The 71875-nt window shown below is 42.3% G+C and overlaps 6 protein-coding genes and 1 long non-coding RNA gene across 7 annotated transcripts in view; 3 read left to right on the top strand and 4 right to left on the bottom strand.

The window, feature by feature from the left end:
• Positions 1-1241, bottom strand: part of LOC124138423 — a 1920-nt gene extending 679 nt beyond the window's left edge. Inside the window, exons 1-2 of the long non-coding RNA XR_006861627.2 lie at positions 1051-1241; positions 33-700 (exon numbers count right to left, since the gene is read on the bottom strand). This is a non-coding gene — a long non-coding RNA (uncharacterized LOC124138423). The remainder of the gene's footprint in view (positions 1-32; positions 701-1050) is intronic.
• A 67-nt stretch (positions 1242-1308) lies between these two features.
• On the top strand, positions 1309-11300 carry LOC124138388 (alpha-L-fucosidase-like). Its single transcript, XM_046505005.2, has 8 exons — positions 1309-1763; positions 2762-2868; positions 4102-4232; positions 4960-5093; positions 6289-6386; positions 6835-6967; positions 8236-8406; positions 9365-11300. The coding sequence occupies exons 1-8, from the start codon at positions 1414-1416 to the stop codon at positions 9621-9623; spliced, it is 1383 nt and encodes a 460-aa protein (XP_046360961.1). The 5' UTR covers positions 1309-1413; the 3' UTR covers positions 9624-11300.
• A 4164-nt stretch (positions 11301-15464) lies between these two features.
• Positions 15465-35568, top strand: LOC124138404 (alpha-L-fucosidase-like). Its single transcript, XM_046505042.2, has 9 exons — positions 15465-15835; positions 16764-16870; positions 17408-17538; positions 18021-18154; positions 19049-19146; positions 19609-19741; positions 21533-21703; positions 22386-22638; positions 35507-35568. Exons 1-9 carry the CDS (start codon positions 15501-15503, stop codon positions 35510-35512), a joined length of 1368 nt encoding a protein of 455 aa, XP_046360998.2. The 5' UTR covers positions 15465-15500; the 3' UTR covers positions 35513-35568.
• Positions 24764-35719, top strand: LOC124138396 (alpha-L-fucosidase-like). Its single transcript, XM_048382711.1, has 8 exons — positions 24764-25139; positions 27566-27672; positions 27896-28026; positions 28651-28784; positions 32039-32136; positions 32261-32393; positions 33662-33832; positions 35254-35719. Exons 1-8 carry the CDS (start codon positions 24805-24807, stop codon positions 35510-35512), a joined length of 1368 nt encoding a protein of 455 aa, XP_048238668.1. The 5' UTR covers positions 24764-24804; the 3' UTR covers positions 35513-35719.
• A 5708-nt stretch (positions 35720-41427) lies between these two features.
• LOC124138430 (IQ motif and ankyrin repeat domain-containing protein 1-like) lies at positions 41428-46511 on the bottom strand. Its single transcript, XM_046505070.2, has 5 exons — positions 46354-46511; positions 45589-45691; positions 44618-44752; positions 42848-42970; positions 41428-42036 (listed from the first exon to the last, which is right to left on the bottom strand). Exons 1-5 carry the CDS (start codon positions 46454-46456, stop codon positions 41886-41888), a joined length of 615 nt encoding a protein of 204 aa, XP_046361026.2. The 5' UTR covers positions 46457-46511; the 3' UTR covers positions 41428-41885.
• A 7045-nt stretch (positions 46512-53556) lies between these two features.
• LOC124138412 (IQ motif and ankyrin repeat domain-containing protein 1-like) lies at positions 53557-58834 on the bottom strand. The gene is made up of 5 exons (XM_046505054.2): positions 58696-58834; positions 57931-58033; positions 56755-56889; positions 54975-55097; positions 53557-54163 (listed from the first exon to the last, which is right to left on the bottom strand). The coding sequence occupies exons 1-5, from the start codon at positions 58796-58798 to the stop codon at positions 54013-54015; spliced, it is 615 nt and encodes a 204-aa protein (XP_046361010.2). The 5' UTR covers positions 58799-58834; the 3' UTR covers positions 53557-54012.
• Positions 58835-63676: 4842 nt separating this feature from the next.
• The window catches only part of LOC124138440 (alpha-L-fucosidase-like), a 13402-nt gene continuing 5203 nt past the window's right edge, over positions 63677-71875 (bottom strand). Inside the window, exons 4-8 of the mRNA XM_046505080.2 lie at positions 70378-70511; positions 69954-70051; positions 66055-66187; positions 65383-65553; positions 63677-64408 (exon numbers count right to left, since the gene is read on the bottom strand). Of these exons, the coding sequence (XP_046361036.2) occupies positions 64150-64408; positions 65383-65553; positions 66055-66187; positions 69954-70051; positions 70378-70511 (795 nt within the window). The 3' untranslated portion in view covers positions 63677-64149. The remainder of the gene's footprint in view (positions 64409-65382; positions 65554-66054; positions 66188-69953; positions 70052-70377; positions 70512-71875) is intronic.

Consider the following 71875-nt stretch of genomic DNA (forward strand, 5'->3'; position numbering starts at 1 on the left):
GTTATGTCTTGCTAGAGAAGAAACTATTTTACCTGGGTTTTTTTAATTTCATGTTGTTCATACTTTTCGACAGATCTTCCATCTTGAGTAACATTAAACTGCATAAGCTCATGTCTAATTAGATCCAATTAGATGCTCAGCTTGTATTATCTGGAATAATGGAAAATATCATCACTGATCATGTATTTTATCTTATTTTATTATTTGCCAAATGGTAATTCATAGATGTATATTGAATTTGAAAAATAAATTCCGAACAGATTTTTATACAAATAGGGCATCATATCATATACATGTATTGTTTGGAGATAAAAGTTGTGTCACTTTAATACATGGAATTGTATTTCATACTTTTTACTTTATTTTCGTTATATATTGAGGACCACAGTTAAGCAGTACAGAATGGATGAAAGTGTCTCAGAATCTGGTCATATGGTTATTTTTATCCAGAAAGAAGATTGCACATTCCTGAACCTCTGTCTCTCAGATACATTAGAATAAATGGAGAAAGGGAGCCAACTCAAGTCTAGAATGATTTGGCAAGTCCTATATATAGCTAATTGCCTGAGCCATGGGTCTGATTAATAAACATTGTTCTAGGGACCATTTGGATTTTATTTTATATATTTATATCACAAGCATGATAACTCTTCTTCTGGGACACCATGTGAATCTACTCCCTGGAATCTTTTCAGGGTTTCTGAAATAAAAAAAATATAGTTGCATCTTGTAGTTGACCAACTTTTGCCACACGCAGAGATTGCTTTGCTCTTGCATATAACAAGTAGAGAAAGGTGTATTGTATAATTATGGAGCATGATGACAAGAGGTTTTTAATGTGTTGGGTATGCAAGTAATAGCAAAGACATGTCAATGTTTCGATCAGGGCTAATGTACACCACCGAATGTTTCGGAGAGAGGCGAGTTGTATTTGCGAGCCTCGACTTCGGACAGATCGAAAGTTACGTAACTTTCGATCTGTCCAAAGTCGAGGCTCGCAAATACAGTCCAGCACAATATTCAAAGACACATAAACTACATGTTATATACCTGATGTGCAGATTGTGAGGGAAACATCGTATCGCGCAATAACAGCCGAGACAGCGATGCGTTCGTTACACATCAACAGCTTTGAGGAAGATAGTGTCACGTGCATACACAAGCCACGCCCACTAATGAATATTGTAGACTTAGACAGGTTTAAGGGCACAACACACGTTCTCTAAATCTCACCAAGCTGGGTCCCTTCTCTTCATATCACATGATGACTATACTACGCGCATAGAGAGCCGGGAACCAGCTTAGTTTCACATAGGGCTCATTCTGAAACGACACCGCACACGTGACTTTATATATAGCTTCAAGTCATGTGATTCATACATACAATAGGTGACGCTACAACATCAATAGATCATGAGATCGTACAACATGGCTGGACTGTTGTTGTGCACGCTGTTGACTGTGACACTAGCGGCAGGTGCCCGCTACGACCCCACATGGGAGTCACTGGACCAGAGGCCCCTCCCGGCCTGGTACGACGAGGCCAAGTTTGGCATCTTTCTTCACTGGGGGGTGTTCTCTGTTCCAAGCTTCGCGGGTGCTTGGTTTCAGGAGTATTGGCGACAAAACAGAACGGACGTTGTGGAGTTTATGAGGCAAAACTACAGACCGGGTTTTACCTATGCTGACTTTGCCGCACAATTCACAGCTGAGTTCTACAACCCCGACGAATGGGCGGAGATATTCAACGCTTCGGGGGCAAGGTGAGTTCACTTGCACTAGAAGTAAAGTCAACCTACCAACCAGCCAACCATACAAAACTGCAGGGTCCAATATTAGTATCAGTGTTATTTCCTCCTGCAGGCCTTTGTCATGTTTGTGTATTGACTCTCCACGACACTGTGACTATGTTGACCATGTACGAATTCGGATAACCAGGACCAGCCTGAAACGGCCTATGTCAAAACAATGGGCGTCAAAACGGCCTATTTGCGAAAAATAAACCAAATTATCAGGTTTTTTTTGTACATGTTATTTAAATCATTGAAACTATTACAATGTGTGATATGCTAATGGAAGTCTTTCACCTCAGCACGGTACTAATGTGATCTACATCTCGGAAACGTGTCCAATTCAAAGGATTGTAGCTTTGCTCCAAGTCTGTACTGAATAAGTTCATGTATAGTAATTCTGTCCTTATAATAGGGAAGTCTAGATAAGCCGGTCAGGTTTTAATATTATGTAACGTTTTTACAACATATCACAACTGGCAGTTATATTGAAATCTGATGTTAAATTTACTGTTACCCCAACCACAGCACCCCCACCGAACCCCAACCCCACCCCACCCGTGAAATTAACATGTTTGAGAAATGTAGACATGTAGACAATAAGGTGGTGTTATGCCCACCATGAGTATGTTTCAAAAATAGGTTTGTTGTCGTTGTTCATGAAACATTATCGTCATCGCATGAACACAACTATATTACCATCAACAGCACGTGAGCACTTCATGTAGGAAATATTTTCACATGATGGCTTGTCCACACGTTCAAGTGAAGTATCCATCGAACAAGACGTTTCTAAACAATAAAAAATGATGGGCTTGTTTTGACTACTATAGACCGCAATAGCCTACTATTGACCTTGTGTATGACATAAAATTATGGAGCTTGTGAGTTGACATATTTGCTGACAACAGGACTTCACCGAATGTCACTAGTATCTTCATATATAAGCCTGTTTTGTTTCATATTTTTAGATATGTTGTGCTTACATCAAAGCACCATGAAGGATTCTGCAACTGGAATACCAAACACTCCTTCAACTGGAATTCTATGGATGTTGGCCCTCGCAGGGACTTAGTGGGTATGTGCAGTATTGCATCCCTTGGTTATACAAGGATCCACTGATCTTTGGTTGGAATTTGAGATTCGTAGCGACTATGATTCTTGGTTTGACAGTACCATGCCCCTGCTCATGTATTTCACTCAAGTGACAAACATCTACGACCTGCTTGACATTTGGTTTCACCAGCAGGATGTCACTGAAACATGATTTATACGGCCTTCAACCCATCTCTCTCACCTTACATAAGTGTTTGTCAAGTTGTTGTCTAAACAATCTTTCACTACCCAAACACACCAAAACCAGAGCTGTGTTTGAATGCGTGTTAGTTGACTGTAATTACATACATATGTCCCAGGTGATGTGTTAGTTGACTGCAATGAAACAGGTGTTCTAGGTGTCTTGTTAGTTGACTGCAATGAAACAGGTGTTCCAGGTGACTTGTTAGTTGACTGCAATGAAACAGGTGTTCCAGGTGACTTGTTAGTTGACTGCAATGAAACAGGTGTTCCAGGTGTCCTGTTAGTTGACTGCAATGAAACAGGTGTTCCAGGTGACTTGTTAGTTGACTGCACTAAAAAAAACAGGTGTTCCAGGTGTCTTGTTAGTTGACTGCAATGAAACAGGTGTTCCAGGTGACTTGTTAGTTGACTGCAATGAAACAGGTGTTCCAGGTGATGTGTTTGTTGACTGCAATGAAACAGGTGTTCCAGGTGATTTGTTAGTTGACTGCAATGAAACAGGTGTTCCAGGTGTCTTGTTAGTTGACTGCAATGAAACAGGTGTTCCAGGTGATGTGTTTGTTGACCGCAATGAAACAGGTGTTCTAGGTGTCTTGTTAGTTGACTGCAATAAAACAGGTGTTCCAGGTGACTTGTTAGTTGACTGCAATGAAACAGGTGTTCCTGGTGATGTGTTAGTTGACTGCAATAAAACAGGTATTTTAGGTGATGTGTTTGTTGACTGCAATAAAACAGGTGTTCCAGGTGATGTGTTAGTTGACTGCAATAAAACAGGTGTTCCAGGTGATTTGTTAGTTGACTGCAATAAAACAGGTGTTCCAGGTGACTTGTTAGTTGACTGCAATGAAACCGGTGTTCCAGGTGACTTTTTAGTTGACTGCAATAAAACAGGTGTTCCAGGTGATTTGTTTGTTGACTGCAATAAAACAGGTGTTCCAGGTCATGTGTTAGTTGACTGCAATAAAACAGATGTTCCAGGTGTATTGATAGGTGCAATAAACACTTGTTTCAGGTGACCTGGCCAACTCTATACGGAAGAAGTCAATCCTCAAGTTTGGTATTTACCACTCACTGTTCGAGTTTGTCAACCCGTACTGGCTCCAGGATCAGAAGAACAAATTCAGGACCCAAGACTTTGTTAAGGTGGGCTTTGATAACATTGTTAGCAACCATCTTTGTTACTTTTCGATGGTCACATTTGTAAGATATTCTGCTTGTCCATTGCAAAGGATGTCGTAGCTAATCACTGAAGTGTGAAATAATGAACGAATGCTCCACACTACATGCAGCAATAGTTCTTTAAAGGGAAATCCTACATTACAATCTGTGTGCATTTTACAGACATTTTCAAACTGTCTAGATGAGTGGAGGGATAGTCAGTTTAGCCATTATTGGTGAAATATAGCTTGTTATTGATGTAATTTCCAAAGTATGTCTATAACGAGTGATGTCTGTTAGAAGCAAAGTATTCAGTCACATTTTATCTCTGAAAGCGGTCGAGTGGTAGAGCGTCGGAAAACACTAGGTTGCCGTTTCGATCCTCTGCCCCGTCATACCGAAAGATGTTAAAAGATGGTACTTGTTGTTACCCTGCCTGGCGCTTGGCATTAAGGGGCTAAAACAAGAGAGAGAGAGTGAGAGAGAGAGGGGTCAACAATCTTGAACGCCACATTAAACCCCTTTTCACTTAACTTCTTTCACTGAAATGAGCAGTCGTACAATTTTCTTCTTTCACAACTCATTTTCCAGGACACCCGGCATGTCCAGCTAATACTTTTTGAGTGAAAGCCGAGGCAAAAGGAAAAATTATTTAAATAAAGAATGCACTCTCCTGTATGTTTGATTCGACACAGTTGCTGTCTAATTTCAGTTCAAGACCATGCCTGAGTTGTATGAGTTAGTGAATCAGTACAAGCCAGATCTCATATGGTCTGACGGGTCCTGGCTGGCCCCATCGTCCTACTGGAACTCCACACACTTCCTGGCCTGGCTGTATAACGACAGGTACTGTCTGCTTGTTGAATGTCATTAAGGAGGTGTTCATTATTTACTCTTTACGCGTCATTGCACCTATCAGACTAGGACCGAGGATCGGATGGTCACAATGTGTGATAGCTTGCAATCGTGCCCCACAGCGTGTCTGACCAAGGCTTGATTACTTCCAGGCAGTGTTATAGCTGGAATATTGCTTACTGTTGCGTAAAACACTCACTCATTCACGGAATGAATGAATGTGAAAGTGAGCGAACTTTGTTTTACGACGCAGTCGGGATTAGTCGGGGTCCATCCGATCCCCATTTCGGCCGATTATAACAAATATGAAATACTCAAGTACTCCTTTCCTTGAGTACAGTCCCCATTGTCAATAATCAACATGCCAGCGTTTGTCTTGTGATTTTACATACACGTGACACAGATATGCATGCTGTTGCAAAATCATTGTAAATGTATACTTCAGTGAGTAAACTGATGTTCCGGCAGCCTCGTGGTATTAGTTGACAGTGATGCCAGACCATGACCTATCGATCACACACACCACCTGCAGTTGAGCGATGCAAACAAAATTTATGCTGTGTATAGTATAGTATCATAAATATTGATTGCCTAAATTTTGAATATTATTTAAACATACTGCTGGAAAACGTTTGGTGAGTCTTACTTAAAGAACTTGTAACCATAACCTACCTATTGAAACTTGGAGATGGAGAAAAATACCTTTGATTGAAAGGAAATGCCCACTTTGTAAATTATCCGACCATAGGTGATGAATTTCATTATTTGTTTGTTTGTCTATCTTTAGAAAACGAAAGAAAACATTTTTTTACACGGATTCTACTACATCAAACCAAATATGCATAAAACGAATTTACTTTTCAATAATTCACGATTGGGAACATTGAGAAAACTGTCCAAATTCTGTAAAATGATCATGTCATTGTTTAAGCCTATCAAGTTACTCTCCCTCTTTTTGAATTGCACATATAGTGCTACCCTAGTAAATCTGTATAAATATGCAAGCATGATCAGCAAAGATGTTTTTGTATATATATTCTATATTTATATGTATATGTTTAGCATTATGTTGTTGAAATAATTTTGTACCTTTGATACAGCTGATAGCGGCCTGAGTGTAAATAAAAGTTCAGTTGAGACAAAGTTGCATATTGCATACCTGAGTAACTCCCTCCTTCTCCCCCAGCCCCATCAAGGACACTGTGGTGACCAACGATCGCTGGGGAGATGAATGCATGTGTAAACACGGAGGATACTACACCTGCCATGACAAGTACAATCCAGGTAGGTTTCGGGGGGATTTAAAAATAGTAATATTGTTATTATCTGTATTGTTCGAAATAAGCGGGGCAGAGTTGTGCAGAGTTGTGTCCCTTATGTGAACCAGAAACCTATGATCGTGGTTTCGATACCCAGTTGCCTTTGATTATGTTCCTAGGTTTGTCATCTCCATACCTGTGCTTGTGGGTTTCACCAATTGTTCTTACTTGTTATGTACATGAATACATGACACTTTTTTTATGAATAGCAACTTATTATATTCTTAAAGTTTGTACAACGTTTCAGAGCTACTTCTTGCTCCTTCAGGTGAATGGAAAGTGGATCTGAAACGTCGTACAAAGAATAAAAGAACTTGCCATCCATCAAAAAGTGTCATGTATTCATGTTCTCCTAACTTCTAAATGCCTATCAAAGACTATGCACATGGTTAATGTAAATATGGAATCTTCAGGTGTGGTACAGAAGCACAAATTCGAGGATGCAACAACGATTGACAAGTACGCATGGGCTTTCCGGCGCGACGCCAAGATTGGTGACTTCAACACAGTGCATGCACTTATTACTCAGCTTGTCCAAGTTGTCAGGTAGGTCACTAATATCAACAGTGAGTGAGTGAGTGAGTATAGTTTTATGCCGCTTTTAGCAATGTTTCAGCAATATCACGGCAGGGGACACCAGAAATGGGCTTCACATATCTAATATCAACAGAAAACATACTAGTACTCTTGCAGGTATCCATTCAGGACATCAATGCCATAGGGTCATTCATAGTTGCACCTCTGTGGAATAAGTTTGAAAAGAATTAAGCAAAACATTTGTATTTCATCCTCGATGATCAAGTCTGCTTTATCTCCATTCTAATATGATATGTATAACCTTGACCCATTTTACCATGGTAGCTTTGTTCTGAAGTGGGGACTTTTGGGTAGCCTACTGGTTAAAGCGTCCGCTTGTCACGCCAAGGCCCAGGTTCAATTCCCCACATGGGTACAATGTGTGAAGCCCATTTCTGGTGTCCCCCGCCATGATATTGCTGGAATATTGCTAAAAGTGACGTAAAAACATACTCACTCGTTTCAGAAGTGATTTTACCATCTCCGTCTCGCTTTTCACTTACTGGGCAGAGACTTGTGTATTATCTTTACACCAACAACCAATTAAGTGCTGCCTCTTAAAGTGAATTCGGCGTAGAACTACATTCAAAATGGCAGCCTCACCTGAAGGATCTCTTCTTGCATGTTATCGAAACTTAAAATCCTGTTCTATATGAACTTTAGCTCTGTAAAGCTGTTTTCTTGGGCCCTGGGGTGCCCTGAGAAAGAAGATGTGAAAGATCTTTTGCTACGACACTTTCCAGTTGAATCTGAAACCACACGAATCCGTCAAGATGAGTTCTGGTGATACTGCCACTTGTTTGAACCAAAAGCAGTGTAATTTGACTGGACGCTTATTTTTAGCATGGTGTCATTCAAACCGAACCGAAGAAAAGTATAATGGCGAATGGGGGCAGGGTGTTGTCATACCTGAATGGAGCTAATATACCGAGATCATCACTGACTTCGTTGATGGATGTCATCGTATCCCAATTGCGCATATTGGTGCTCATGATGTCAAACACTGGATTGTCTGGTCCAGACTCAATGATTTACAAACCGTTGTCTTATAGCTGGAATATTGCTGAATGCTGTGTTAAACAACAAACAAAACAAAACCACTTCCTGGGGATTCTAATTCCTGTTCAATTTAACCGAATTCGTATTCATCATGCTCAGACAAGATAATATTAGCAGTATGCGGTACAACCATATTGAAATCCCAGTATTTTAGTTGTTCACTACTGTGTTAAATACAGCTGCGGTGGCAACTTCCTGCTGAATGCTGGCCCCACCTCTAGCGGAATGATCAACCCAATATTTGCTGAGAGGCTGCTTCAGATGGGACAATGGCTGAAGGTTAATGGCGACGCCATCTATGAGACACGACCCTGGACCACTCAGAATGACACAGCGGCACCTGATGTCTGGTAGGTACATTACAGACAGGGGACGTGACATCAGAATGTAACTAGATCCTGAAAAACATGATGTGACGAAAAGCAGTAAAAAATTGCAGCCTGAAAGTATCAGGTGAGGTGAAATGGGGTTTAACGTTGCGTTCAAGATTATCGCATCTATATAGCAATGTGTATGTGCCTGTGTGATGGCTGCTTGTACGTGTCTGGACTTATGGCGATTTTATAGTGCTTGCCCACAGAGATGACATGCCACAGTTCATGTATACCCCCCTCAGACCCAGTATACTGACTCCGAGCCAACCAGTTCTTGTTGGTCCCTTAATGCCAAGCGCCAGTCAGGGGAACAACAAGTACCATCTATCAATGTCTTTTGGTATGACACGGCCAGGGATCGAACGGCGTAAAAAGAAGTTAAAAGATGGTTCTTGTTATGATACTGTCTTTGAGTGGGGTATCCATGTTAAACTGCTGCATGGTATCTCAGATAAATCTTTAACCGACGTTAAGCTCCACTTCACGTCACCTCGCCAACATCCAAAAACATTGGTACAGTTCTCTTTACAATAGTTGACAGTTGACTTGAAACCTGGAGATTCACACAGCCACATCATTTTCTACCTTTGGTTTAATGTGACTATGCTTGTAGTAAGAGGCGACAAACAGGATCGGCTGATCAGACTCTCTTGGTTGATGCATGTCATTGTATCCCATTTGCGTGGATCGATGCTTATGATGTCAATTACTGGATTGTCTGGCCCAGACTCGACTATTTACACACCGCCGTCAAAAAGCTGGAATATTGCTGAGTGCGGTGTTAAACAACAAACAAACAAACACAGCACTCTCATAACTATTTGTCTCACACCAGAATGGATATTTGTAATAAGCTAAGAATCTGAGGTGTAGTTCATCTCCCAGGATGTATTCCCTGGTCCGCCATCACTCATGCCCCTTTATTCTCACATAGGTACACGTCCAAGAAGTCTTCAACTGGTATTTCCGTGTACGCCATCACTCTCAGCTGGCCTCGGGGAGATATGCTGGAGCTAGCTGCCCCACAGCCAGGTCCCGCCACCACAGTGACGTTGCTCGGATACCCAGGATACTTTGATTTCAAATCTGGCGCCACATCAGGAATGACAGTCATGATTCCAGCAATTCCATTTAATCGTATGCCTTGCCAGTGGGCCTGGGTTTTCAGACTTGATAATCTCAAAAACCAATAGAATACATTATATATGCATAATATGTTTTATTTGGTGGGTTCTCGTCGTGATATTGTAGTTAGATATATGTTTTTAACATGTTTTGTATCCCTTCTGTATCTTTTTTGGGGGCCAGATGGTCTCTTTGGGGGTATTTTCTATATTTGTACATACGTTATTGAATAATCCACAATGACTGCTTTTGCATTGAAATAATTTTTAAAATATTTGTCCACCATGTTTTTATGGGATCCATATCGTTTGTTGAGCAAAGAGTCTCAAACTGGAACAAAGTTATCAAAATCTGAGCTAAGGCTTGGCCTAATTTTAAGATTGTTGTATTGTTGTCATAGGGACACGCGGTCTAGACCGTTAAGATTACAACGGTAATCGCAGGAACTTTTCAGTATGGTGGTGTGAAACTCAGGGAACCTTATGTTTGGTTATTTTAGAAACAATGTAAAATATAAGTATCTTAAAATAATATTTCTCTTTTTTAAAAAAAAAAATTGGACAATCTCCATGAATGTAACAATGCAGACTTGTGTCACTTTAAATTCAAGGGGTTAAAATTTCATGTGATGTATAGAAATATCATTTAGATATGAACTATTCAGTCAGATATTCCCATAATGTATAACATTCCAGGAAGCAGGCAGGGCCAATTGTGTGCTGCAATTCTTCATATCCCAGACTGCCAGGGTTGACAGGTCGTGGGGATGAACTCAGGTTCTACCCGATTACTGGTCGTGGGGATGAACTCAGGTTCTACCTGATTACTGGTCGTGGGGATGAACTCAGGTTCTACCCGATTACTGGTCGTGGGGATGAACTCAGGTTCTACCCGATTACTGGTCGTGGGGATGAACTCAGGTTCTACCCGATTACAGGTCGTGGGGATGAACTCAGGTTCTACCCGATTACTGGTCGTGGGGATGAACTCAGGTTCTACCAGATTACTGGTCGTGGGGATGAACTCAGGTTCTACCTGATTACTGGTCGTGGGGATGAACTCTGGTTCTACCTGATTACTGGTCGTGGGGATGAACTCAGGTTCTACCCGATTACTGGTCGTGGGGATGAACTCAGGTTCTACCCGATTACTGGTCGTGGGGATGAACTCAGGTTCTACCCGATTACTGGTCGTGGGGATGAACTCAGATTCTACCCGATTACTGGTCGTGGGGATGAACTCAGATTCTACCCGATTACTGGTCGTGGGGATGAACTCAGGTTCTACCAGATTACTGGTCGTGGGGATGAACTCAGGTTCTACCTGATTACTGGTCGTGGGGATGAACTCTGGTTCTACCTGATTACTGGTCGTGGGGATGAACTCAGGTTCTACCCGATTACTGGTCGTGGGGATGAACTCAGGTTCTACCAGATTACTGGTCGTGGGGATGAACTCAGATTCTACCCGATTACTGGTCGTGGGGATGAACACACATTCAACTTGATTACATTCCTAGGTACTTCAGTAGACACCCCACAAGAAGGGTGAACACATTTACGGCTGCATCAGTTTGGACGTTCCTGTCATGTAAAGTTGATGCAACTTTATCATCAATATACTTGTTGGAAAGCAGCGTAAACAAGAACATCCTCACCATATCATTCCAGAGACTTATTTTTGGGAAGATGCATTTGTATGACATAATTCTTGCCAGTATGAAATAAACCCATGGATTAAAGAAACTCCCGGTGTCGAGTCATTTTCACATGTGAACTGTTGGCCGGGTGGCGGAGTTGGTAGATGACGGACTTGTACTGAAATTGTTGACCTGTTCATTCATAAATGAACATACTTTGTAGACTGACAAAACAAATGATCGTGTCCTGCCACTTTGTATAATAACCGAAATCTGTAATATAGGTGACCGCCTCCGTGGTAGAGCATCCGCCATGAGAGAGGAAGGTCCGGGGTTCGATCCCCGACCGCGTCATACGAAAATAGGAATACTTGTTACCAAGCCTGGCGGTCGACATTAAGGGGCTAAAACAAGGACTGGTCGGCTGGGAGTCAGTATACTGTGTGTGAGTGATGTGTTCATGTTAAACTGCGGCATGATATCTCAGTGGGCTATCACCATAAACTCGACATCAGCCCGGACTAGTACAAGCATCCACACACACATGCATGAACGTCGCTAGAAAGTGCAATCATCTTGAACGCGATGTTAAACCCCATATGACCTCACCTTTAGTATAGTTCATTCCTATTCATTCATGTTTACATTGGAGTACATGATGTATACAATGCTAAATTCCACGTCACTGAGGACAGTAAGACACTAAAAAATACACATGCAGAGGACATAAAGGGAGAAGGAAAAAGCAGGGCTTTTATGGTTTAATTATATATCAATACGAATCAGGGGCGGTCGGGTAGGCTAGTGGTTAAAGCGTTCGCTCGTCACGCCGAAGACCCGGGTTCGATTCCCGACATGGGTACAATGTGTGAAGCCAATTTCTGGTGTCCCCCGCCGTGATATTGCTGGAATATTGCTAAAAGCGGCGTAAAACCATACTCACTCACTCAATACGAATCCGAGCCACCTGTCTGTTATGTGTCCGTGGGCCGCTGTGACCATACACTCTCTACAGGCCCGAGGACAACTGATTGTATTCCTATCTGATTCCAATCTCATTAAAATCTGATCTTAGTGGTTGCTACTGCCACACAAAGATCTGAAGACATCCCATTACAGGTACCGTCGGAACGGCCTTTCTTCCGACCAATCAGAGCGTCGCTTACGAGTTCGCTAAAGCGAAAGTCTGAACGCGTTTTCTGATCACGCAACCTCGAAATGGTTAACAGGGACATTCCAAATAACAGTTATTGTCTGTACGACATATTCCTTTGAAATCAGTGTCTATCTCTCACTTCAATGGGGTCGACATTTCAAACGGACAAGTTTCCATATCCCATAGTAAGTATCGGCCTACAATCACAGCCATTTTTGACATTTCAGAATTTTCGTTTGTTCTGTTTTGAAATTTTGAATCGAGAACTTTTCCAAGCATAGTTTGCAATGGAAGTAGTCAGTTTGAAACTAGAGCCATAAAGTTCAAGAGAGCTACTTTCAGACTTCCAGACATTTCATTGGTCGGTCACGGTTTTCGAAAGGTTCTGACGAGACCTGAAATGGGATGTCCTCAGATCTTTGTTTAGCTCTAAGAACTAAGATCTTATATTAATAAGATTGATCTGATTCAGTTGTAGCTGTTTGAAGATGTACGTTTCGACTCCAGATTTAAACACCGTATAATACCACGTGCACTTCAGAGACTGATGGGAAGAGTTCCATAGTGAGGCACCTGCATTAGAAAAGGATCGAGCACCGAAGGACTTTAGTTTGAGTTTTGTTCAGTCAAGAGAAGTTAGTTATGTTTGTAGGTTTGTACTGGAAGAACATCTCACATAACGAGCAGGGCCAGTGTTATGAAGCGATTGGTAGGCAGAAAGGCTCTTGAAATCAGGCGATGCATTGATCCAATATTTTTCAGGTAAAATGACGTCTTACTGAGAAAGAGTACTTATGTTTCCATAGTTGAGGATGAGTTAATAAAAACACCAAGGTTTGGGATAAATGGAGAAAATGGGATCAAGGATTGTCCAATTGTGAAGTGAGTTAGCTGAGATTACTGTTGTCTTGAAGGCGGAATGATTGCCATTGCCTCTGTTTTCTCATCATTTAATTTAAGCATGTTTGTCAGCATTAAGTCATCCAGGATTTGACATTGTTGAGACAGCTTTCCATCCTGTTCAAGGATGCAGTCTGATTGTCGAAGAGGGGACAAAATCTATCGACCAGTTGTGAATCAGCTACTTAAAAGTGATGAGGCACGTGATGGTGGGCCCACGGACAGACAGACAGACAGACAGGTTTATTCAGTATTATGGCCTTATGGCCTAAAGTACAATTGATACCAACTCACAATATGATGTCACGTGCATATACAGAAATTACATCTTGAATCTGATAGTAAAAACATGCTTTATATAAGTAGGCACTGAAAAGATAACATATTTTTTTTGTGAGTTGATAGTATTTATCATTAACATTTCAGATTTATAGTCATTATTCAAAATAGGGAGATATGTAGATCTTAACTTGGAATACTTGTTTCACTTGAATAAGACATGGAATTCAGGTTCAATTTAACCTCTGTCACAATTTGTATAATCACTGTTAACAGCATGAAAATCTTTCGATTTACGACACATATTTACTTTAAAATTATGTAATGAGACCCTAAATTTTACAAAACGATCGTATTAATGACGTGTCTGGTAAGACACACCAGCACAGACCCTTCAGGGACCCCCACACGTGAGACTCTCACTTTTTGATATAGCCTTGTTTAGATGACCTACCTGTGACCTGTCTGTCAGGTACGATAAATACATTTTCAAAACTGTATATACAGACAGACAGACAGACAGACAGACAGAAGGTTATTCAATATTTTAGGCCATATGACCTATAGTACAGAAGTGTTGTTGTTTTTTATCAACACTGTACAGTCACGTGTAGATAATAATAAGTTTACATATTATATCAACGTCTAATTTCAAAAACTACTTCAGAATATTGACAGAGATGGTATTGTATTAGCATTGTTCAGACAAATTTTTCATCAGTTGTTCATCTTTGTACATAGTTGAAATCATAGGGAGGTATCTATTTCTAAGAAACTGATAATATTTACAAATGAGTACATGAAACTCATCCTCAACATAGCCTTCGTTACAATAACGGCATAAACTACTTTCTTTATCTTGTACAGTTTTCTTTCTGAGATTATTAACATTAAAATTATGTAATGATATACGTAATTTACACAAAGATCTTCTCAAAGTTCTATCCTGAAGTTCAGATGCATATTTTTCAGGAACAAGTAATGATTTTATATTCGTATAATGGCATAAAAACCTTGCGGATGATATTTGACAGTGCCAATCATGTGAAAATATATCAAGTAATCTTTGCCTAAGCATGAAGATAATTTAACATTTCCAACATCTTGAGATATCCACGCAAGAGACAAACCAGACATACAAAGAATATTCCTGATATCAGACTGCATATAACAACCTTGCATGGCCTATGTATCCAACGCGGCAGACAGATCAAGGAGGATTAACAAAGCAACGTCTCTGGAGTCGAATAACGTCCTTGGGTTGTCCACAGTGTTGTAAGACATTCTGTATGCAGACAAAGGAAACAGGAAGGAAAGGGTTAACGTTTAATAGGTTGTATTCATTAGAGGAACCCCTGAACACCATCTGAACATACAACACAACGGTTCAACTACAAGGCTGGTATTGGCGTTTATATGGAAATTGTAGGGTTTGTGCACCTGCTCTTTACAGTAGTCATGTGTGGTTACGATAATGCAATTGTTTGATCGAACGATCATGCTCGCTTGACCCAGCTTAATTTAAATTGTTTGTGTAAACAACGCTGAGAATCAACACTATTTGACGTACAGACAGATTGACGTTTTAAGATATTCGTGCGAGACGGTTACGTGATAGTAGTCACGTGATGGATCTGTTGATTACGCTCTTGCTGACAGCGCGATTCATTGTGAGTGAGTGAGTGAGTTGGGTTTAACGCCGCTTTTAACAGTATTCCAGTTATATCACGGCGTGTCAGCTTAATGTAAGAGGAAAGCCCGAAGTGATTCAGGTCTCAGACGGTTACCACTTCGGTGAAACCCACGAGCACGGGTATTAGGCTGACAAACCTAGAAACATAATCGGGGCGAACCGGGATTCGAAGCCACAATCATAGGTTTCTGGCGTGTCCAAGGGACGCAACTCTGCACAGCGAATCGCCACTGGGCCACCCGTGCCCCCGATTCATTGTGAACACGGGACGACGCAACATGGTTGGAGTGTTGTTGTGCACGCTGTTGACTGTGACACTAGCGGCAGGTGCCCGCTACGACCCCACATGGGAGTCACTGGACCAGAGGCCCCTCCCGGCCTGGTACGACGAGGCCAAGTTTGGCATCTTTCTTCACTGGGGGGTGTTCTCTGTTCCAAGCTTCGCAGGTGCTTGGTTCCAGGAGTATTGGCGACAAAACAGAACGGACGTTGTGGAGTTTATGAAGAATAACTACAGGCCAGGTTTTACCTATGCTGACTTTGCAGCAAAATTCACAGCTGAGTTCTACAACCCCGACGAATGGGCGGAGATATTCAACGCTTCGGGGGCAAGGTGAGAACACAGTAAATTGAAACTACAAACAAGCCAGCCATACTACAGTATCTAATATTAGTAACAGTGTTATTTAACCCCAGCGCACAGACCCATGTCGGGTTTGTGTTACAACTCTCCATTGGAACTGTGTTGACGATATGCATACGCTTTATCCTCTCATATGTAATATTAGTAACAGTGACTCGAACTCTGTCAGATAAGTAAAGGCAGATGGTGTCAATAGTGTCGGGCTTTGTGAGTCCTTTTCTTCCTTTCACGGCGTTATGTGTCACGGTATTGCCTTATCGAGAAACTCGTATTGCAAGGGAAGATAATTCTAACATTCATTTCTATATCCCCTGGCCAAAGGATTTCGTCAAATTGTCGTGCCACGCGACCCGTGAAGATCCGGGTTAGAATAGGTTGCTTGTCGTACGAGGCGACTAACGGATAGGGTGCTCAGGCTCGCTGACTTGGTTGATGCATGTCATCGTATCCCAATTGCGTGGATCGATGCTCATGATGTCAATCACTGGGTTGTCTGGTCCAGACGCGATTATTTACAGACCGCCGTCATATAACTGGAATATTGGAATATTAAACATTAAACAAACAAACAAACAAAAAAACAAACAAAAGTCATCAACTAAAGGGGTTTCCAGGCAATCGGGCCTCCTGTTTATTCAGTTAATAAATCAACATGGATTACACCCAAACATAAATTATTCTATGGCAAACGAATTATAGCAAGGACACTAAATGGAAGCGTCGTATTTGTAATGAAATACGACATACTTCCTTATGGCCGTCTAACTGTATAACATGCAAGTTATATATTTGTCCGGTTGTTATAATCACTCACTGTCAGTATTATGTTTGAAAAATCTCTTTGCATGCAAAGTTTATATCATGTATATATATACATGCATACATATATATATTTCAGATATGTTGTGCTGACATCAAAGCACCATGAAGGATTCTGCAACTGGCCAACCAAATACTCGTTCAACTGGAATTCCATGGATGTTGGCCCTCGCAGGGACTTAGTTGGTACGTGCAGAGTTACGTCCCATGGTTTGCAAGGATCCACTGATTTTGGGGTCGAATTTGAAATTCGCCCCAATTTTGCTTCTTGGTTTGACACCAATTGTCCAACTCAGCATCTCTTTGATAAGTACTTTCATTCATGTGACTGCAGTAGTTTCTGAGAAAAGTTGAAAGGCATGGAGCAAGGGCCATAACTCTCTAAAATAATTATTTATGTTTCCAACTTTCGAACTCATTTAAGAACATGACCAGTAACACCTGTGTGTAAAATTTCATTTCTTTTACTTAAATAGCTTTTGAGAAAATGTGTCCCCATTGCGAAGCGGAGGACGAACTCCGTTCATATAACCCCCGCCCCACTTCGTGGCTGGCGATAAATAGTCATTGTAGAATTATAAATGATACACCAGTCTGTTTCCTTATTCTTTTCAAATGTAGACATCTTTTAGAAGTGAATGTATATTTGGCAAAACGTAACGAGACACATCCATGCATCACCCTGATCGCCATGTACCCTGTTCTGTGAATCATCTATTCCAGGTGACCTGGCCAACTCAATCAGGAAGAAGACGACCATCAAGTTTGGTCTTTACCACTCGCTGTTCGAGTTTGTCAACCCAATGTTTCTTCAAGATCAGAAGAACGAATTCAAAACACAAGACTTTGTTAGGGTAGGTCCTGTGGACATTTTCAAATACTTTTTAATGTATTTTTACTTTTAAATTCCTGTTATTATATTTCTGTTCTGTTCCTTCGATTATTAGACATTGTCTTTCTCAAGGGTAGGTTCAATATGTATCGCATTTCTAGGAAGGCATTTATGAGAAACTAGTCATTTGTTATGCATGATAGAGTGTCTAGAGTGTCGGATCAGAAAAGTATCCAAGTACTCCTGATTAAAGAGGATCGGGTGGTTACGCTTCATCATTGGATGTCATCGTGACCCAGGCACGTGGGTCGTTGGGCATACTATCAACCTCTGGTTTGCCTGATTAATTTGATTATTTACAGGCAGCTGTGAATCTGCAATATTGCTGACTGTAGAGCAAAGCGTTCACTCACACAATTCTTCTTCGAGTAGTGTGGTGTACTGATATCAGGTGTACTTTGATTCGCTGAAGCGAAGCACGAGCTGGTAAAACTTGTCTTTCAGTTCAAGACAATGCCCGAGTTATATGAGCTGGTGAACCTGTACAAGCCTGATGTGGTGTGGTCAGATGGGGATTTGTCGGCGTCATCTACCTACTGGAACTCTACAGAGTTCATAGCATGGCTGTATAACGACAGGTAGGTCTCCTATATCTGAAAACCAAGTGAAGACAAAGCAGTACAGGACAGAAAAGGAAATGGCAACTATAGAACAAATATATATAAAAACAAAGCAGAATAAAATTACTTTTACCAATTAATATTTCCTGTCACGGCAACACTTTTGACATTCTGTTACATTGCTGCATTACGTACTCAGATTTATAGCAATCTGACCCTTCACAGTGCTTCATTGTATGTTGAATATCTGCGGGCCATTAAATAACGTTGCATTACACCCTCGGATCATTGTATTAAGTCTTTATCATCATGTTGCTTTGTATCCATAGAAAACATTCTTTCCCCGTCACAATACTGCCTTGCATCTTTGAATAGGGTCCTTCTGTTCCTTTCATAACGCTGAATACATCCTTTGATAGCTTCCTGTCGTTGAGGGGGCACGGATGGCCCAGTCGTCTAAGGCGCCGCGATTCGCTGTGCAGAGTTGCGTCCCTTGGACACGCCAGAAACCTATGATTGTGGGTTCGAATCCCGGTTCGCCCCGATTATGTTTCTAGGTTTGTCAGCACCATACCCGTGCTCGTTGGTTTCACCGAAGTGGTAAACGTCTGAGACCTGCATCACTTCGGACTTTCCTCCCACATTAAGCTGACACGCCGCGATATAACTGGAATACTGTTAAAAGCGGCGTTAAACCCAACTCACTCACTCCTGTCATTTAAATTGAATCTTTCGATGACCTTTTCCTTTCTCGAAAATGTGTACATGTGTTAATTTTACGTACCTCGGATGCTTGTACTGATGTCACTTGACCTTTACGTTTCACAATGTTGGTATGCATCGTTAGCTACCATTTTGTCCGCCTCACAGTGATGATTGAGTATTCCTGACAGACACTCTCACTTGTTCCAGCCCTGTTAAGGACACTGTGGTGACGAACGACCGCTGGGGGACAGACGCAACGTGCAAACATGGCGGGTTCTACACCTGTCATGACAGGTACAATCCAGGTAGGTGTAGCACACTGCAGTGCTGATTGGAAAGCTCATTTAAAATAGCTTGGTAATTTGCCATGCATTCCGGGGGAAAATAGACCCCAAATATTTCGAGCTTATAACTAAATGGTCTAAGATTGTGAGCGGGGCGATTTTGTATCATCGTACCCAGACAGCCTGAAAAATATCTGGCGCTGTCAACCGCTTATAGGACCGCCTAGATTCGATTATTTGCAAACTGTAGTGATAGTGCCGGGATTTAGTCTCACTAACTCAAAGCATATTTTGCGAAACTAGTTTAGTGCGGAAAACGAGGCGATTACTGTAGGTAAAATCTACGTGTAATTAAAGGAATAGTATTATGTAGCCATGATTCGTTATCGTGCTTTTTTAATCCGGTCGATTTCAATACAAATGAAACCTTCCGGATAAACGGGGTGACATGGCGTTTGTATTGAATATGTTCGCAATTGACAGGAGTGGCCCAGAATCATAAGTTCGAGGATGCCACCACTATCCACAAGACCTATTGGGGGTTCATCCGCAATGCCAAGCTGACTGACTTCCACACCATACAGCACCTCCTTACTGATCTCATCACAGTTGTCAGGTACATTATTTCATTATAGTGAGTAAGTGGGGGGTGAGTGTTTGGGAGAGTTGTGGAGTACGTGAATCGGGTTTAACGCCGCTTTTAGAGAAATGGGCTTCTACTGTTTCATTATATCCATGGTGTACTAGAAATACGTACCTACCTAACAATAGGAATAATCTTATTAATCTGATTAAAATGGCGATAAAGTTGTTATTGTGAGCTTTAGCTACAGAATTATATAATTTAGTTTGACGGGGGCATTGATGATAAAGGTGTTTATGAGTGAAGTTCAGTATGAAGAAGAATAGCTGCTAGTACTTACGTGGTACGTGTGATTTGATAAGGGTTGATGATAGACATAGCCGAAGATAACGCCTAAATGTGTCTGCCTAACTCTATCTGACAGCACACTTAGAGATACTGGTCCTGCATTCATCTTCCCGAGGCAAGGGAGTTAACTGACCATAAAAGTCCAGTTTCCACCCTTGCCGAACTAGGCTGGAATTCCGGAGTTACATTTTGGCTGGACTAACGAGTCGATGCATAGTCCAATCAAAATCGCGTAACGAAATCGACGTCCGGTTCGTAAACAACATTTCAACGTGCAGATTTCGGACGACTGAAGGATTTGCAAAACATGTGTACTGTTAACTGGGCGTCTACAGATATTTTGCAAATCTTTTCATGTTTTTAATCAAGGTGCTCAAGTGATTTGATGTACTTCGCGGGGTAAGACCCGTTTTATTACAATAAGATCTTGATTATCGATCAGATCGGATTTACTTGGGCGCCGCCATTTTGTTTGAAGCAAAAGCAAGTGATATGAGAGATGGAATCTGATTGGTCAATAGTAGGGGCATAGAAGGGTCATAACTCGTAATAGCCACTGGTGGCGCTACGATCGAGTCTGGAAATTCTAGCCTAGTTCGGCAAGAGAGGAAACAGGACTTTTATGGTCAGTTTACTCCTTGCCTCAGGAAGATGTCCAGGATTATGTCTGATGCACGTTGTCAATTTGACCCTTGCCATGTTTACGATATTGGAACATGGTCCGTTAGTTTACAATATTCATCTTTCAATTTCTCACTGTATCCAATCCTTAATATGCCTCATATAACGTGATGAAGTACGAAAAACTTAGTCCCCATAGTTAGCTATGCAATCACGTTTAGCGAGTTGTCGCGCATTAAACCATTGAACTAGCCGTGTCCCTTATGATTATCACAGTTTCAAGGACGAGCTATGACACATGGCACACCTGTACACATGACATATTTTATTACACTTAAAACCAACTCTGTTGCCAGGCAAGTGCGACAGATGGTGAGGTGGTTTAGTCGTTAAGTGATCGCTCGCCTGGTTCGATTCACCTTAGTGTTGCATACAGTTTGAGAAACTCACTCAAAATGTCCGGTGTGGTATTGGTGGATTACTGTCAAGTGCGTGATTACTGTCAAGGCGTGATTAAGCGACCTCGGTTTAACGTCGCTTGAACAGTATTTCAATTATATCACGGCGTGAATCGTAATCAGGGTGTACCAAGATTCAAAACCAGGAAACTCTGAACAGCGCAATGCGGCGCCTTGGACGACAGGGCCACCCGTGTCTCTTCCCCAACCCCATCCCGCGCATCTTCACTGCCACCACGACCACGCCACCACCACCGCCGTCGCCACCACATCACCACCAATACCACCACTACAACCACACAACCACCACCACATAGTTAAAGCAAGAACTGGATACATACAGTTACTGTATATAAGGTTATGTTCTGAGACCCAAGTTGATGTTGTTCTTTGACAGCTGCGGTGGCAACTTCCTGCTGAATGCTGGCCCCACCCCTGACGGTATGATCGGTCCGATATTTGAGGAGAGGTTGCGGCAGATGGGACAATGGCTGAAAGTTAATGGCGACGCCATCTATGAGACTCGACCCTGGACTACCCAGAATGATACAGCGACACCTGGTGTCTGGTACGTACATTACATACATGTATATACATATAAGAATCTAATATTTTACCAAATATTAATTAAACCCTCTGTAATTACACAATGAAATGATCTAAAATGAGAAAGAATCCCATTCAAACCATCCCCGAACCCCATGCGCATCAGAATTACGTAACCAGTTATGTAATTAGTCTATGCGTAGGAATATTTTCCCGCGCTTGCACTTCTTGTACCTGTAACATCATGAAGTCGTCCAAGTAAACAGAGTCGCAATAAAATGTGTTTGTCTGCTGTTACCTGAAGTCCTGATTGAACAGTATATGTAGCATGGTTCTACAACAGTGGTTTGACGATTGATTGAAAAATAATCCGTCATTATTATCAAGCAATCAGTCAAACACAACTGTCCATATATTCAAATGAAAACATCTTTTTCATCACTAAATGAAGGTTGCAAGAAAATTAATGTTGCAAGGATGTTAGTGTGGATGTTACGTTACAATGTTTCTTTGATGGATCTGTTAACATAGAATAAATGTTGTCTGAACGTTTGCTATATAAAAGTGAAACGCTTTTAAGTAGATCAATCTTTTTCTTTCTTACAAAAAAGAGGTATTACGACTATGGGTGAAATGGTCTAGCTAATGGTGATACAATGGTTAGCGTTGTAAACTCTGTTTTGGTATGCTTTCTTCTCACATAGGTACACGTCCAAGAAGTCATCAACCGGTATTTCCGTGTACGCCATCACTCTCAGCTGGCCCGTGGGAGATAAGCTGGAGCTGGCTGTCCCCCAGTCGGGTCCCACCACCACAGTGACGTTGCTAGGATACCCAGGACACATTGGATTCAAAGCTGGCGCCACATCAGGAATGACAATCATGATTCCAGCAATTCCAGCCAATCGTATGCCTTGCCAGTGGGCCTGGGTTTTCAGACTTGATAATCTCAAAAACCAATAGAATACATTATATATGCATAATATGTATCATTTGGTGGATTCTCTTTGTCATTTTGTGGTTGGATATATGTTTTAACGAGTTTTGTTTCCGTCGTGTGTCCTGTTTTTGGTCATTTTCTAGTTTTGTACATGCATTATTGAATACTTGTCTAATTGTCCATCAGTCTTTTATGGGATCCATATCATTCAGTCGAGCTTCAGTAGGGAGGTGTGAAACTCAGGGCACCATATATTGGTAATGGCATTGCTTCAGAACCAAGGAAACATATCCTTAAAATGTGGACAACTTCGTGAATGTAACAGTTCCGAATTATATCACTTTCAAAATCAAGCGATCAAAACGTTCGTGAGATGTATAGAAATGTAATTTAATATGAACTATTCAATCAAATATTTCTGTAATGAGGTCTGGTCATGGAGATAACACAGATTATTTACATTCCTGGGTACTTCCGTAGACACCTCACAAAAAGGGTGAATACACATCAGTTTGGACTTTCCTGTCACGTAAACTTAATGTCACTATATCATAAGGAAGATCCGGGTTAGAATTAGTCTTCAGCAACCCATGCTTGCCGTAAAAAGCGACAATGCTTGTCGTAACAGGCGACTAACGGAATCGGGTTGACCAGGCTTGCTGACTTGGTTGATGCATGTCATCGTATCCCAATTGCGTGGATCGATGCTCATGATGTCAATCACTGGATTATCTGGTTTATTTACAGACCGCCGTCTATATATTATAGCTGGAATATTTCTGAGTGCGGCATTTAACAACAAACAACAAAACAACAAAAACACTATATCATCAATATACTTGTTGGAAAGCAGCGTAAACAAGCTCACCATATCATTCCTAATACTTATTTTGGGGAAGATGCATTTGTATGACATAATTCTTGCCAGTATGAAATAAACCCATGGATTAAAGAAACTCCCGGTGTCGAGTCATTTGCACATGTGAACTGTTGGCTGGGTGGCGGAGTTGGTAGATGGCGGACTTGTACTGAAATTGTTAACCTGTTCATTCATAAATGAACATACTTAATAGACTGACAAAACAAATGACCGTGCCCTACTACATTTGATAACCCTGATCTTTACTATCAATCTCTTCAGTCATGTTTATCTTGACCTTTATGATTATGTTCTAGAAAACAGGAAGAAACGGATTTTATTATGAAAGAAAGGCAATTGAAACTAGATTAGTCAGTTTAACAACTACCTTATAACTGATGGCTGGTTACCTATGCCGAATAGGTTTACCTGTTTAACAATGAAGGTGTTGAAACTCGTCATGTTCTTCTGAATTCGCGTGGACAACTACATGAATACGGAATACACTCCAGCGTGGTTTGTTTCATCAACCGACAGTTTGTATTCATTAGTGGAACCTCTGATTCACCCCCCTAAACATACAATTATACAATCGACCAGTACAAGCAATCTCTCTTACATATAGACTTGTTAAGAGTGTTGCAATAAATCGCATCAGTGACACGTGGCCTCTGATTTAACTCACTAAATATATTTTTGCCTTTTCACGGAGTAGAAGACTATCATGTACATTTAACTCATTCACACATCACACGCAAAAGCATTCATAGATTGTTTATGTGAAGCTGCCATGATAGCAGGACGCCGTAAGAAGCCGATGACTCCGTGAAAATGATATCTTTCTAAAAGACATTTGGGATTAAATCCTTTGCAAATTACCAAGCACACAGTTAGACAATCTTTTAAAACGTTTAGATCTTTTTGCAAACAGTTCACAATTAAGACGATCGGTGACAATGAATACATTTTAAATGGCAGTATCTGGCAGCGATAATAGAAGATTGGTTTCTTGTATCTTGTTTATAATTAATTGTTTTCATATTAAAAATGATTAAATATTTGATCCGGTAAACACCTAGCTCTAACAGATCAATTCAGTCGGTTTTAAAATTCATTTAACTGGACCCCCCCCCCCCCCCCCCCCCCCCCCCTCTCTCTCTCTCTCTCACACACATACACACAAGTGCACTATATAAGTGCAATGATCTTGGACTCAACGTCTACCCCATTTCACCTCACCTACATGTGACTAGTCACGTGATTGATCTGTTGATTACGCTCTGCTGACAGCGCGATTCATTGTGAACACACGGGACGACGCAACATGGCTAGACTGTTGTTGTGCACGCTGGTGACTGTGACACTAGCGGCAGGTGCCCGCTACGACCCCACATGGGAGTCACTGGACCAGAGGCCCCTCCCGGCCTGGTACGACGAGGCCAAGTTTGGCATCTTTCTTCACTGGGGGGTGTTCTCTGTTCCAAGCTTCACAGGTGCTTGGTTCCAGGAGTTTTGGCGAGAAAAAAGACCGGACATTATGGAGTTCATGAAGAATAACTACCGACCGGATTTTACCTATGCTGACTTTGCAGCACAATTTACAGCTGAATTCTACAACCCCGACGAATGGGCGGAGATATTCAACGCCTCGGGGGCAAGGTGAGATCACGAGCACTACTCGTACCTCTATACAAAACGTTAGCGAACCCCAAACACCCGACAGTGAATTATCGAATTTATCCTCCCACATCTAATATTAGTAACAGTGACTCGACCCGTGTCAGATTGTGGAATAAAGGCAGACTCAGCCAGTCGTGTCAAGCTTTGTGGGGTCTTTCCTTCCTTTCACGGCGTCATGGTCGCCGTAGCTTATTATCTTATTAACTATCCATGTTAAACTGCGGCATGGTATATCAGTGGGCTAACAGTATAAAACCGGCATAAGTCGGGATTAGTACAAGCAGCCACACACACATTTAAGTCGCTTTGAGAGTGAAATAATCTTGAACGCGACGTTAAGCCCCATTACATCTCACCAATTTCTTGAAACAACTTATGGTCGTAGTATTAACTGGCATTACTCTAATGACTTTAGCACTTTTTCTTTAGATTTGTTTTGATCGGATAGCACGGTTTTGTATCAACTTATATTGGGAAGATGTATTCTGTTATAGTTATGACATACAATCTCACGGTCGTCTATCAAAAACTTCGAGTTCGTAGTTTCACATGTATACTAGCATAAAAAGTGAGTGTGTTTCATATCAAGTTCAATAAAAATAAATGTATTCTGAAATGAAATAATGCATCTTTCAATACATATTCATTCAACTAGGGTGGACATTTCCTCGACTTTAAGGGGCGCTCGTCACGCCGAAGACCCGGGTTCGATTCCCGACATGGGTACAATGTGTGAAGCCCATTTCTGGGGTCCCCCGCCGTGATATTGCTGGAATATTGCTAAAAGCGGCGTAAAACCATACTCACTCACTCCTCGACTTTAAGGTTGTGATTCACAATTTGCACGTGTATATATCATGCACGACGCACAATTTGGATGTTTGTGTGTTTGTTGGGAACGTGATACTCCTACACGTTATTTTGGGAATTTGAACGGCTCACAAAAGCTCATAAAACACCCCCGTTTAACCGTACATTATGCTTACACAATACCACGGCTTGCTGAAAATCAACTTGTACGCGCGCCGGGGCTGCTGCAAACAGGAACGGCGCAAAACGAGGTTGTCAGGCATTTTAATGTTCATCGAAATAAAATTATACAATATCTTTGGAGACATAACGTAGAGCAGGGCAACACTCATGACGTACCACTGACAATTCCTGGGTTGAGACCACTAAATGACAGAACGGTCAGCAACGGGTTGAGGAAAGACCTTATCCGACCCCGACGTCCAGCGATATGTCCAGTTTTGCTTCCACGTCACCGTCACCGTTTAGCATGTGTCCAGGTTTCATCGCTACTTTTAATCCCACCAAACACAATAAGATTATTCTCACCGTGTTCGTTCTGACAAAACAAGGCAAAGTTGTTGAATAACTGCCCGAAGGACTGGGCACATCCAACATACGGCTGGCTATATCATTGTATGTGTTGTTGAGTAACAAACTGAATAAACCTCACCAAACCTTTGTAGTTTAACGACTGTATTTGCTGTCGACTTCCTGGACGCATTATTAATACATCATGTGATTGAAATTCACACAAGGAAACGCATCGTGAAAGGTCCTCGTGACACATAGATCCTGTTTTTAACATGTAGTATAACGTCGTATCATGGTTTTAAAGAGAATATTCCTGGATAAAAGCTCCCCCCAATGCTACAGCTTATTGTAGACGTGGTAGGTTGAAAATGGCAGATTTAACTTGATGTTCAGGTATATTTAAGAGTAAGAGAGGTACCGTTAAAAATAGATTTCTGTAGATGTCAACTTCCCGAGATTTTGATAATTTACTGTTTGATCAACCTGGTCACGTTGTTATTGTGTGGTTATTAATCATCGTAGTATGACGAACCGACCGATTTGTATTTCCTGCTTTCAACTTCCGCCATGTGCCTCGAACTGTTTCTATACAAAATTTATAATAAAAACTCTATCAGCTGACTATGGATTATTATGTATTCCTTCGCATTGACGTTAGTGCGAAACATTGTTTGGACAATGAGTTGCATGCAATATTAAATTAAGAAATTGATAAAATGCCAATTTGAATAAATGTTTTTGATTCACTTTTTTTTTTTTTTTTCTTTGACAATTTGAAATGAGTATAAATTGAGTGAACTATTTACTTCATCGTAGTAAAAGCGACAGGTCGTATGTGAGCAGGTCACGACGCGAGAAATATCATCGTCGTTCTCGTAGTTGAAAGATCTGACTAAATTTCAATTTAAAATATGTAAAAATGAGAGATGGATATGTATATAATATATATATAATCGTGAAGCCTCAAACCCCATATTGTTTCTCGATCTTCGATCTCGAAACAATATGGGGTTTGAGGCTTCACTCGACGAAATATAAATCATATTCGACAAAAAAAATGAAGTAGCCTCTATATATTTCAGATATGTGGTACTTACATCAAAGCACCATGAAGGTTTCTGCAACTGGCCAACCAAATACTCGTTTAACTGGAATGCCATGGACGTTGGCCCTCGCAGGGACTTAGTTGGTACGTGCAGAGTTACGTCCCATGGTTTGCAAGGATCCACTGATTTTGGGTTCGAATTCTGAAATTCGCTCCGATTATGATTCTTGGTTTGACAGCAGCAAAGAATGATTTGTTTGAATATTTATTCGCGTGTCACCCAATAATCAATAGCTATAAGTAACGAGACACATCCATGCATCACCCTGATCGCCATGTACCCTCTTCTGTGAATCATCTATTCCAGGTGACCTGGCAAACTCCATCAGGAAGAAGACTACCATCAAGTTTGGTCTTTACCACTCGCTGTTCGAATTTGTCAACCCAATGTTTCTTCAAGATCAAAAGAACGAATTCAAAACTCAAGACTTTGTTAGGGTAGGTCCTGTGGACATTTTCAAATACTTTCAAATGTAGTTTTATATTTGTTTAACTATATTTCTGTTCTATTATATTTTTTTAAAACCCCAAAAGATTCTGACAGATATTGTCTTACTCAAGACTTTGCTAGCTAACGTTTGATATGAATGGCATTACCAGGCAATCATTTATGAAATATTCGTCACTTGTCATGCATAATAGTGCGTCTATGCGCTTGCTTGGATGTTTCGGATCAATATAGGGAAGTATAATAATACTAATAATGAGGATCGGGTGGTTACGCTTCATCTTTAGATGTCATCGTGACCCAGGCACGTGGGTCGTTGGGCCTACTATCAACCACTGGTTTGCCTGACTAATTTGATTATTTACAGGCAGTTGTGAAGATTGAAAAAAACCATTCACTAACTCACTTGTTTCTACGACCAAAAACAATCTTCACGTGATGCAGTAGCCTGTTCGAGCAGTGAGGGGTACTGGTTGCGGGTGTACATTGGTTCATTGAGCGAAAGCCATTCATGCGAGAACAGACACACTCTTTTTTTAAAACTCTCCCTATGCTCTGGAGCCTTTTTTCGTTAATACTAACAAAAATGAACATATATACAAAACAATTTTCAGTTCAAGACAATGCCCGAGTTATATGAGCTGGTGAACCTGTACAAGCCTGATGTTATTTGGTCAGATGGGGATTGGATGGCGCCGTCTACCTACTGGAACTCCACAGAGTTCATAGCATGGCTGTATAACGACAGGTAGGCCTCCTCCTATATCTGTCAAACTAAGTGAAGACAAAACATTACAGATTGCCATAACATGACTCTAGAGAACAAGTATGCCAAAAGAATATAGTTAAGTATATCCTGGCACAGAAAAACATGCTGTCATAGCAACACTCGTGACATACTGTAACAGCAACTCTCATGACATACAACCGCATAGCATTCTGAACCCTTTACAATGCTGCATCGCATCCTTAGCTATCATTTTGCCCCTTCATCGTGCTGCATTGCATCCTTCTTAGATAGCAAGCTGTCCCCTTCAAAGTGCTGCATTGCATCCTTCTTAGATAGCATTCTGTCCCCTTCACAGTGCTGCATTGCATCCTCCTTAGAATAGCATTCTGCCCCCTTAACAGTGCTGCATTGCATCCTCCTTAGAATAGCATTCTGCCCCCTTAACAGTGCTGCATTGCATCCTCCTTAGAATAGCATCTGTCCCCTTCACAGTGCTACATTGCATCCTTAGATAGCCTTCTGCCCCCTTTACAGGGCTGCATTGCATCCTCCTTAGAATAGCATTCTGCCCCCTTAACAGTGCTGCATTGCATCCTCCTTAGAATAGCATCTGTCCCCTTCACAGTGCTACATTGCATCCTTAGATAGCCTTCTGCCCCCTTTACAGGGCTGCATTGCATCCTTAGATAGCCTTCTGCCCCCTTTACAGGGCTGCATTGCATCCTTAGATAGCATTGTGCCCACTTCACAGTGCTGCATTGCATCCTTAGATAGCATTCTGTCTACTTCATCGTGCTGCATTGCATCCTTCTTAGATAGCAGTTTGTCCCCTTTACAGTGCTGCATTGTATCCTTAGATAGCATTCTGTCCACTTCATCGTGCTGCATTGCATCCTTAGATAGCATTCTGTCCCTTTCACAGTGCTGCATTGCATCCTCCTTAGAATAGCACCTGTCCCCTTCACAGTGCTACATTGCATCCTTAGATAGCCTTCTGCCCCCTTTACAGGGCTGCATTGCATCCTTAGATAGCATTGTGCCCACTTCACAGTGCTGCATTGCATCCTTAGATAGCATTCTGTCTACTTCATCGTGCTGCATTGCATCCTTCTTAGATAGCAGTTTGCCCCCTTTACAGTGCTGCATTGTATCCTTAGATAGCATTCTGTCCACTTCATCGTGCTGCATTGCATCCTTAGATAGCATTCTGTCCCCTTCACAGTGCTGCATTGCATCCTCCTTAGAATAACATTCTGCCCCCTTAACAGTGCTGCATTGCATCCTCCTTAGAATAGCATCTGTCCCCTTCACAGTCCTACATTGCATCCTTAGATAGCCTTCTGCCCCCTTTACAGGGCTGCATTGCATCCTTAGATAGCATTGTGCCCCCTTAACAGTGCTGCATTGCATCCTTAGATAGCATTCTGTCTACTTCATCGTGCTGCATTGCATCCTTAGATAGCATTCTGTCTACTTCATCGTGCTGCATTGCATCCTTAGATAGCATTCTGTCCCCTTCACAGTGCTGCATTGCATCCTTAGATAGCATTCTGTCCCCTTCACAGTCCTACATTGCATCCTTAGATAGCCTTCTGCCCCCTTTACAGTGCTGCATTGCATCCTTAGATAGCATTCTGTCCCCTTCACAGTGCTGCATTGCATCCTTAGATAGCATTCTGTCCCCTTCACAGTGCTGCATTGCATCCCCCTTAGAATAGCATCTGTCCCCTTCACAGTCCTACATTGCATCCTTAGATAGCCTTCTGCCCCCTTTACAGGGCTGCATTGCATCCTTAGATAGCATTGTGCCCACTTCACAGTGCTGCATTGCATCCTTAGATAGCATTCTGTCTACTTCATCGTGCTGCATTGCATCCTTCTTAGATAGCAGTTTGCCTCCTTTACAGTGCTGCATTGCATCCTTAGATAGCATTCTGTCCCCTTCACAGTGCTGCATTGCATCCTCCTTAGAATAGCATTCTGCCCCCTTAACAGTGCTGCATTGCATCCTCCTTAGAATAGCATTCTGCCCCCTTAACAGTGCTGCATTGCATCCTCCTTAGAATAGCATCTGTCCCCTTCACAGTGCTACATTGCATCCTTAGATAGCATTCTGCCCCCTTAACAGTGCTGCATTGCATCCTCCTTAGAATAGCATTCTGCCCCCTTAACAGTGCTGCATTGCATCCTCCTTAGAATAGCATCTGTCCCCTTCACAGTGCTACATTGCATCCTTAGAATAGCATCTGTCCCCTTCACAGTCCTACATTGCATCCTTAGATAGCATTGTGCCCACTTCACAGTGCTGCATTACATTCTTAGATAGCATTCTGTCTACTTCATCGTGCTGCATTGCATCCTTCTTAGATAGCAGTTTTCCCCCTTTACAGTGCTGCATTGTATCCTTAGATAGCCTTCTGTCCACTTCATCGTGCTGCATTGCATCCTCAGATAGCATTCTGTCCACTTCATCGTGCTGCATTACATCCTTCTTAGATAGCATTTTGCCCCCTTTACAGTGCTGCATTGCATCCTTAGATAGCATTCTGTCTACTTCATCGTGCTGCATTGCATCCTTCTTAGATAGCATTTTGCCTCCTTTACAGTGCTGCATTGTATCCTTAGATAGCATTCTGTCTACTTCATCGTGCTGCATTGCATCCTTCTTAGATAGCATTTTGCCCCCTTTACAGTGCTGCATTGCATCCTTAGATAGCATTTTGTCCGCTTCATCGTGCTGCATTGCATCCTTCTTAGATAGCATTTTGCCCCCTTTACAGTGCTGCATTGCATCCTTAGATAGCATTTTGTCCGCTTCATCGTGCTGCATTGCATCCTTCTTAGATAGCATTTTGCCCACTTCATCGTGCTGCATTGCATCCTCCTTAGATAGCATTCTGCCCACTTCATCGTGTTGCATTGCATTCTCCTTAGATAACATTCTGTCCACTTCATCGTCCTGCATTGCATCCTCAGATAGCATCCTGTCCTCTGCACAGTAATGCATTGCATCATTAGATAATTACGGCCCCGTTACAATGATTAGATTGCATTCTCCCCCACCCACAGTTCTGTTCCTCCCCCTCCCCAGCTTTCTGTCTTTTCTAAATTTTGCATTTAATGTTTGGATATCCTAGTTTCCTTTCACAATGCTTGTACTGAGGTCACTGGACCTTTACGTTTCACAATGTTGGTATGGATCGTTAGCTACCATTCTGTCCGCCTCACAGTGATGTTTGAGTATTCCTGACAGACACTCTCACTTGTTCCAGCCCTGTTAAGGACACTGTGGTGACAAACGACCGCTGGGGGAAAGACGCAACATGCAAACACGGCGGGTTCTACACCTGTCATGACAGGTACAACCCAGGTAGGCGTATCACACTGATTTGGCACTGATTTAGTACTGATTTGAAAGGTGGTTTGGAGGAGTTTGCTATTTTGCCATGCTATTCGTATCTTCAGTTTGCACAATAATGGTTCTCAATTGACAGGAGTGGCACAGAAGCATAAGTTCGAGGATGCCACCACCATCCACGACTACTACTGGGGGTTCATCCGTAACGCCAAGCTGAGTGACTTCTTCACCATAAACCATCTCCTGACAGAGCTCATTACGGTTGTCAGGTACCTTATTTCATTATTATGAGTGGTGAGTTCGTGAGGTGGTTGGTGGGTTGGTGTTTGGGTGAGTGGTTGAATACGTGGTTGAGTACATTGTGTGCGCAGATAGTTGCTCATGATGTCTCGATTATTTAAAGACCGCCATATATATAGAATAGTGTGAGTGAGTATATGAGTGTGGAATCCCCACGAGGATATATGTGAATGAGTGTGGAATCCCCACGAGGATATATGTGAATGAGTGTGGAATCCCCACGAGGATATATGTGAATGAGTGTGGAATCCCTACAGGGATATATGTGAATGAGTGTGGAATCCCCACAGGGATATATGTAAATGAGTGGAATCCCCACAGGGATATATGTGAAAGAGTGTGGAATCCCCACCGGGATATATGTGAATGAGTGGAATCCCCACAGGGATATATGTGAAAGAGTGTGGAATCCCCACCGGGATATATGTGAATGAGTGTGGAATCCCCACAGGGATATATGTGAATAAGTGTGGAATCACCACAGGGATATATGCGTATAAGTATGGAATTCCTACGGTGTGTGTATGACTGTGGACTACTCACGTCTGTATATATGAAGAAGTGGGATGAGTTGGGTGTACCTATGTCTGGAATGGTTTTTCAGCGTATAGCTATGGAGGTTGTAGACGTTTACCAATTGGCCAAACCCACACACATGGTAATAAATACAATAATGTTTAGCGAGCAGCTGAATCTATTAGACCATTGAACTAGTCGTGTCCACTGTGGTTATCACAGTTTCAAAAACCAGTCAAGACTCGTGACACAATATATTACAATCAAATAACCTCTCAACCTCTAATTAAGGCACGGTCGGTGGGATGGCGAGGTGGTGTAGTGGTTAAGTGTTCACACTCCTGGTTCGATCCCCCAAATTGGTACGTACAATGCGTTAAACTCCGTCTTTATTTCCCGTGTGATATTGGTGGAACACTGCAGGGTAAAACCTAACCCACTCATTCACTCGATCAATGAGGGAGGGAGTGTCTTCGGTTTGACATTATTTCACGGCGTGGAACAGGGCAAACAAACGATAATAGATTTAAGGAACGCAACTTTGCACAGCGAATTGTGGCGCCTCATGCGACCGGGCCACCGTCTCTAACCCCGATCCTTCCTGCGCACCACCATCACTACCACTACAACCACCACAACACACACAAGGCAAGAACTGGTGAGATACATACAGTATATAAGGTTATGTTCTGAGACCCAAGTTGATGTTGTTCTTTGACAGCTGCGGTGGCAACTTCCTGCTGAATGCTGGCCCCACCCCTGACGGTATGATCGGTCCGATATATGAGGAGAGGTTGCGGCAGATGGGCCAATGGCTGAAAGTTAATGGCGACGCCATCTATGAGACACGACCCTGGACTACCCAGAATGACACAGCGACACCTGGTGTCTGGTACGTACAATACATAAAAGTTCCCACAAGGACGTACTAACATATAACATTCTAATATATTTTACCAAATATTAATTAAACCCACTTTAATTACAGACTAAATAATCTGAATTGAGAAAGAATTCCATTTAAGTCATTCTCTCCCCAAATCCCTAGTCTTGTTAATTATATACCAAAAGGGATAATACAGCCATATTGTTCAATCGTCATAAGTGGTTTGAAAAATAATCAGTTATTATTATAATCAAGCAAGCAGTGAAACACAACCGTCCGTATGTTCAAACGGAAAATGGTTTTCATCGCAACATGGTTATACTTTCCCTTAGAAAGAAGGGTGTAAATAAAATCGACAAAAACATCCCCATACTCATAAGAAATATCTTCCTAAAGGAAATATGTTACGAGGCTATTAGTGTGAATGCAATTTAAGACCTTGCATGTGTACTGCACTACAAAACGTCACTACATGAAAATAACTAATGAAAGTTTCCCATTACTATCAATGCATTTTCCAATTAATATCAATGCATTTTGTGCCATTTCAATGCATTTTTGGAGGCATCTCGCTTTTTTACATAAGTACACAAGTTCAATGTTGAAACAAATATGGATATAATGGGTCGGCAAAACGACCATGGTACAAAGTCCCGAATGCTTCCAATGATAATCAAAATTCACTCTCGTTTCCTTGTGCCTTTTCTGATAAACGGCACCCCATTACTAGGATCCAACATTCTTGTATTGATACTAGCACCATACCTATGAAGAATCAGAGAAACCAGGCTTTAGGAAGACTGCATGCTGTTGGTGACCTGGTATCGTTGCTGTAATCTGAAGATGGTTCTCATGTGGACATTAAAAGCATTGGCAACCATTTATGCAGCCTGACCAGCATGCAATCGCCCTAAAGCCTGGTTTCTCTGATTCTTCGTAAGTCTTGGCATGGCGCTCTATAGTATCGATACAAGAATGTTGGATCCATGTATTGGGGCTCTGTTTAACAGAAAATGCCCAAAGAATCGCAAGTTCATTTTGATTTTCATGGAAAACATTCAGGACTTTGTAACAGCTTTGTAGCTGCGTTTTGGCGACCAATTACATCCATAAATCGTATCACTTTTTGGCCGTTAAGTTTGGATACAGACTAATGTGAAAAACCCGAGATGCTACCCCAGAAAGCATTGATATTTCAATGGGAATCTTTCATGAATTATTTTCATGAAGTGCAGTTTCTTTTGCAGTTCAGGAAGAATAAAGGTTGCCAGGACACATATTATATAAAAGTGAAACGCTATGAATTCCATACTTCTTTTTCTTTCTTACAAATAAGATGTACTATGACTATTGGTGAATTGGTTATCATACTGAAGATGTACGGAAGAGCGTTGTAAACTGTTTTGGTACGCTTTCTTCTCACGTAGGTACACGTCCAAGAAGTCATCAACCGGTATTTCCGTGTACGCCATCACTCTCAGCTGGCCCGTGGGAAATAAGCTGGAGCTGGCTGTCCCCCAGCCGGGCCCCACCACAACAGTGACGTTGCTAGGATACCCAGGACACATTGGATTCAAAGCTGGCGCCACATCAGGAATGACAATCATGATTCCAGCAATTCCAGCCAACCGTATGCCTTGCCAGTGGGCCTGGGTTTTCAGACTTGATAATCTCAAAAACCAGTAGTATTTTGAAAGTATAGTTTTGTACAGTTCTCGTACAAGGGTTCTTTTCAGCCGACGTCATTGCCTATTGACTCTTACTTGTCGTATTATGTCGATGCTTTCAGATGTCTTATCCCATATACAAAATGGCCACCACGTCAGCCATGTTGAAAATGTATAAAGCATATTTTCTGGTGTCCTCAGCCATGATATTGCTGGAATATTGATAAAAGTGGTATAAAGTCACTCCTTTCGTCTTGCCCATTTATTGCCTGGGACTTTTAGACTATTGAATATAAATGACATTTTTACATCTCTTTAGTCATGGTCATCCTGTGTCATTTTTGTTGATGATTTTTGTACACATGTATTTAAAATTAAACTTTACATAAAAAATATCGTCTTATTGGTAATTATACAGTAAACTACACATATAAAGAACACGCTTGTATCGAACTGACCGATATAACGAAGGTATTTCTTAGTCCCGGCCATTTGTTGTATATATGCTTATAACGAACTGCGGTTAGAGTTCGTTATAACCGTAGTTTACTGTACTCTAGTACTGCTTGCATACTGCTGTCAAGGAAAACCTGAGGAGGCCCCTATAGATCTTGGATTTTGCGCATGCTGCCAACATTAATAACCGCACTACATTCTGAAACTGGCCACGTGTTTGTTTTGGCATAGGCAGAACTTGGATGGGTGCCCTACTGAGCTCTGCGTTCCCCTCCCATGGGAATCCGGAGTAGAATAAGCTCCCAGCATCTCATTCTTTTAAACACCGACTAACGAGGATCGGGTGGTTGCAATGTGCGATCTGGGCAAGGCTGGCCAGTGGTCGCTAGCATATGAATGACCAACGTCCTTGGTGTACGATGACACACAATCACCCATGTCAAACAACTCGATCCTTCTTATAGTCTCCCACAAGCATCGGGTACTGGGGCCTTTCCCATCCTTCGCGGAGTAAGCATCTAGAAACGGCGGGTGACGGATGCTGCTGAGGACCTAAACTGCCGCCAGAAGAAAATATTAAACAAGAAATGATTGGTCGATGATGATGTATTTGATGTGTTTGTTTGTTTCTTGTTTAACGTCGCACTCGGTAATATTCCGCTATATGACGGCAGGCTGTAAATAATCGAGTCTGGACCAGACAATCCAGTTACTGGCATCATGATCATTGAAATACGCAGTTGGGATACAGTGACATGTATCAACCATGTCCATCCTCTTCCGACAAGCAAAGGTTTCTGAAGACCGGTTCTAATCCGGATCTTCATGTGTGTCATAGTAACGTTTTGGACCCGACCTTTGCGGTGTTTCGGCGACTGTTTTCAGCCATGTAACGTTTTCATAATGTTTGTAATATTTTGGGTAATCACATTTTCTTGTGTCCGGCAGTTTAGTCTTTAACCATGTGATGTAACCAAACTTGACATCTTCTGTTTACTGAATATGCTACATATTGTTCCTTAAGAGACATCTGAGATCACAGATGGTTAATCGAGACATCTTGCGTTGATCTCAGATGGTTCAACGAGAGATAAATGAGTAACAATTGGCTTTTAGAAATGGGGTTTAACGTCGCGTCCAAGATTTTTGCACTTATATAGCAACGTGCATGTACGTGTGTATGTGTGGCTGCTGGCACTGGTCCGGACTGATGCCGATTTATATTGCTAGCTAACTGAGATACTATGCCGCAGTTTAACATTAATATCCCACTCAGATACAGTATACTGAGCCGACCCGTCCTTGTGTTAGCCCCTTTATGCCGATCACCAAGTGGCATTTAGAAGTGATACGCACAAGGAAGAGAATTTATGATGAAGGAGTAAGTTGTGTTTCTCATAATACAGAAGTGCCATCCATAAATTATCTTCCTTATGAGTAACAGGTGGTTCATCGAGAGACCTGGCGCTGATCACAGATGGTTCCTTGAGAGACACACGAGTCAGAGTTGGTTCAGAGAGAGAACACCCTATACCCTACCTAAGAGATATAGTTTGCACTCTTGCTAAAAACGAAGACCTCGGTGCCCACATTCCGGTGTCCGGAATAAGCAAGTAAATGGCTATTTATCATTTGCTTCTCTGATTGAAATGATCATTATCGAAACAGCTAAACTATAATTCAGAGGTCACGGTTATCCAATCAAAACCATCTTTCCGAGGCAAGAGCGTTAACTGACTTTAAAAGTCCAGTTTCCACCCTTGCCGAACTAGGCTGGAGTACCTGGGCTCGACCGTAGCGCCACCAGTGGCTATTGCGAGCTATGTCCTTTCTATGCCTCTCCTACTGACCAATCAGATTCAACCTCTCGTATCACTTGCATTTGCTTCAAACAAAACGGTGGCGCCCAGTCAAGACGATCTGATCGATATTGTGATAAAACGATACTTACATCGCGAAGTGCATCAAATCACGTGAGCACCTTGATTAAAAACATGAAAAGATTTAGAAAATATGTGTTGACAACGAGTTAGCGGTGCACATTTTAGTTTTGCAAATGCTGCAGTGGACCGAAATCTGCATGACACTTTACGAACCGGATTTCGATTTCGGTGCGCGATTTTGATTGGACTATGCATAAACTCGTTAGTCCAGCCAAAATGTAACTCCATAATACCAGCCTAGTTCGGCAAGGGTGGAAACTGGACTTTTATAGTCAGTTAACTCACTTGCCTTGGGAAGATGATCAAAACGAATAAAACAAGGTCAACTTTGTACGACACACGTGTGACGTACGGATTTAGTATCTTACCACCTGTATCTTCACCACGTGGGTAATAGTGTATAAGTTACCTAAAAAACATGATGAAATTGAAGAACATTACTTCAACATGTACACGTGAGTGAGTTGGGTTTACGCCGATTTTAACAGTATTCCAGTTATATCACGGCGGGTCAACAAGGAGGGGATAATAATATGCAGAAGCAATAAATAACCAGAAAAAAATAAAAACACCTTGGAATGATATAATAAAAATATTGTTATTGATAAGACCGAGATTGATGCCTCTGTTAGATTCAATGTCATAAGCCTGGTTATGTATACTACTTAAAGGAAGTTAAGGACCACCAAATTCTTTCATATTACTATAGTTTATATGTCAAGGCATCACGGATTAGAGTGAGTGAGTGAGTTTAACACCGCTTTGATAAGTATTCAAGATATATATCACTGAGTGTCAGCTTGATGTGGGTGGAAAGCCCGAAGTGAAAGTAGGTCTCAGACATTGACCACTTTGTCCTGACAAACCTAGATACATAATCGGGGCGAACCGGGATTCGAACCCACAATCTGGTTTCTGACGTGCAAAAGGGACGCAACTCTGCACAGCGAATCGTGATGCCTAGACGACTGGGCCACCCTTGCCCCCTGTATCTCCATGGCATATGGTGATGTTGTGTAAGGTCTTCAGCGATAATGGGCCTTAGGAAAATCTGACCAACATTCACCAGGATACACAAACCAGTGCAACGCACATTGTCTTTTGCAGTGGCTAAAAAATGAAAGGAAACATTACAAAGTGTATTGTTTATCCTGACCACCCATTGTTAAGACAAATATTTTATCAGACCTTCGTACGTAATGATTTTGAATGTATGGAAAGTTAGGAGAAATGTAACGGGAAACAATTTAGTCACCACAAGTTATAAACCTCGATGACGTCATCCAAATTTCCGGTACTGGGTTTTCTTCTTTCAGAGTGAGTGAGTATGGTTTTACGCCGCTTTCAGCAATATTCCAGCAATATCACGGCGGAAGACACACAAAATGGACTTCACACATTGTACCAATTTGGGGAATCGAACCCGGGTCTTCGGCGTGACGAGCGAACGCTTTAACCACTAGACTATCCTCTTCTTTCAGAAAGTACTTGGACTCAATCAAGTTGAAATCGGGAGTGACTTTGAATATACATACAGAGGTTTTACAGTTAAGTAAGATCTAGTTTGTGGTTTTACTTCTTTCAGGTAAGACCTAAGGTATTACTCTGAGTTATAAATAAAACCAGCTTTGTGGTTTTACTTTTGAACTATTTGAAATAATTCGCATTTCACGTTGACTTTTTCCATTTGAAAATTTCATGACGTGAATCTAACCTGTAGCCACATCTGTCATGTTTAGTATTGTAACCGAGTTTTTTTTTCCACCAAGCCACCGGAGCAGGTGATGAAGTAAATGTCCAAATAACACATGGTTTGTGACAGCGCATGTCGTCCGCATGTTGGTGCATGTGCAATTCATATCAATGTAAATACAATTTATCACATTCCTTTTGTTCGGTCGCAAGTAACAAATGTTATATTTGATAACTATCACAATCAATGGAAACAAGTAGTACCAAAATCGCATGGTAGAACAGTCACAGGTGGTAAAAGGCTTCGAACCTATGTAACTTTTAAAAATGAATTTGGTACTGAATTTTATGTAAAATGTAACATGAAAGGGCATTGGCACTTTTCAGATGTGAAGTTGCTTCTCCAAGAAACTACAAGATATGATAGCTGTCCTTCACCAGAGAGAAAATGTTTTTATTGTAAAGATTTTATTAAGGATTAATATTACGTTTTACTGTCCTTTATACACTGATGAAAGTAGTCGCCCTTTTAACGAATGCATGCATCCAAGTTTTATATGGTTTCTTGTCTTTTAAGGATGTAAGTTTATTTTGTCGCGTCCTGAAATGACCTTTTGTCTGTCAAAACTTGCATTAATGTTTTAAAACAACGTAACGTCCAATTGTATACACTTGTCTATATTCACCTAACTGTAACATAAGGATGTAAGTTTATTTTGTCGCGTCCTGAAATGACCTTTTATCTGTCAAAACTTGCATTAATGTTTTAAAACAACGTAACGTCCAACTGTATACACTTATCTATATTCACCTAACTGTAACATAGTTTCAGTATTTGAAGTTCAGTAAATTCTACTTTCATTGCATTTTATGTACAATAGTCTCTCGAATACAAGGCTCAATATTCTAAATGATTTGATCATGTATATTTGCCGTATCATATGTTGAGGTGAGACTTTAATAAACTATAGGCCCGTGTGACTATTAATGAGCTTAGATAAGCCTATTGTAAACAGGGTAGTCCTGCACCATGACCGTGGAATATATTTATTTTATGAAAAAATAATAATCTAGAAATGCATACAAAAGCAAGTCTAGCCAGTTCAAGCTAGCTCTATTCTGAAATCAGCATAGGGATTTTTTTTTTTTTTTCGAGTCAAGAAGGATATTGTGTAATATAAGATTTCAGAGACTAAATGTTAGTCTATAAACAGGGTAGAGGTATCAAATAAACGTATTTGTATAAATAGGTATAAACAAAAGAAGATGTTGACGACCTCGAATTCGATCTTGTGAGACTATTAGGCCCTTATTCTTAGTCGTGAAGTTTTACAAAAGAGGCAGAAAATGAAATTCAATAAACTATTTTATTAGGTGTCACACAAGTATGGCAATACAAATATTCCTAAAAGTTGTACAATGTCAGGCCACGTGACCTGTGAGACACACAACACAGCATATATACAAATATGCATAAAAAACAAGATGCATATAAAGATAAAAATCTAGATTCCCGTAGTTTACGTTAAATTTTACTAGGATACGTTAGAGTTTTAGGGAAAGCTTGTGTTTTCTTCGCTTAAACATTTCGGATAATAATGCGGCTAGGGGTTTAATAAACCTATAGTTCCGCATGAAGATTAGGTCTCATTGACAGGGGACATGTGCAAAAATGTAAAATAAAAATAGGATGCTAATTTCCTAGGTTGTATCTCAGATCTGTTTGTTTGTTGTTGTTTAATGCCGCACTTAGCAATATTCCAGCAATATGACGGCGGTTTGTAAATAATCGAGTCTGGACCTGACAATCCAGTGATTGATATCATGAGCATCGATCCACGCAATTGAGATACGACGACATGCATCAACCAAGTCAGCGAGCCTGATCACCCGATCACGTTCATTGACTCTTACGACAAGCATAGTTGCCTCTTACGACAAGCATGGGTTACAAAAGACCTATTCTAAACTTCAAGTATGAGAAAATAGTACAAACACCAAGAAAATGTATTTTGTCTTCAACAAGGTTACTACAACAAAGTTTACATACTCTTATACGGGGAGTAAATCTACCAAGTTATATATATAATGGCAGAGTGCCACATCGAACCCTGCTCATAATACTATCAAATGGTCGATGAATGAAGATTTCACCACGAACAGATTTCATTTTGGGTTTCACATTCTCTACATGACCTCCATGCTCTGTACAGCTAAACTCCGGACGAACAACCATGAGGTAAACAGCAAACGCACAACATAATCTCCCATGCTGAGGTCAGTGACCCGTGGTTGTTGTCGTCATTCCACCTGGAAGCAGGTCATTTTGGCGGCGATGAGGGTGTTGGGGCTGGGGTTGGTGGTGATGACAACGAAGCCGAACCTCTCCGTAGCGTAGTAGGCCGAGTTGTGGTACTCCTTCTCGTCCTCGTCCTTGATAAGAGTCAGGTATCTGGGAACACACGTCAGTATGTCAACAAGTCTCGCAATTGTCAGAGTTGGTTTACAGATAGGTTTTATTACTAGTAGTTAGTGAGTGAATTGGGATTAACGCCGCTTTGAAGAGTATTCCAGTTATATCACGGCGTGTCAGCTTAATCCAAATACAAGTTTGTTTGTCTGTTGTTTTACGCGGCACTCGGCAATATTCCAGCTATATGACGGCGGTCTGTAAATAATCCGAGTCTGGACCAAACAATCCAGTGATTGACATCGATCCACGCAATTGGGATACGGTGACATGCATCAACCAAGTCAGCGAGCCTGACCACCCGATCCCGTTAGTCGCCTCTTACGACAAGTATAGTCGCCTTTTACGGCAAGCATCGGTTGCTGAAGACCTATTCTACCCCGGATCTTCACGGGTCCCACATACAAGCAGATTTCACGGAAAACTATTATGAGGATGCAAACCCCCTTCTCCCCTGATTCCCCAATACTATCTCATGTTTCACTCTCATCGTTCACCCATTAATCCAGAATAATATTCAACGCAAATCACAAAAGCATTGAGAAAATGATAGGATTTGAAGTTAAAAATATCGAAAAAATAATTTAAAAAAAGAAGATTTAAACGTTGAATCTACGTACCAAATACGATTTTAATTGCGCCCCACTTCCAACACATGTCCCGAATACCCTTTTAATCATTTTAATAATGATTTAATAATGAATAATCAATCATTGTATAGACCCCGGAATCCCGCGTACCAAAGGGGGGTTGGTAGCCTCTATTATGAGACGAGTGATGTTGTATCATGTACCTTTCATCCTCGAGGAGCGTCTTGTTCAGAAGGGAATCAAGCAGGTTTGTCTGAACGTCATTCACCATCTCCACCTCTCTGATGTCATGAGACGCCATATCCAGCACCAGTGGTTTGCCGAACCTGATCACAGACGACTACGCGGTTACCGGTGTCAACATTGATTCAAATAGATTGAAATGTGTAATATATACTCACCGAGCCCTAGCTCTTATATCACACTGATCAATATACCAGCTGTATGACGGCGGCCTCTCACATTCCGTGTCTGGACGAGACAAACCAGTGATTGATATCATGAGTAGCGTACCACGATGTCGGGTTACAGTGATACGCAATCAATCAAGTCACCGAATCTGACCGCCATTCCTTCCACGACAAGCATAGGTTGCTGGAATCCATCCTAATCACACGGATATATATCTATTGTAAACCAAACTCTAATTTAATAATGGACCCTGGTTATTCCAAACCAACCAAGAACTACCTCAATCCCAATATAATGTCTTACCTGATATATACTACTCAAAAGAAGTTTAAGAAAACCCTTTTTTCATATGACTGTAGATAATCTGTCATGGCTCGTGGGTATTGCAACACACAGCCTTCCAATTGTGGGCGTTCCTTAACTTGGTTTGAGTAGTATATATCAATGCACTTATATCTTATCTTACCTTACATTATACTCTTTTCAGACTGACCATGGTCATTTTTCCTCTTGTACGCCTAACCCGCTCACATATATTGCACGGATTCCATATAGCCCGCTTGGAAGTGCCGAACTTCACACCAATGCGAATACAAAGATATGATTATATTATCTCGAAACAGAACAAGTATAATGTGTAGTTTTGGAGCATATCCAAGTGTGACATACAAGGGAGATAACTCTGGTTGTGTTTATGTCGTCTGCTAGATGACAAATGTCGTAGAAGCGGGTCGCTGGCCATGCTGATGAACACATTTAAGATGAACGGCGAAAATTATGCATGTAAGATAAATTCGTTGTCAAACGGTCCGGGGGTATGTGGTGTGATGTTGGAACATACCGACTCGGGGAACACTGGCTCGGAAACAGGGTGCCTCACACCTTATAGCCCTCGAGACTCATCTTCCCGATGCAAGGGAGTTAACTGACTCTAAACATGGACTTCTAGAGTCAGTTAACTCCCTTGCCTCTAGAAGATTCGAGACGGGATACCTTTCTTGCTTCTTGTCACATTCTGAGGTGAGGTGAGGTGAAATGGGGTTTAACGTCGCGTCCAAGATATATAGCGACGTGCATGTACGTGTGTGTGTTTGTGTGGCTGCTTGTACTAGTCCGGACTGATACCGATTTATAGTGCTAGCTCACTGAGATACCATGCCGCAGTTTAACATGAATACCCCACTCAGACACAGTATACTGACTCCGAGCCGACCAGTCCTTGTTTTAGCCCTTAATGCCGAGCGCCAGACAGGGTAACAACAAGTACCATCTTTAAACGTCTTTTGGTATGACGCGGCCGGGGATCGAGCCCCGGACCTTCCGCTCTCCGGGCGGACGCTCTACCACTAGACCACGGAGGCGGTCCTGTCACATTCTGAATACTTACATGTGGGTACTTTCTTCCTATGCGTATTTACCCCAATTAAATTAAAGATAGTGATAATTTACCCTCGATTACTGAGTAATGGCTGGAACACCTACATGTATTAGTGAGTTAGTATGTTGTGTTTAACGCCGCTTTAAACAGCATTTAGTTCTCCGCGCGTTTCTATATTCCTCACCTAAGTGCACCTATCAGTGCTGTTCTGACTTTGTCGGCACTCAGATCTCCTGGAAGCTCAGCCTGCAAGACGTTAGCATCGCGGTACTTGAAGAAGGTGGCCACGTTTCCCTGGAGGTCGATGATCAGGGGCCATCTGCAACACAAGGTTAGCATTCACTATCTCAGACAATCCAGTGATTGGCATCATGAGCATCGATCCACGAAATTGGGATACGATGACATCAATCAACCAAGTCAGCGAGCCTGACCACCTGATCCCCTTAGTCGCCTCTTACGATAAGCATGGGTTGCTGAAGATCTATTCAACCCCGGATCTTCATGAGTCCACTGTCTGGGCAACACACGATGACACAAACCGCGTTTCCATGTACATTGCTTAATGCTGACTATATGAGGTGAGATGGGGTTTAACTTGACGCAGTTTAACATGAATATCCCACTCAAACACAGTATCCTGACTCCAAGCCGTCCTTGTTTTAGCCCCTTAATGCCGAGCGCCAGACAGGGTAACAAAAAATACCATCTTTTAACGTCTTTGGTATGACACGGCCGGGGATCGAGCCCCTGACCTTCCACTCTCCGGGCGGACGTTCTACCACTAGATCACGGAGGCGGTCGCTGACTATATGAAAACACGCCAGTAGATCATTACATAATAACTTGTGAAATTAATGCAAAACCTGCGAGGGTCCCTTGCTCGCATTTATGCAGGTTTGCATATCCGTATCAAACACATCACTATCGAAAAAAACATTTCTTGTTTGATTCATTTTTAGCCAACATCAAACATGGGTGAATACTTTCTCTCGCCCGGCGGTGTATTACATAACCCTCATTACAAAGCTAACAAAAATAATGCTATTTAGTGCTAGACTAAGTGTTTCTCACTGGTGCTGTGTCAAGTATGGTCAATGTTTATATTCACAAGTATATTTTATTATAACTTGATGCTGTCGCACAGTATCTTACTTTTTGGGATCTTTGCTGTTCGCTTCTTCCGTCAGTTTACTGAGCCCCTTGAAACTGATGGTCGTCACCGGCGGCATCGGTGGAGGGGCGGCCGCTGCCTCAGCTGTAGAAAATATGTAAGCATCCTATGTACGACAAAAAATGGCAAGAGTTCCACTAGACTAACATCTAGTCTCAGAAATAAACATATTTTACAGACAGAAAACCGTTATTGAATTATCTTAATAAAATATAATAGAAAGGAGCCCCAGACTCTTTATTTTCAGAAACTACATTAATCTAGACTTGCCCACTTTTGTAGGCTGTATTGGATATACTTGTTTCAGGGTCTGTCTGACAGACTACAGGTCCACCTGGAGAACTAAATTTAGGTAGCACCGATAGTCCATGCAAGACAACAAGGGAAGAACCAGCCATGGAACAAATTTTGTTGGTGTTTCACTCCTAGCCAGCAATATTACAGCTGTATGGCGGCCGATTGCAAATTGCCAGTATTTAATATAATAAGCAACGCCCCACGCTGTCGGAGTACGATGACACTCAGTGTGCGAGGTCGCAGAACCTGTTTATCTGATCTAATTTAGCTTACTTATTACAAACAATAGAGTACATGGGATCTAATCTAGCGAGGGACCCCACGGAGTCAAATACACCCTCAAGGAAATGCGTGAAGCGCTATGAAGGACATGTACACCAGTATGTCAAGACAACAATCACGTTTCTTCTGAACTTATTAATCTAATCTATAGGAGACACTAATCTAACCTTTTTTACTCTCTGCTTTCTTCGCCGGAGTATTGGTGGTGGTTCCTTTGGATTTAACAGGTTTAGACGACGTTTTCGAAGCGGTGACCTTTTTAGGCGGCATGTTTTGCGTTGTGGTAAGACTAATGTGTCAACTAGCTTCAAGTCAAATATCGAGCATGCGGTGGTTACCTAGCTACGCATAAACAGTGGTATCGGATTTAATACACTTCAACGAACACCGAGGTAGAACAGAGGGCTAAGCTCTTGCCCGTAATTAGGTGTACTTATGTTACAAGTAGGGATAATATGTAATATCTGTTTACGTTGTATATTACTGCATTACACATCTGGAATTAATTTTGAGCAAAAAACATATCTATGATAAGATGTCGCTCAACATCCAATATATATACTACATCATAACTATTCAAACTTACCCCATAGGAGTGCTGCTATATGTGACAATATTTTTAATGCTCGTCACCGAACTTATCTTTGCTTCATTCTGGAGGGTTTGTTCATTTGATTTCTTCCACTGTTTGCGAAGAGGCCCATAGGGACGTGACGTCATAAGTACGCATTGAGTGAGTGAGTATGGTTTTACGCCGCTTTTAGCATATTCCAGCAATATCACGGCGGGGGACACCAGAATGGGCTTCACACATTGTACCCATGTCGGGAATCGAACCCGGGTCTTCGGCGTGACGAGTGAACACTTTAACCACTAGTCTACCCGGCCGCCCCAGTACGTATTAAAGAGACCATATGGGTCATATATGTGGCTAAGAGAGGACATCGCTTTAGAGACTGCAATTACGGCCGCGAGACTGCGATAACAAAAGACGAGAAGGCGATGACACGGGACGAGAAAGCGATAGTTTCTCGCTCAACAATATCGCTTTCTCGTCTCGTGCTGTCCCTTTCTCGTCTCGTGCTGTCCCTTTCTCGTCTTGTGCTATCACTTTCTCGTCTCATGTTATTGCTCTCTCGTCTCATTTTATCGCTTTATCGCCATATCGCGTCGACAAAGCGATGTCCCCCTCGGCCACAATAGTAACATGAAGAATACCATACCTGGACCAGACAGACCAAATATATACTATTAGTTTATCTTGAGAGTGTAGAGGAAAATGGGCTTCACTTTAACGGACGATTCGTTCAAAATGCAATTACCTTTGCCTTATGAAGTCGGTATTTGGTAGAGAGAGAGAGAGAGAGACGCCGTGGGGAACATTATTCGGATGTTTGTGTTGTTGAGAGAGACTCGTGGGGTGGTCCGAGCATCATGGGGTGGGGTGGAATTGGTCTTGCACAGAGGGTCGGCCCTGTGGTCTCCCAGAGCAGCTCGGTACATTGACCACACCCCATGCCCACGAGTTTCAGCATGATAACGCCCGTGCCCACACTACGAGAGCATGCAGCAAGAGACTTCCTCCAGCAGAATGGCATCAGAACCATGCAGTGGCCTACCCTCAGTCCCGATCGATCTTAATCCCATTAAGCACCTGTGGGATGAGATTCAAAGACGGCTGAATGACGCTCGACCAAGGCCGACAACTGCAGCTGAACTGCGTCAGGCGTTCCTCAAATTGTGGACTCAAGTGCCTATGGCCTTCATCAACCGTCTCATCAATTCCATGTATCGACGTTGCACGGCAGTCATCAACGCACATGGCGGACACACGAGTTACTGACTTGTGATGCCTTTTCTCAGAGACTAGTGTTGTGTTTCACTTTTAGAACATTTGACACTTTAATTTCAACCTTGATGATCAGTTTTGCCAAGTTTCATCTTGTTAATATGTCTCAAAGTAAGTTTACAATTTTTAGACAAATAAGGTTTCTCATATATCTATCCATGGTGACGTTTCTTTTGCGGTTCAGTATAGTTTCTTGTGTTTTACTCGCAATAACTTCATTATGAGCACACTTGTGGTGTGTGATTGCTCTTTAATGTCACGTTTGTATATTGCATCAATAACATGTAGGTATGATCGTCGATAATGAAGTAATTAGGCAATAAGAACGTTGGCCGGACTTTCAGGCAGGCCCATCGGACACAGTTCGGTTTAGCGCATGTCTGATTCTGGGTGTGATGTAGCATTAGGAAAAGGTTTGTACAGGCAGACCAAGGGATGTAGTCTGAATGGATCTGGGGTTTGAAGCACTGACCGGCGATAAATGGCACTGGGCAACATTTACATCACGTACCACTGGACAATACTAAGATTAAAGACACATTACACAGATGATTCCAAAACATGTACCACTTCCAGTCAAATTCCTGCATTCTTTCGCGTGATTGAGGCGACGCGCATACATGTGTGCGAGTGTGTGTGTGTGCGCGTTCGCGTGTTAGTCCGAACTAATTCCGGTTTTTTAGTGCTTGCCCACTGTGACGCTATGCATGAATACCCCACTTTACCCACACAGTATACGGAGCCCGACCCAACCAGTCCTTGCTTTATCCCCTTAATGCCGAGAGCGCGACAGGAAAACAGGTACCATATTTTAACGTCTTCGGATATGACGCGGTCGGTCCAGCTCTCCAAGCAGACGCTCTATCGAACAGTATCACTTCAGTCACGTCTCCATGCTTCAGTGTAATGTGAGAGAAAGCCCACATAGATACAGGTAGGGGATATTTACTACTCCCATGCTGACAACAGGTCCTAACCAAGACGAATATAGGATTCGAACCCCTGACCTACTGATCTGGCTTGGCTAAGGGACGTTACTGTACACTTCTTATTTCCTTTCTGGGATTCACAGTTAGAATAGTTCTCCAACTAATCCCTGTCGTTAATAGATGAAGTCGGGCTGATTGGGTTAATGTATTGCGTGTGAGAAGTTGATCACTGGTTTGTCTGGTCCAGACTCAATTATTTACAGGCCATCATATAAATCTAACATTGCCTAGTTCAACGTTAAAAAGCAAACAAATCGACACGTTTCCCTGGGAGACTGAACATAAAATGAAGTGTAATTAATCCTTGCATGGTAATTAATAATGCATGGTAATAGGAACAAAGGCCATACAAGCTTTTTCAAATTTATTTGTTGAAAAATCAAAAGAAAAATACAACAATGTCCACACATGGAGCAACACACAATAAACAGCACTCTTCCATCATACACATACGTGTGTATGTGTGGCTGCTGGCACTGGTCCGGACTGATGCCGATTTATATTGCTAGCTAACTGAGATACTATGCCGCAGTTTAACATTAATATCCCACTCAGATACAGTATACTGAGCCGACCCGTCCTTGTGTTAGCCCCTTTATGCCGATCACCAAGTGGCATTTAGAAGTGATACGCACAAGGAAGAGAATTTATGATGAAGGAGTAAGTTGTGTTTCTCATAATACAGAAGTGCCATCCATAAATTATCTTCCTTATGAGTAACAGGTGGTTCATCGAGAGACACACGAGTCAGAGTTGGTTCAGAGAGAGAACACCCTATACCCTACCTAAGAGATATAGTTTGCACTCTTGCTAAAAACGAAGACCTCGGTGCCCACATTCCGGTGTCCGGAATAAGCAAGTAAATGGCTATTTATCATTTGCTTCTCTGATTGAAATGATCATTATCGAAACAGCTAAACTATAATTCAGAGGTCACGGTTATCCAATCAAAACCATCTTTCCGAGGCAAGAGCGTTAACTGACTTTAAAAGTCCAGTTTCCACCCTTGCCGAACTAGGCTGGAGTACCTGGGCTCGACCGTAGCGCCACCAGTGGCTATTGCGAGTTATGTCCTTTCTATGCCTCTCCTACTGACCAATCAGATTCAACCTCTCGTATCACTTGCATTTGCTTCAAACAAAACGGTGGCGCCCAGTCAAGACGATCTGATCGATATTGTGATAAAACGAGACTTACATCGCGAAGTGCATCAAATCACGTGAGCACCTTGATTAAAAACATGAAAAGATTTAGAAAATATGTGTTGACAACGAGTTAGCGGTGCACATTTTAGTTTTGCAAATGCTGCAGTCGACCGAAATCTGCATGACACTTTACGAACCGGATTTCGATTTCGGTGCGCGATTTTGATTGGACTATGCATAAACTCGTTAGTCCAGCCAAAATGTAACTCCATAATACCAGCCTAGTTCGGCAAGGGTGGAAACTGGACTTTTATAGTCAGTTAACTCACTTGCCTTGGGAAGATGATCAAAACGAATAAAACAAGGTCAACTTTGTACGACACACGTGTGACGTACGGATTTAGTATCTTACCACCTGTATCTTCACCACGTGGGTAATAATGTATAAGTTACCTAAAAAACATGATGAAATTGAAGAACATTACTTCAACATGTACACGTGAGTGAGTTGGGTTTACGCCGATTTTAACAGTATTCCAGTTATATCACGGCGGGTCAACAAGGAGGGGATAATAATATGCAGAAGCAACAAATGATCAGAAAAAAATAAAAACAACTTGGAATGATATAAAAAAAATATTGTTATTGATAAGACCGAGATTGATGCCTCTGTTAGATTCAATGTCATAAGCCTGGTTATGTATACTACTTAAAGGAAGTTAAGGAACACCAAATTCTTTCATATTACTATAGTTTATATGTCAAGGCATCACGGATTAGAGTGAGTGAGTGAGTTTAACACCGCTTTGATAAGTATTCAAGATATATATCACTGAGTGTCAGCTTGATGTGGGTGGAAAGCCCGAAGTGAAGTAGGTCTCAGACATTGACCACTTTGTCCTGACAAACCTAGATACATAATCGGGGCGAACCGGGATTCGAACCCACAATCTGGTTTCTGACGTGCAAAAGGGACGCAACTCTGCACAGCGAATCGTGATGCCTAGACGACTGGGCCACCCGTGCCCCCTGTATCTCCATGACATATGGTGATGTTGTGTAAGGTCTTCAGCGATAATGGGCCTTAGGAAAATCTGACCAACATTCACCAGGATACACAAACCAGTGCAACGCACATTGTCTTTTGCAGTGGCTAAAAAATGAAAGGAAACATTACAAAGTGTATTGTTTATCCTGACCACCCATTGTTAAGACAAATATTTTATCAGACCTTCGTACGTAATGATTTTGAATGTATGGAAAGTTAGGAGAAATGTAACGGGAAACAATTTAGTCACCACAAGTTATAAACCTCGATGACGTCATCCAAATTTCCGGTACTGGGTTTTCTTCTTTCAGAGTGAGTGAGTATGGTTTTACGCCGCTTTCAGCAATATTCCAGCAATATCACGGCGGAAGACACACAAAATGGACTTCACACATTGTACCCATTTGGGGAATCGAACCCGGGTCTTAGGCGTGACGAGCGAACGCTTTAACCACTAGACTATCCTCTTCTTTCAGAAAGTACTTGGACTCAATCAAGTTGAAATCGGGAGTGACTTTGAATATACATACAGAGGTTTTACAGTTAAGTAAGATCTAGTTTGTGGTTTTACTTCTTTCAGGTAAGACCTAAGGTATTACTCTGAGTTATAAATAAAACCAGCTTTGTGGTTTTACTTTTGAACTATTTGAAATAATTCGCATTTTACGTTGACTTTTTCCATTTGAAAATTTCATGACGTGAATCTAACCTGTAGCCACATCTGTCATGTTTAGTATTGTAACCGAGGTTTTTTTTCCACCAAAACTGGTAGAACAGTCACAGGTGGTAAAAGGCTTCGAACCTATGTAACTTTTAAAAATGAATTTGGTACTGAATTTTATGTAAAATGTAACATGAAAGGGCATTGGCACTTTTCAGATGTGAAGTTGCTTCTCCAAGAAACTACAAGATATGATAGCTGTCCTTCACCAGAGAGAAAATGTTTTTATTGTAAAGATTTTATTAAGGATTAATATTACGTTTTACTGTCCTTTATACACTGATGAAAGTAGTCGCCCTTTTAACGAATGCATGCATCCAAGTTTTATATGGTTTCTTGTCTTTTAAGGATGTAAGTTTATTTTGTCGCGTCCTGAAATGACCTTTTATCTGTCAAAACTTGCATTATTGTTTTAAAACAACGTAACGTCCAATTGTATACACTTGTCTATATTCACCTAACTGTAACATAAGGATGTAAGTTTATTTTGTCGCGTCCTGAAATGACCTTTTATCTGTCAAAACTTGCATTAATGTTTTAAAACAACGTAACGTCCAACTGTATACACTTATCTATATTCACCTAACTGTAACATAGTTTCAGTATTTGAAGTTCAGTAAATTCTACTTTCATTGCATTTTATGTACAATAGTCTCTCGAATACAAGGCTCAATATTCTAAATGATTTGATCATGTATATTTGCCGTATCATATGTTGAGGTGAGACTTTAATAAACTATAGGCCCGTGTGACTATTAATGAGCTTAGATAAGCCTATTGTAAACAGGGTAGTCCTGCACCATGACCGTGGAATATATTTATTTTATGAAAAAATAATAATCTAGAAATGCATACAAAAGCAAGTCTAGCCAGCTCAAGCTAGCTCTATTCTGAAATCAGCATAGGGATTTTTTTTTGATTTTTCGAGTCAAGAAGGATATTGTGTAATATAAGATTTCAGAGACTAAATGTTAGTCTATAAACAGGGTAGAGGTATCAAATAAACGTATTTGTATAAATAGGTATAAACAAAAGAAGATGTTGACGACCTCGAATTCGATCTTGTGAGACTATTAGGCCCTTATTCTTAGTCGTGAAGTTTTACAAAAGAGGCAGAAAATGAAATTCAATAAACTATTTTATTAGGTGTCACACAAGTATGGCAATACAAATATTCCTAAAAGTTGTACAATGTCAGGCCACGTGACCTGTGAGACACACAACACAGCATATATACAAATATGCATAAAAAAACAAGATGCATATAAAGATAAAAATATAGATTCCCGTAGTTTACGTTAAATTTTACTAGGATACGTTAGAGTTTTAGGGAAAGCTTGTGTTTTCTTCGCTTAAACATTTCGGATAATAATGCGGCTTGGGGTTTAATAAACCTATAGTTCCGCATGAAGATTACGGTCTCGTTGACAGGGGACATGTGCAAAAATGTAAAATAAAAATAGGATGCTAATTTCCATAGGTTGTATCTCAGGTCTGTTTGTTTGTTGTTGTTTAATGCCGCACTTAGCACTATTCCAGCAATATGACGGCGGTTTGTAAATAATCGAGTCTGGACCTGACAATCCAGTGATTGATATCATGAGTATCGATCCACGCAATTGAGATACGATGACATGCATCAACCAAGTCAGCGAGCCTGATCACCCGATCCCGTTCGTTGACTCTTACGACAAGCATAGTTGCCTCTTACGACAAGCATTGGTTACAAAAGACCTATTCTAAACTTCAAGTATGAGAAAATAGTACAAACCAAGAAAATGTATTTTGTCTTCAACAAGGTTACTACAAGAAAGTTTACATACTCTTATACGGGGAGTAAATCTACCAAGTTATATATATAATGGCAGAGTGCCACATCGAACCCTGCTCATAATACTATCAAATGGTCGCTGAATGAAGATTTCACCACGAACAGATTTCATTTTGGGTTTCACATTCTCTACATGACCTCCATGCTCTGTACAGCTAAACTCCGGACGAACAACCATGAGGAAAACAGCAAACGCACAACATAATCTCCCATGCTGAGGTCAGTGACCCGTGGTTGTTGTCGTCATTCCACCTGGAAGCAGGTCATTTTGGCGGCGATGAGGGTGTTGGGGCTGGGGTTGGTGGTGATGACAACGAAGCCGAACCTCTCCGTAGCGTAGTAGGCCGAGTTGTGGTACTCCTTCTCGTCCTCGTCCTTGATAAGAGTCAGGTATCTGGGAACACACGTCAGTATGTCAACAAGTCTCGCAATTGTCAGAGTTGGTTTACAGATAGGTTTTACATACTAGTAGTTAGTGAGTGAATTGGGTTTAACGCCGCTTTGAAGAGTATTCCAGTTATATCACGGCGTGTCAGCTTAATCCAAATACACGTTTGTTTGTTTGTTGTTTAACGCCGCACTCAGCAATATTCCAGCTATATGACTGCGGTCTGTAAATAAGCGAGTCTGGACCAAACAATCCAGTGATTGACATCGATCCACGCAATTGGGATACGGTGACATGCATCAACCAAGTCAGCGAGCCTGACCACCCGATTCCGTTAGCCGCCTCTTACGACAAGTATAGTCGCCTTTTACGGCAAGCATCGGTTGCTGAAGACCTATTCTACTCTGGATCTTCACGGGTCCCACATACAAGCAGATTTCACGGAAAACTATTATGAGGATGCAAACCCCCTTCTCCCCTGATTCCCCAATACTATCTCATGTTTCACTCTCATCGTTCACCCATTAATCCAGAATAATATTCAACGCAAATCACAAAAGCATTGAGAAAATGATAGGATTTAAAGTTAAAAATATAAAAAAAATAATTTAAAAAAAGAAGATTGAAACGTTGAATCTACGTACCAAATACGATTTTAATTGCGTCCCACTTCCAACACATGTCCCGAATACCCTTTTAATCATTTTAATAATGATTTAATAATGAATAATCAATCATTGTATAGACCCCGGAATCCCGCGTACCAAAGGGGGTTTGGTAGCCTCTATTATGAGACGAGTGATGTTGTATCATGTACCTTTCATCCTCGAGGAGCGTCTTGTTCAGAAGGGAATCAAGCAGGTTTGTCTGAACGTCATTCACCATCTCCACCTCTCTGATGTCATGAGACGCCATATCCAGCACCAGTGGTTTGCCGAACCTGAACACAGATGACTACGCGGTTACCGGTGTCAACATTGATTCAAATAGATTGAAATGTGTAATATATACTCAGCGAGCCCTAGCTCTTATATTACACTGATCAATATACCAGCTGTATGACGGCGGCCTCTCACATTCCGTGTCTGGACGAGACAAACCAGTGATTGATATCATGAGTAGCGTCCCACGATGTCGGGTAACGGTGACACACAATCAATCGAGTCACAGAGTCTGACCGCCATTCCTTCCACGACAAGCATAGGTTGCTGGAATCCATTCTAATCACACGGATATATATCTATTGTAAACCAAACTCTACTTTAATAATAGACCCTGGTTATTCCAAACCAACCAAGAACTACCTCAATCCCAATATAACGTCTTACCTGATATATACTACTCAAAAGAAGTTTAAGAAAACCCTTTTTTCATATGACTGTAGATAATCTGTCATGGCTCGTGGGTATTGCAACACACAGCCTTCCAATTGTGGGCGTTCCTTAACTTGGTTTGAGTAGTATATATCAATACACTTATAATATCTTATCTTACCTTACATTATACTCATTATACTCGTTTCATATTGACTATGGTCATTTTTTCCCTGTAGGTCTACCCCGCTCACATATATTGCACAAATTCCATAAAGCCCGCTAGGAAGTGCCGAACTTCACACCAATTATATTATCTCGAAACAGAACAAGTATAATGTGTAGTTTTGGAGCATATCCAAGTGTGACATACAAGGGAGATAACTCTGGTTGTGTTTATGTCGTCTGCTAGATGACAAATGTTGTTGAAGCGGGTCGCTAGCCATACTGATGAATACATTTACGGCGAAAATTAAGCATGTAAGATACATTCGTTGTCAACCGGTCCGGGGGTATATGGTGTGATGTTGGAACATACCGGCTCGGGGAACATTGGCTCGGAAACAGGGTACCTCACACCTTATAGCCCTCGAGATTCATCTTCCCGATGCAAGGGAGTTAACTGACTCTAAACATGGACTTTTAGAGTCAGTTAACTCCCTTAACTCTGGAAGATTCGAGACGGGATGAAAATCTTTCTTGCTTCTTGTCACATTCTGAGGTGAGGTGAGGTGAGGTGAAATGGGGTTTACGTCGCGTCCAAGATATATAGCGTCCAAGATATATAGCGACGTGCATGTACTTGTGTGTGTTTGTGTGGCTGCTTGTACTAGTACGGACTGATGCCGATTTATAGTGCTAGCTCACTGAGATGCCATGCCGCAGTTTAACATGAATACCCCACTCAGACACAGTATACTGACTCCGAGCCGACCAGTCCTTGTTTTAGCCCCTTAATGCCGAGCGCCAGACAGGGTAACAACAAGTACCATCTTTTAACGTCTTTTATTACGACGCGGCCGGGGATCGAGCCCCGGACCTTCCGCTCTCCGGGCGGACGCTCTACCACTAGACCACGGAGGCGGTCTTGTCACATTCTGAATACTTACATGTGGGTTCTTTCTTCCTATGCGTATTTACCCCAATGACATTAAAGATAGTGATAATTTACCCTCGATTACTGAGTAATGGCTGGAACACCTACATGTATTAGTGAGTGAGTATGTTGTGTTTAACGCCGCTTTAAACAGCATTTAGTTCTCCGCGCGTTTCTATATTCCTCACCTAAGTGCACCTATCAGTGCTGTTCTGACTTTGTCGGCACTCAGATCCCCTGGAAGCTCAGCCTGCAAGACGTTAGCATCGCGGTACTTGAAGAAGGTGCCCACGTTTCCCTGGAGGTCGATGATCAGGGGCCATCTGCAACACAAGGTTAGCATTCACTATCTCAGCATTTGTTTGTTGTTGTTTAACGCCGCACTCAGCAATAATATAATCGAGACCAGTCTATCCAGTGATTGGCATCATGAGCATCGATCCACGAAATTGGGATACGATGACATCCATCAACCAAGTCAGCGAGCCTGACCACCTGATCCCGTTAGTCTCCTCTTACGATAAGCATGGGTTGCTGAAGGTCTATTCTACCCCGGATCTTCATGAGTCCACTGTCTGGGCAACACACGATGACACAAACCGCGTTTCCATGTACATTGCTTAATGCTGACTTTATGAGGTGAGATGGGGTTTAACCTAACGTCTCGTCCAAGATAAGTGCACTTATATAGCGACGAACATGCACGTGTGTGTGTGTGTGTGTGCGTGCGTGCGTGCGCGCGTGCGTGTGTGTGTGTGTGCTAGTCCGGACGGACGCCGATTTATAGTGCTTGCCCTCTGAGATATCATGACGCAGTTTAACATGAATATCCCACTCAGACACAGTATCCTGACTCCAAGCCGTCCTTGTTTTAGCCCCTTAATGCCGAGCGCCAGACAGGGTAACAAAAAATACCATCTTTTAACGTCTTTGGTATGACACGGCCGGGGATCGAGCCCCGGACCTTCCACTCTCCGGGCGGACGTTCTACCACTAGATCACGGAGGCGGTCGCTGACTATATGAAAACACGCCAGTAGATCATTACATAACAACTTGTGAAATTAATGCAAAACCTGCGAGGGTCCCTTGCTCGCATTTATGCAGGTTTGCATATCCGTATCAAACACATCACTATCGAAAAAAACATTTCTTGTTTGACTCATTTTTAGCCAACATCAAACATGGGTGAATACTTTCTCTCGCCCGGCGGTGTATTGCATAACCCTTATTTCAAAGCTAACAAAAATAATGCTATTTAGTGCTAGACTAAGTGTTTCTCACTGGTGCTGTGTCAAGTATGGTCAATGTTTATATTCACAAGTATATTTCATTATAACTTGATGCTGTCGCACAGTATCTTACTTTTTGGGATCTTTGCTGTTCGCTTCTTCCGTCAGTTTACTGAGCCCCTTGAAACTGATGGTCGTCACCGGCGGCATCGGTGGAGGGGCGGCCGCTGCCTCAGCTGTAGAAAATATGTAAGCATCCTATGTACGACAAAAAATGGCAAGAGTTCCACTAGACTAACATCTAGTCTCAGAAATAAACATATTTTACAGACAGAAAACCGTTATTAAATTATCTTAATAAAATATAATAGAAAGGAGCCCCAGACTCTTTATTTTCAGAAACTACATTAATCTAGACTTGCCCACTTTTGTAGGCTGTATTGGATATACTTGTTTCAGGGTCTGTCTGACAGATTACAGGTCCACCTGGAGAACTAAATTTAGGTAGCACCGATAGTCCATGCAAGACAACAAGGGAAGAACCAGCCATGGAACAAATTTTGTTGGTGTTTCACTCCTAGCCAGCAATATTACAGCTGTATGGCGGCCGATTGCAAATTGCCAGTATTTAATATAATAAGCAACGCCCCACGCTGTCGGAGTACGATGACACTCAGTGTGCCAGGTCGCAGAACCTGTTTATCTGATCTAATTTAGCTTACTTATTACAAACAATAGAGTACATGGGATCTAATCTAGCGAGGGACCCCACGGAGTCAAATACACCCTCAAGGAAATGCGTGAAGCGCTATGAAGGACATGTACACCAGTATGTCAAGACAACAATCACGTTTCTTCTGAACTTATTAATCTAATCTATAGGAGACACTAATCTAACCTTTTTTACTCTCTGCTTTCTTCGCCGGAGTATTGGTGGTGGTTCCTTTAGATTTAACAGGTTTAGACGACGTTTTCGAAGCGGTGACTTTTTTAGGCGGCATGTTTTGCGTTGTGGTAAGACTAATGTGTCAACTAGCTTCAAGTCAAATATCGAGCATGCGGTGGTTACCTAGCTACGCATAAACAGTGGTATCGGATTTAATACACTTCAACGAACACCGAGGTAGAACAGAGGGCTAAGCTTTTTGACCATAATGGGGAGTACTTATGTTACAAGTAGGGATAATATGTAATATCAGTTTACGTTGTATATTACTGCATTACACATCTGGAATTAATTTTGAGCAAAAAACATATCTATGATAAGATGTCGCTCAACCAATCTTTGGTACTACATCATAACTATTCAAACTTACCCCATAGGAGTGCTGATATAGGTGACAATATTAACAATGCTTGTCACCGAATTTATCTTTGCTTCATTCTGGAGGGTTTGTTCATTTGATTTCTTCCACTGTTTGCGAAGAGGCCCATAGGGACGTGACGTCATAAGTACGCATTGAGTGAGTGAGTATGGTTTTACGCCGCTTTTAGCATATTCCAGCAATATCACGGCGGGGGACACCAGAAATGGGCTTCACACATTGTACCCATGTCGGGAATCGAACCCGGGTCTTCGGCGTGACGAGTGAACACTTTAACCACTAGTCTACCCGGCCGCCCCAGTACGTATTAGAGACCATATGGGTCAAATATGTGGCTAAGAGAGGACATCGCTTTAGAGACTCTAATTACGGCCGCGAGACTGCGATATTAAAAGACGAGAAGGCGATGACACGGGACGAGAAAGCGATAGTTTCTCGCTCAACAATATCGCTTTCTCGTCTCGTGCTGTCCCTTTCTCGTCTTGTGCTATCGCTTTCTCGTCTCATGTTATTGCTCTCTCGTCTCATTTTATCGCCATATCGCGTCAGTAATTGGAGTCGACAAAGCGATGTCCCCCCTCGGCCACAATAGTACCATAAAGAATACCATACCTGAACCAGACAGACCAAATATATACTATTAGTTTATCTTGAGAGTGTAGAGGAAAATGGGCTTCACTTTAACGGACGATTCGTTCAAAATGCAATTACCTTTGCCTTATGAAGTCGGTATTTGGTAGAGAGAGAGAGAGACGCCGTGGGGAACATTATTCGGATGTTTGTGTTGTTGAGAGAGACTCGAGGGGTGGTCCGAGCATCATGGGGTGGGGTGGAATTGGTCTTGCACAGAGGGTCGGCCCTGTGGTCTCCCAGAGGCAATGGTGTAACAGCAGCTCGGTACATTGACCACACGCCATGCCCACGAGTTTCAGCATGATAACGCCCGTGCCCACACTACGAGAGCAGCAAGAGACTTCCTCCAGCAGAATGGCATCAGAACCATGCAGTGGCCTACCCTCAGTCCCGATCTTTATCCCATTAAGCACCTGTGGGATGAGATTAAAAGACGGCTGAATGACGCTCGAACAAGGCCGACAACTGCAACTGAACTGCGTCAGGCGTTCCTCAAATTGTGGACTCAAGTGCCTATGGCCTTCATCAACCGTCTCATCAATTCCATGTATCGACGTTGCACGGCAGTCATCAACGCACATGGCGGACACACAATTACTCACCTGTGATGCCTTTTCTCAGAGACTAGTGTTGTGTTTCACTTTTAGAACATTTGACACTTTAATTTCAACCTTGATGATCAGTTTTGCCAAGTTTCATCTTGTTAATGTCTCAAAGTAAGTTTACAATTTTTAGACAAATAAGGTTTCTCATATATCTATCCATGGTGACGTTTCTTTTGCGGTTCAGTATAGTTTCTTGTGTTTTACTCGCAATAACTTCATTATGAGCACACTTGTGGTGTGTGATTGCTCTTTAATGTCACGTTTGTATATTGCATCAATAACATGTAGGTATGATCGTCGATAATGAAGGAATTAGGCAATAAGAACGTTGGCCGGACTTTCAGGCAGGCCCATCGGACACAGTTCGGGTAAGCGCATGTCTGATTCTGGGTGTGATGTAGCTTTAGGAAAGTGTTTGTACAGGCAGACCAAGGGATGTAGTCTGAATGGATCTGGGGTTTGAAGCACTGACCGGCGATAAATGGCACAGAACAACATTTATTTCACGCACCACTGGATAATAATAAGATTAAAGACACATTACACAGATGATCTCAAAACATGTACAACTTCCAGTCAAATTCCTGCATTCTTACGCGTGATTGAGGCGACGCGCATGCGTGTGAGTGTGTGTGCGTGCGCGCGCATGCGTTAGTCCGAACTAATGCCGGTTTTTTAGTGCTTGCCCACTGTGACGCTATGCATGAATACTCCACTTTACCCACACAGTAAACGGAGCCCGACCCAACAAGTCCTTTTGATATGACGCGGTTGGTCCAGCTCTCCAAGCAGACGCTCTATCGAACAGTAACACTTCAGTCGCGTCTCCATGCTTCAGTGTGATGTGAGAGAAAGCCCACATTAATACAGGTAGGGGACATTTACTACTCCCATGCTGACAAAACGTCCTAACCGAGACGAATATTGGATTCGAACCCCTGACCTACTGATCTGGCTTGGCTAAAGGACGTTACTATTAGGGCTGTGACGAGTCCAAATTTACTACCCGGGTACCTACCCCCCTATTACCGGACCCTACCCGGGTACCCACTGTAGGCCTCAAGAGGAATTTTTTTACCATAGACCTGGCAAACGTATTTAGATACATGTATCAAACAATCTGGTCATGCACACACTGAAGTTGACTTAAGTTATATCTTTATTCAACCATATGAAAAGCCAGAAGGAATGGGTGCATAGTCATAAAGAAATGGGAACATTAGTGACTTGTAGTGTAACCATAGAGTTCTAGATAATTTTTGTCATTAAACAATATACCACGTGACTAACCACGGGTCTGGGTAGTCCTGTGGGTACCCGGGTCCTACTCAGTACCCACCCGACCTGTTTACCCGAGTTACCCGTCCCAGCTCAAGTTACTGTACACTTCTCATTTACTTTCTGGGATTCACAGTTAGAATAGTTCTCCAACCAATGCCTGTCATTGATAGTTGATAGATGAAGTCGGGCTGATTTAGTTAATAATGTATGGTGTGTGAGAAGTTCATCATAATAACAATCACTGGTTTGTCTGGTCCAGACTCAATTATTTACAGGCACATAAAATGAAGTGTAATTAATTCTTGCATGGTAATTAATAATGCATGGTAATAGGAACAAAGGCCATACAAGCTTTTTCAAATTTATTTGTTGAAAAATCAACAAACAAATACAACAACCTCCACACGTGGAGCACACAATCAAGTAATTAGCACAAGGAAATTTAGGTTCCACGAAATATGCCACTATGATTATTGGGGAATAACTTCCCAAATATGCTGGGTGAGTGAGTGAGTATTGGTTTACATCGCTTTTAGCAATATTCCAGCAATATCACTGTGCTTAATGCCAGATATGGGCTTCACACAATGTACCAATGTTGGGAATCAAACCCAGGGCTTCCGCATGACGAGCAAACGTTTTAACCACTAGGCTGCCTGACCACCCCAGATATGCTGAGACTGCCACATTGACTTAAAAATTACAAATCCTCATACAACTTTCATTTTACTTCAATCTGAGGGTAATTTCAGAAGCATGAATAAGTACATCTTCCTGAGGCAGGGGAGTAAACTGACTATAAAAGTCCAGTTTCCACCCTTGCTGAACTAAATTTATTTTTCTTAGAACTACCAAACCATCAAAAGGCACCAGTTCAGCATGAAACGTGACGGACGGACAGCACCCATTCCTATATCCCACCTCCACTTCGTTTTGGTTTGTTTGGGATACGATGACATGCATCAACCAAGTCAGCGAGCCTGACCACCCAATCCCTTTATTCGCCTCTTACGAGTATAGTCGCCTTTTACCCTGGAATCTTCACTGGTCCCCCCACTTTGTGAAAGCAGGGGATAATAATATAGTTCAGAAGCAATAAATATAAAAATAACTTGGAATGATATAAAAACATTGTAATTGACAAGACCGAGATTGATGCCTCTGTTAGATTCAATGTCATAAGCCTGGTTATGTATACTGCTTAAAGGAAGTTAAGGACAACCAAATTCTTTCATATTACTATAGTTTATATGTCAAGGCATCACGGATTAGATTGAGTGAGTGAGTTTAACACCGCTTTGAAAAGTATTCCAGATATATATCACTGAGTGTCAGCTTGATGTGGGAGGAAAGCCTACGGTGATGCAGGTCTCAGACATTTATCACAAGCTCAGGCATGGTGCTGACAAACCTAGAAACATGGTTTGGATGAACCGGGATTTGAACACACGATCATATGTCTCTGGCATGCCAAAGGGACGCAACTCTGCACAGTGAACTGTGGCGCCTTAAGACGACTGGGCCACCCATATAGTAACATGAAAGAATCAGGTGATCCTTAACTTGTCGTGAGTAGTATATGAAGAACAACCAGTACATCTTTCTGTATACTACCTGGTGGGATATGGATATTTGTGAAATTATTTTCACTGAACACCTTTCCATCAAATGAGGAGTTGGGCGTATGTCTTAACTTGATGTCAGGAGACCTACATCTTTCTACATTTCCTCAGAAATATGACTATGGGTAAAGAATAACCTTAAACTTAGAATAACAGATTATCTGTTCCCAGGTGAAGTACTGTTGAATGTTTATTCTCTTCTGATGGTCAATCTGTCATTCTTTTAATTTATAGATAATCAGCAAGACAAACTCCATTCAGAATATCAATCTTTCTTCTAGTAATAGTGTGGAGAAAGTCACAGACTGTAATCTGTTGAAGAATATTTTTGTTACTATGGTAACCAAAATGGTAATAAATGTAAATAAATAAAAAATTAAATAATACAATTCTTTGACAATACAAAACTCTGAATCTGAAAATAATAGACCAGTATTTATTACAAACCACCAGAATTTAACTGTCTGAAAAGTAAAGAGTTGTAACCAGTCACTTAAAATAACCTAATGAAAACCAAGCTTTTAAAACAAACAAAATTGTGTTGTTTGTTTGTTGTTGAACGCCGCACTCAGCAATATTCCAGCTACATGACAGCGATCTGTAAATAATTGGATCAGACAATCCAGTGATTGACATGAGCATTGATCTACGCAATCGGGATCAATGACATGCATCATTCAAGTTAGCAAGTACAAAATTATGTCACCAATTTGATGCGAATACCATAAAATTTGTTTTATGCCACATTTATTATTCTGGTTTCTAAATTAATGGTTTCCATGGACAAAATAAGACAAATGTCACAATGCAAGTAAGTACACATTATCAGTATTACGCATTGTAAAAGAATATATCCACACCCCTCCCCTTCTAATGATAGTCAGAGTTACAGGTTTTCTAAATTGTCAATCCTGAAAACCCAGGCCCACTGACATGGCATCAGAGTGACAGGAATTGGTGGAATCATGACTGTCATTCCTGATGTGGGGCCAGATTTGAAATCAAAGTATCCTCGGTATCCTAGCAACCTCACTGTGGTGGCGGGACCAGTCTGTGGGGCAGCTAGCTCCAGCATATCTCCCCTAGGCCAGCTGAGAGTGATGGCGTACACGGAAATACCAGCTGCAGACGTCTTGGATGTGTACCTACGTGAGAATAAATGAGAAAAGTTGTGTTGGCATCATCCTGATTGTTCAATTATTGATGTTAATCGATAAACGTCATTTGGCTGTTTTTGAATGTTAAGTAAATTCAGCAAAACACCAAACAAAAACAAACATAAATACTTACTTCAGCACTTCATTTTTAAAATAAGACACTGAGATTAAGTAGTGAAAAAATGCTCTCAGGGTCGTTAGAGGGGGCAAACGCTTGTTCGATTATGGACAATTGCTTTTGATTGATGGTTCGTTTGGACCCTCCGATCAATCTTCGATTATATCAATGAATCAGAACCCAACTATAGAATAGATTGTGTGTGACAAACCAAACGCTCTTCAATACATCACCAAAGGCTTATCAGCTTGAATGATAACCATTTGAACAATAGTTGTAATCCCTCTTTTTTGTAAGAAGAAAAAGAATGAGTACCTGACATCTTTGGTGCTGCAGTCAGGATAATTAAACAGTCTGTAAAAATTGAGTTGGTTTGTTTGTTTGTTGTTTTACACCGCACACAGCAATATTCCACCTATATGACGGCGGTCTGTAAAAAATCGAGTCTGGACCAGACAATCCAGTGATTAATATCATGAGCATCGATCCACGCAATTGGGATCGATGACCTGCATCAACCAAGTCAACGAGCCTGACCACCCAATCCCGTTAGTAGCCTTTTACGACAAGCATAGTCGCCTTTTACGGCAAGCATGGGTTGCTGAAGACCTATTCTACCCTGGATATAAACTGAGTAAACTGAGAGGTTGATATTATGAGCAAGATTCCACTTTGTTTGGCTACTCTGATGTGCAATCAACCAAGTCACTGAGCTGACCAACTGCCCCATTTAAAACGACTTTTGAATAAATGGTGGCAGTTTCTAACCCAGAATTTTCATGGGGGACATGACATACATTCAGATGTGACATTACATCTACGGCATTGCCTATAACATACTTACCAGACACCAGGTGTCGCTGTGTCATTCTGAGTACTCCAGGGTCGAGTTCCATAAATACTCTCACCATTAACATTCAACCACTTCCCTACTTGCCGTAGTCTCTCCTCAAATATCGGACCAATCATACCGCTGGAGGTGGGGCCGGCATTCAGCAAGAAGTTACCACCGCAGCTGTCAACAAAAATATGTTCATCCATTGACATTATGAGTGAGTGAGTTGGGTATAACGCCTCTTCCCGAGGCAAGGGAGTTAACTGACTGTAAAAGTCCAGTTTCCACCCTTGTCAAACTTGGTTGGAATTTCGTGGTTCGATCATAGCACCACCAGTGGCTATTTCAAGTTATATTCCTTCTGTGTCCCTTCTGTTTATGTTCCTTGGTTTGTTTGTTGTTTAACACTGCACTCAGCAATATTTCAGCTATATGATGGCGGTCTGTAGATAAATCTGGACCAGACAATCCAGTGATTGACATCATGAGCATCCATCCATACAATTGGGATACGATGATAAGCGTTAATCAAGTCAGCGCGCCTGACCACCCGATCCTGTTAGTTGCCTCTTACTACAAGCATAGTTGCCGTTTACCGCAAGCTTGGGTTGCTGAAGACCTATATTACTCTGAATCTTCACAGGTATTAGGTGCCTCAGAATTCAGCTAAATTGTGCCTACCTGACAACCACCACCAACTGACTAATCAGTTGCTCTATGGTGTTGAAGTCTTTCAGCTGGGCGTTACGTCTGTAGGACCATGCACTCCTGTCTATAGTAGTCGCATCCTCAAATTTGTGCTCCTGTACCACACCTAAGAATAGTTAAGATGTTAAAACTATTTCAAATATTTATACTGCCAAATAAAAGCTCTTTACAACTGATCCCAGTACAGAAAGGAAAATTCAAAATTAACTGAACATCCTTCCAATACTTTTGATAAGTAGTATTACATGTTGTGAATCGCTGAAGTCATCAATATCACATCTTCCCAGGGCAAGTCAGTTAACCGACTGTAACAGTCCAGTTTCCACCCTTGCCGAACTTGCCTGGAATTATGGACTTATATTTTGGCTGGACTAATAAGTCTATGCATAGTCCAATCAAAATCCCATAATGAAATCGACATCCACTTCATAGATAACATGGCAGATGCCTTGCCGAATTTGTTCAATTGCAGGATTTGCAGAGCATGTGTACTGTCAATTTGGCGTTGACAGATATTTTCAAAATAATGTCATGTTTTTAATCAAGGTACTCAAGTGATTTTTTGCACTTTGCGAGGTAAAGCCTGTTTTATTACAATAAAGATCTTAATTATCAGTGAGATTGTCTTGACTGTGGGCCACTGTTGTGTTTGAAGCAATGCATTTGATATGAGAGGTGGAATCTGATTGGTCAATAGGAAGAATATAGAAGGGACATAACTTGTAACAGCCACTGGCGCTACGATCGAGCCCAGAAATTCCAGCCTAGGTCGGCAACGGTGGAAACTGGACTTTTTCCAGTCAATTAACACCCTTGACTGGGAAAGATGTTCACAGGGTAATATTTGTGCTACGACTATCATAACTCTCTTACATTATCTCCTACGGGTTGCACAAATATGTGTCCAAAACGCACAAATGTAGAGACTGGACGCAGGAAAAGAACATATTTTGTCCCGAGGGATACACAATAATATTCATTGTACCAACAGCAAAGTCAGTTAAAGTCAGTTAACTCCCTTGCCTCTGGGAGATGGCAATATCAGTAGAGGCTTTAAATAACTGAATCTTGCCAAGACAAAACAGTGGTTGACAGTATGAACAACCCCCATCATTCACACCATCAGGTCAATTATTGTGAAATCCTCATTTTAATCAGCTATCACAACAAGCATGTATTGCTAGGGACCTTTTTGGGTCAAGGGGGTGGGGATCACCTTGTTGAGTCAAGGGGGGTGGCGATCCCCTTGTTGAGTCAAGGGGGTTGGGGATCACCTTGTTGGGTAGAGGGGGTGGTGATCACCTTGTTGAATCAAGGGGGTTGGGGATCACCTTGTTGAATCAAGGGGGTTGGGGATCACCTCGTTGGGTCAAGGGGGTGGGGATCACCTTGTTGAGTCAAGGGGGTGGGGATCACTTCGTTGGGTCAAGGGGGTGGGGATCACCTTATTGAATCAAGGGGGTGGGGATCACCTCGTTGGGTCAAGGGGGTGGGGATCACCTTGTTGAGTCAAGGGGGTGGAGATCACCTTGTTGAGTCAAGGGGGGTGGGGATCACCTTGTTGGGTAGAGGGGGTGGTGATCACCTTGTTGAATCAAGGGGGTTGGGGATCACCTTGTTGAATCAAGGGGGTTGGGGATCACCTCGTTGGGTCAAGGGGGTGGGGATCACCTTGTTGAGTCAAGGGGGTGGGGATCACTTCGTTGGGTCAAGGGGGTGGGGATAACCTTATTGAATCAAGGGGGTGGGGATCACCTTGTTGAGTCAAGGGGGTGGAGATCACCTTGTTGAGTCAAGGGGGGTGGGGATCACCTTGTTGGGTCAAGGGGGTGGGGATCACCTTGTTGAATCAAGGGGGTTGGGGATCACCTCTTTGGGTCAAGGGGGTGGGGATCACCTTATTGAATCAAGGGGGTTGGGGATCACCTTGTTGGGTCAAGGGGGTGGGGATCACCTTGTTGAATCAAGGGGGTTGGGGATCACCTCGTTGGGTCAAGGGGGTTGGGGATCACCTTGTTGAATCAAGGGGGTTGGGGATCACCTCGTTGGGTCAAGGGGGTGGGGATCACCTTGTTGAGTCAAGGGGGTGGAGATCACCTTGTTGAGTCAAGGGGGGTAAGGATCACCTTGTTGGGTCGAGGGGGTGGGGATCACCTTGTTGAATCAAGGGGGTTGGGGATAACCTCGTTGGGTCAAGGGGGTGGGGATCACCTTGTTGGGTAGAGGGGGTGGTGATCACCTTGTTGAATCAAGGGGGTTGGGGATCACCTTGTTGAATCAAGGGGGTTGGGGATCACCTCGTTGGGTCAAGGGGGTGGGGATCACCTTGTTGAGTCAAGGGGGTGGGGATCACTTCGTTGGGTCAAGGGGGTGGGGATAACCTTATTGAATCAAGGGGGTGGGGATCACCTCGTTGGGTCAAGGGGTGGGGATCACCTTGTTGAGTCAAGGGGGTGGAGATCACCTTGTTGAGTCAAGGGGGGTGGGGATCACCTTGTTGGGTCAAGGGGGTGGGGATCACCTTGTTGAATCAAGGGGGTTGGGGATCACCTCTTTGGGTCAAGGGGGTTGGGATCACCTTATTGAATCAAGGGGGTTGGGGATCACCTTGTTGGGTCAAGGGGGTGGGGATCACCGTGTTGAGTCAAGGGGGTGGAGATCACCTTGTTGAGTCAAGGGGGGTGGGGATCACCTTGTTGGGTAAAGGGGGTGGGGATCACCTTGTTGAATCAAGGGGGTTGGGGATCACCTCGTTGGGTCAAGGGGGTTGGGGATCACCTTGTTGAATCAAGGGGGTTGGGGATCACCTCGTTGGGTCAAGGGGGTGGGGATCACCTTGTTGAGTCAAGGGGGTGGAGATCACCTTGTTGAGTCAAGGGGGGTGGGGATCACCTTGTTGGGTCGAGGGGGTGGGGATCACCTTGTTGAATCAAGGGGGTTGGGGATAACCTCGTTGGGTCAAGGGGGTGGGGATCACCTTGTTGAGTCAAGGGGGTGGGGATCACCTTGTTGAATCAAGGGGGTTGGGATCACCTCGTTGGGTCAAGGGGGTGGGGATCACCTTGTTGGGTCAAGGGGGTGGAGATCACCTTGTTGAGTCAAGGAGGATGGGATCACCTTGTTGAATCAAGGGGGTTGGGGATCACCTCGTTGGGTCAAGGGGGGTGGGGATCACCTTGTTGAGTCAAGGGGGTGGAGATCACCTCGTTGAGTCAAGGGGGGTGGGGATCACCTTGTTGAATCAAGGGGGTTGGGGATCACCTCGTTGGGTCAAGGGGGTGGGGATCACCTTGTTGAGTCAAGGGGGTGGGGATCACCTTGTTGAATCAAGGGGGTTGGGGATCACCTCGTTGGGTCAAGGGGGTGGGGATCACCTCGTTGGGTCAAGGGGGTGGTGATCACCTCGTTGGGTCAAGGGGGTGGGGATCACCTTGTTGGGTCATTGGGGGTGGGGGAAATCACCTTTTTGTTTGAAGGTTTGGTTTGGTTTGTTGTTTGACGCCGCACTCAGTAATATCCCAGTTATATGACGGCGATCTTTAAATAATTGAGTCTGGACCAGACAATCCAGTAATTAATATCATGATCATCGATCAATGCAATTGGGATTGATGACATGCATCAACTAAGTCAGCGAGCCTGACCACCCGATCCTGTTAGTCGCCTCTTACGACAAGCATAGTCACCTTTTAAGGCAAGCATGGGTTGCTGAAGACCTGTTCTACCCCGGATCTTCATGGGTCTTGTGTCAAGGGAATCACTGGGGCAGGGATCACCTTGTTGGGTCAAGGTTGGGGGGGTCCTAAGGAGGAGAGTGGGGATCACCTTGTTGGTTCAAGACAATATCATTTGAAACAGGACTTAAGTGTTACCTGGATTGAACTTGTCATGACAGGTGTAGTATCCTCCATGTTTACACAATGTGTCACTTCCCCATCGGTCATTCGTCACCACTGTGTCCTTTACAGGGCTAGGGGGACAATGTTACACATGAAAATTTCACTCTGGATTATAACACGGTAAAATGTTATTAAATGGTTCTTTGCTCAAGTGTAACTAGCAGAGGAATATATTTGACATATTTGTCCAACAATCCCATGAAGATACACCAGTCCTGTGGCTTACCTTACACGTCTGGACATAATAATCATAATAAGAGAGAATCTGGATTCAACCAGCAGATCAGCGGATCCTGGCGCCACAATGGGACTGAACCTGCGTAGCCAATTGCAGAACCTTAGAAACAATAGTAGCCACCTACCCCCCTCCCCCGGTGCCCCCACCAGATTTAACCACCTGTCATTATACAGCCAGGCCAGGAAGTGTGTAGAGTTCCAGTAGGACGATGGCGCCATCCACTGTCCGTCTGACCACACCACATCAGGCTTGTACAGGTTCACCAGCTCATACAACTCGGGCATTGTCTTGAACTGGAAACAACACAAGTGTAAGATTAATCCATATCTCATGATAGGGAAAAATCTTCTTCCACAGGCAAGGTGTCAACTGACCATAAAAGTCCAGCTTCCACCCTTGCCGAACAAGGCTGGAATTTCTTGGCTCAATCAAAGCGCCACCAGTGGCTATTACAAGTTATGCCCCTTCTATGTCCCTCATATTGACCAATCAGATCTACCTTTTACTTCACTTGCATTTGCTTCAAACTTGAGTACCTTTTTTTAAAAAATGAGATTTGGAAAATATCTGTCAACACCCAGTTGGTGGTAGACATACTTTGCAAATCCTTCAGTCGACTGAAATCTGCAGATTGAGATCCACGTTTACGAACGGGATGTCAATTTCGTTACGAGATATTGATTGGACTATGCATAGACTTGTAAGTCCAGTCAAAATGTCACGCCGTAATTCAAGCCTAGTTCGGCAAGGGTGGAAAATGGACTTTTATAGTCAGTTCATGCCCTTGCCTCGGGAAGATGGGGGAAAGACAAGGGAAGATGGTCTGACTATGACAGGGAAACACAAGTTAAGTTGGTCAGACTGTGATGGGGGAAAGACAAGGGAACATGGTCCGACTATGACAGGGAAACACAAGTTAACTTGGTCAGACTGTGATGGGGAAAGACAAGGGAAGTTGGTCCGACTATGACAGGGAAACACAAGTTAAGTTGGTCAGACTGTGATGGGGGAAAGACAAGGGAACATGGTCCGACTATGACAGGGAAACACAAGTTAACTTGGTCAGACTGTGATGGGGAAAGACAAGGGAAGTTGGTCCGACTATGACAGGGAAACACAAGTTAAGTTGGTCAGACTGTGATGGGGAAAGACAAGGGAAGTTGGTCTGTCTTTGATAGGGAAAGACAAGGGAAGTTGGTCAGACTGACGGGGAAAGACAAGGGAAGTTGGTCTGTCTATGATGGGGAAAGACAAGGGAAGTTGGTCAGACTGACGGGGAAAGACAAGGGAAGTTGGTCCGACTATGACAGGGAAAGACAAGGGAAGTTGGTCTGTCTTTGATAGGAAAAGACGAGGGAAGTTGGTCGGACTGACGGGGAAAGACAAGGGAAGTTGGTCCGACTATGACAGGGATAGACAAGGGAAGTTGGTCCGACTGACGGGGAAAGACAAGGGAAGTTGGTCCGACTATGACAGGGAAAGACAAGGGAAGTTGGTCCGACTATGACAGGGAAAGACAAGGGAAGTTGGTCTGTCTATAATGGGGAAAGACAAGGGAAGTTGGTCCGACTATGACAGGGAAAGACAAGGGAAGTTGGTCTGTCTATGATGGGGAAAGACAAGGGAAGTTGGTCAGACTGACGGGGAAAGACAAGGG

This window comes from Haliotis rufescens, unplaced genomic scaffold (assembly GCF_023055435.1).
Source record: "Haliotis rufescens isolate VD_foot unplaced genomic scaffold, xgHalRufe1.0.p SCAF_40, whole genome shotgun sequence".
Lineage (NCBI taxonomy): Eukaryota > Metazoa > Mollusca > Gastropoda > Lepetellida > Haliotidae > Haliotis > Haliotis rufescens.

Coding starts and splice junctions, on each gene's coding strand:
- LOC124138388 (XM_046505005.2), top strand. CDS start 1,414: ATGAGATCGTACAACATGGCTGGACTGTTGTTGTGCACGCTGTTGACT. Junction 1,764..2,761: donor TTCAACGCTTCGGGGGCAAG/GTGAGTTCACTT, acceptor TCATATTTTTAG/ATATGTTGTGCTTACATCAA. Junction 6,968..8,235: donor CAGCTTGTCCAAGTTGTCAG/GTAGGTCACTAA, acceptor TGTTAAATACAG/CTGCGGTGGCAACTTCCTGC.
- LOC124138404 (XM_046505042.2), top strand. CDS start 15,501: ATGGTTGGAGTGTTGTTGTGCACGCTGTTGACTGTGACACTAGCGGCA. Junction 18,155..19,048: donor GCATGGCTGTATAACGACAG/GTAGGTCTCCTA, acceptor CACTTGTTCCAG/CCCTGTTAAGGACACTGTGG. Junction 19,742..21,532: donor GATCTCATCACAGTTGTCAG/GTACATTATTTC, acceptor GTTCTTTGACAG/CTGCGGTGGCAACTTCCTGC.
- LOC124138396 (XM_048382711.1), top strand. CDS start 24,805: ATGGCTAGACTGTTGTTGTGCACGCTGGTGACTGTGACACTAGCGGCA. Junction 27,673..27,895: donor CCCTCGCAGGGACTTAGTTG/GTACGTGCAGAG, acceptor CATCTATTCCAG/GTGACCTGGCAAACTCCATC. Junction 28,785..32,038: donor GCATGGCTGTATAACGACAG/GTAGGCCTCCTC, acceptor CACTTGTTCCAG/CCCTGTTAAGGACACTGTGG.
- LOC124138430 (XM_046505070.2), bottom strand. CDS start 46,456: ATGCCGCCTAAAAAGGTCACCGCTTCGAAAACGTCGTCTAAACCTGTT. Junction 45,692..46,353: donor GAAAGCAGAGAGTAAAAAAG/GTTAGATTAGTG, acceptor TATTTTCTACAG/CTGAGGCAGCGGCCGCCCCT. Junction 42,037..42,847: donor ACGCTCCTCGAGGATGAAAG/GTACATGATACA, acceptor GTGTGTTCCCAG/ATACCTGACTCTTATCAAGG.
- LOC124138412 (XM_046505054.2), bottom strand. CDS start 58,798: ATGCCGCCTAAAAAAGTCACCGCTTCGAAAACGTCGTCTAAACCTGTT. Junction 56,890..57,930: donor AACAGCAAAGATCCCAAAAA/GTAAGATACTGT, acceptor CTTGTGTTGCAG/ATGGCCCCTGATCATCGACC. Junction 54,164..54,974: donor ACGCTCCTCGAGGATGAAAG/GTACATGATACA, acceptor GTGTGTTCCCAG/ATACCTGACTCTTATCAAGG.